Here is a 72,089-nt window from a genome sequence, read left to right as displayed (position 1 = left end):
ACAGACAAATATACAATAAGCATGTTTTCCTAGCGTATTACAATTACAGCTATCAATGAACCGATATATGACATAAGCAGGAACACTGACTAGGACTGGAGCAATACAGGGAACAGGACGCAATCCACACACGGTAACAAGAGCTAAGCACGGGTGATCACGATACGCGCAACCCACCAAAACGTGCTGGAAGCTGACTGACTGAACACAGGATATAAACAGTTCGTGTACGTATATATCTGCAACACTGATGTATTAACGTAACACGAATACAAGGAAAATAACAAACGTGCTAGTATGCATATATATCGGCGATTAACCAATATATGATGCAAGACCAGCAAAGTAACATTAGAACTAGAAACACGATCTGGGGCCAAAGCAGCAGCAAGCCAGGGCTTATGCTGAAGCTATGATAGCCCAAGGAGCCCTGCAGGAAGCAGATCTTTATACTGAGGTCATCCAATGGGAACAGACATGCAGATTCCCACACAGGTGAATGGTAATTATTCAATTCTGAGCTGGCCAGCACTGCAGAGCCACTGCAGATGGAATCAGCAACTAGTTTGGCCTGGTGCACACCAAAAACCGCTAGCAGATCCGCAAAATGCTAGCAGATTTTGAAACGCTTTTTCTTCTTTTTCTGTAGCGTTTCAGCTAGCATTTTGCGGTTTTGTGAAACGTTTTTGGTGTAGTAGACTTCATGTATTGTTACAGTAAAGCTGTTACTGAACAGCTACTGTAACAAAAACCGCCTGGCAAACCGCTCTGAAGTGCTGTTTTTCCTATACTTAACATTGAGGCAGAAACGCATCCGCAATCCAAAATCTGCAGCAGCCCGGGAATATGCGTTTCTGCAAAATGCCTCCCGCTCTGGTGTGCACCAGCCCATTGAAATACATTACCCTAGCGGATCCGCACCCGCAAGCGGATCGCAAACCGCAGTAGAACCGCTCTGGTGTGCACTAGGCCTTTGAGTGCAAACCAAATTATGCAAGGAAATGCATGTAATGACATCAAAAACTGCTTGTCTTCAGTAAAACTGCAGCCAGCAGTACATGCTGCAGACATGATCATAACACTATTACTGTACATTATAATTCCTAGTAACTTTCCTTTAAAAACTAAGTACAGCAGCTACCAACGAACGGTCCGAATTATGATCCGTGCTAGCCAATTTACATTTATAGTATATTTTAAAGGACCACTATCACGAAACATTTAATTTTCAAGCACCCCCACAGGAGTTAAATCGTTCATACAAAAGCTTCACTATGTAATTGTTTTAAGGTTTTAGCATGTTCCTTTAAAGATGATCCACATGTCACTGTCTCCTGTATCCGTCAGTCCCTGCATCTATGCTGACGAACTTTTGTAACTATAAATCCACAATAGGGGAGCCCTTGTCAGGTAAAATAAATAACAGATGGTTTGCCCTACTCTCCATAACTGACAAACTCATGCCATGCAAATTCACGCGCTGTATTCTACGTTACTCCAGTGCCGCTGCATACAAAGAACCCCCCTCAAAATCAGAGCCACCCTCCTCCAATCCGCCTCTCACCTTGAGCGGTTCCTGCTCCTCTGCCCACAGCAGCAGCCAGGTGTCCGTGAGGGAAATCTTTGAGCGGAAGAAGCCAATGTCTGCCAGTCACCCCCTTGCCCGGCGTCTGACAGCTGGCTTGGCGGAACTGTTAGCTCGCCAGCTGTTACCATACCAGCTGTTGGACTCTGAGGCCTTCCGTAAATTTGTGGCCTTTGAGACACCGCAGTGGAAGATACCAGGCCGCAATTATTTCTCAAAAAAGGCAATACCTAAACTGTACCATGAAGTTGAGTGGCAAGTGGTGTAATCTCTGGCACAATGCGTTGGGTCAAGGGTCCAACTGACCACGGATGCCTGGTCTGCCAAGCACGGTCAAGGCAGGTACATTACTTACACAGCCCATTGGGTCAAACTGGTGACCGATGGCAAGCAGGGAGTACGTGGCTGTGCAGCGGAACTTGTGACACCTACATGGCTTGCAGGCAAGCCTTCTGCCACCTCCTCTCCTCTGCTACATCCTCTTCGCTGTTGTCCTCCTCCTCCTCCTTGGCTGAGTGGCAGTTCAACTCTACTGATGCTGCGATCTCCTCTCCGGCTACACAGCTCCAGCTCCCCAGGGCCCATGCTGCATGCCAGGTACGACGGTGTCACGCCATCTTAGACATGTCTTCCCTCAAAGCGGAGAGTCACACTGGACCAGCTCTCCTGGCTGCTCTTAACAAACAGGTGGATTAGTCGCTGCCCCACACCAACTGGACATTGGCAACGTGGTGTGTGACAACGGCAGCAATCTAATTTCAGCTTTGAATTCAGAAAAGTTGATACATGTTCCCTGCATGGCACATGCGCTGAATCTCATCATTCAGATATTTGTGTCTAAGTACCCAGGCTTACAGGACGTCCTGAAGCAGGCCAGGAAGTTGTGTAGGCATTTCAGGTGGTCTTATACAGCCATAACACGCTTTTCCGACATTCAGCGGAGAAACAACTTGCCGGTGAGACGCTTGATTTGCGATGGCCCGACTCGCTGGAATTTCGACCCTGGTTATGTTCGACCACCTGCTACAACAGGAGAAAGCCATCACCCAGTATCTCTACAACTACAGTAGAAGGACACAGTCTCACCTTAGCCCTTCCGGATCCACCCTCCACCAACGCCTCGACCGGCAGGTAGCCGACTACCTGTCCTTAAGTGTGGATGTAGACACTGTGAGCAGCGATGAACCCTTGGACTACCGGGTGCACAGGCTTGACCTGTGTCCAGAGCTGTCCCAATTTGCCATCCAACTTCTGTCTTGCCCTGCCTCAAGCGTCCTGTCAGAAAGGACCTTCAGCGCAGCTGGAGGCATTGTCACTGAGAAGAGAAGTCGCCTAAGTCACAAAAGTGTTCAGTACCTCACCTTTATCAAAATGAATGAGGCATGGATCCCGGAGGGCTACTGCCCGCCCGAAGACTAAGTCAGTCCCCGCACACAGCATCTCTGCCTGCATGCCGTGTGACTGACTGGCTGCCTGCCCCAAGACTAAGTCCTCCCCACACAGCATCTCTGCCTGCAGGCTGCTTGACTGCCTTCTCCATCACCACCACCAACAGGGTCCAGGACACCAGGCGGATTCCTGCATTGGCAGCTATAATAATTTTTCTGGTGCGTGTACATGCCTGCCTAATTTGTCTGGCTGCACTGCAGCTGCAACAACAAAACGACACCCAAGATAATAAGGTCGTTGCTTCATTGTGGACAGACCAAATTCGATCAGCTGGACAGTCACTGTTGTTCTGTCACTCAGCTACTTTAGCCCGACCATATGGGCTGGAAAGCCGCCATCACCTGCACTCTCGTCATGGTGCGCACCAGTCCAGCACGGCGGTCACTACACAAACAGCTGTTTGCAGTCATTGCATACCTTTCACTGCATCTGTGACTGCACATTGCATTATGACTGGCAGTCAGTGCATACCTTTCACTTGAATGAATGGATGACAGACTTGCTCTCCATAACAGATTGTCGTTAAAGGATTTAAAGTTGACTCGTCTCATATACAGCAGGGCCTTGAAATTCCTCCTGTATTGTTATTTTTTGTCACTACCTCAGGACTTGCATGCCATGCCTGCTGCCTTCCTTGGATATATGGTGGTAGCCGATTCTCAGGCTCCAACTCCGGACCTGGATCGAACCCTGATTCCCCGGCCATTACCCGTGGTCACCATGGTACTGAGAAAATAACACCGAAGGTTTCACACAGTTGATGAATGGCAGACTTGCCCTCCATAACAGATTTTCGTTACAGGTACTGAACAGCCAGCAGAAAAAGTAATTAAAAAAATTAGATGTAAGCTTTAACTATGGTAGAGAAAGAAACATCGAAAGTTGATAAGGCAGTCAGACATTACCTGACATCACTGAGTGAGGAAGAGCAATCTCGCCATGGTGCGCAGTAGTCCAGCACGGCCGTCACTACACAAACAGCTGTGTGCGGTGCGTTACACAGTGAGTTTGGTCTGTCAGTGTGAAGCAGTACACTAATTACACTCCCTGATTGATGTATACACATGCAAGATGTTTTAAAGCACTTTAGGCCTCCAATTTAGCATCCAATGTGATTTCTGCTCTTAAAACGCTGCTTTGCGTCAAATCCAGATTTTTCCCCGGGACTTTTGGCGTGTATCCCACTCCGCCATGCAAAAACTCAGATGTTAGACCCCTTGAAACATCTTTTCCATCACTTTTGTAGCCAGCATAAATGTTTCTAGTTTTCAAAGTTCGCCTCCCCATTGAAGTCTATTGTGCTTCGCGAAAGTTTGTATGTTTGCGAACGTTTGCGGAGGTTCGCCGAAAATCGGAGGTTCAGGCCATCTCTAGTTCCCACGTGAGTATGATTTGGGGAGCCACACAGCACCTTGGTAAGTTTAAATTTACAGTGTGTCTATATGAATATACTGTGCAGGGACCTGGAAGATGTACAGAAAATAGGCTAATAAAATGAAATTGACCAGTTAAGAAGTAACCCGCTATGTATGCTATATACACTGTAGGATTTAACCAGCTAGTTGTACAACACTTATTAAACTGACCATATTCCATTAGGAGCAACCCACAGCTATTTGAAACGTATGTTAACATAATGAAACCTAACTAAAACATAATGCTCAATCACAAGAAAATGTATGCGTGCTCTACACCAAGCTTAACCCTTTCAAGTCTAGCTGTGCAAATCTGGCTAAAATGGCTTACCATGCGACATGCTCACGCAGAAATGCATCTGCTTTCGCATGCCAAACTTTGCAGGGTCAAAAACCAATACCGCGAAGCGGTTGCCCTGCGGGAATTAGTTCATGCTATACAGCACTATCCAGGAGCGCCTCAGGGAGGCTTCCCATTGCCCACATACAACCGGGGGGGGGGGGGGGGGGCTGCGGGGCCCCAGGCTCTCTCACTGCCTAGGGACCACAGCAACACCCCGGAGGTGGAGGCTGGGTAGCTATACAGCACTATCCAGGAGCGCCTCGGGGAGGCTTCCCATTGCCCCCATACAACCGGGGGGTCTGCGGGGCCCCAGGCTCTGCATCTGTGACTGCACATTGCATTATGACTGGCAGTTATAATGCAATGTTAATATTAAACTGACCATATTCCATTAGGAGCAACCCACAGCTATTTGAAACGTATGTTAACATAATGAAACCTAACTAAAACATAAGTCTGTTAACCAGGGAGGTGGGAGGTGGGAGGAGGGAGGTGGGAGGAAGGAGGTGGGAGGAGGGAGGTGGGAAGAGGAGGGGACCCACAAGAGGCTAATTAAAATCTCCCTAGCAGAGTGTGTAGCAGCTGTCCCATAACTAATTAGTGTAGGCAGACAACTGAGTCAAATGGTATAAGGACCTTGCTTGGAGGAGGGAGGAGGGAGGGAGGGAGGGCGGGTCCTGCAGCAGTGATGTGTATTTCACTCAGTCAGGTGTGCCTCCAGGTATTAGAGCTCTTGAAACATGTTTTCTATCATTTTTCCAGCCGGTAGAATTTTTTAAAATTTTCAAAGTTCGCCTCCCCATTAAAGCCTATTGCGGTTCGCGTACTTTTTCGCGAACCGAACCTTTCGCGGAGGTTCACGAACCTAAAATCTGAGGTTCGCGACATCTCTATTGAAAAGCAGTTTGAGAGCTTCCACAACCAAGGCTCAGCATTCTTGTCTTGCCGCTGGAGCCAGCCAACCGACTTCATACAGAGCTTTGCCTTCTCATTTCTTTCCATTATACTTTCAGCATTCTACAGGGCCACTTTTCTCTCATTATTCCTTCCTTAATAAAAAAAAAACCAAATCAAAACAACAACAACCTATTGGACGATTAAAGACTTCTTAAATCCAACATCATCATCATCATCATATCAAAAACACAAATTCTTCAAAGTGTAAATTCACCCTCTCAAAAATGTTCTATGAATATGCTGCACAGTGTAATTAGCATAAGGTAATTAAAAGTGACCTTTGCATTTCAATTTGCAGTCAGCTATGAGTTTTCAAAACTGACAGTAATGACAGGTTGCTCTTCCAGGAGTTACCCCCAAACTAAATCAAGTGCTTGAAAGAAGGTGCGATCACTTCCAGTTAGATAGTGTGGGGTAGCTGAGCATTTCCACTTATATAGGCAAAGCAAGCAATTTGAAATATTGCATGGCACCAATACTAAAAAATTATAGTGCTGCAGAGACCTTTATCAAAAGGTGACTTTTCCCTTTGAAGGTGACCTGGTAACAGTAATATGGTGGCTGCCATATTCATTTCCATTTAAACAACTGCATAATATCTGGCTTAATGCAAGTGAAACCATGATGCAAACTTTCTTTCAAACTGGTAATCTAGTCCTCACTAATTTCTGAAACCAAAACTGTAGCATTGAAAGTCGATTAATGTTAGATTGCTCCATGTAGAGGTAAGGCTCTGGATCTCATAGAGCCTTCCGGTCCTCTCTCTTTGTTCTTGTTCAAAACCTGTCCCCATCTGAGACTCCTTGGCATCATTAGCGTCCCCTGAGGGCCCTTTTCCACTAGCAATTGCAATCACAACTCACAAACACCAGTGATTTAAATTTTTCATTAATTTTGTTATGCGTTTGTGATTTTTCATTTGCATTGCATTGTCCCTCTTAAAATCACTCCATAAAGTGATTGCGATATGCAAATCGAATCACTGTAGTGGAAAATACTTCTTTCTATGATAAATTAGCAACCCTAGCAATTTAAAAATCAGTAGCGATTTGCGATTTAGCTGTGCAGTGGAAAAAGACGAGCACATGCGTACAGCACTTGTGTGAGCACGAACCCGCACGTCTTCGGAAGTACTCGAGGACGTGAGTAATTCCAAAGACTGCCCAACCACGGCCAAATACGTCTTCGAACAAGCTGGTTGAAGAACTGTATCAGAGGTGAAAGTGGTGATGAGTACACGCACTCTACACTTCCCTATAGAATTTAGAGGAAAATCTAAAGTTTGTATGTAGTTTTATGTCAATATCTAAATCAGTGGCATCGAGCTGGAAATAAATATCAAACTGCAATCTACAATCCCATGAAACATCACAAACATTGGTAGCACAATATATTTAGCCACTTCCGACCTTATGAAACTATGCACTAACATCTGCTAGAACAAGTGCCAATTACTGTTAGGGCTTTGAAATGTGCAGTTATGTAAAGGCTTCTCTCTTTTTTTTTTTTTTGCAATTCCAGAGTAAACATCTTTTCTCCAACCTCAAGGGGTTGTCTTCAGGTCTATCACTGAGGCCACTTTCAGATAAAAGGCTGAACTGCACCAGCGTTTGGCAGTTCAGCCTCCTGGATGCCACACACAAGCACATTCGGGTTGAATTTATATGTAGCAGTTTTAAAGAGAGTCTGAAGCGAGAATAGATCTCGCTTCAGACCTCATAGCTAGCAGGGGCATGTGTGCCCCTGCTAAAACGCCGCTATAGCGCGGCTTAACGGGGGTCCCTGTCCCCCCAAACCCCCTCCGTGCAGCGGGGGAGCGCTTCCTGGTTGGGGCAGGGCTAACCGCCGCAGCCCTGCCCCATGCGCGTCTGTCAGACGCGTATCTCCGCCTCTCCCCCGCCCCTCTCAGTCTTCCTTCACTGAGAGGGGCGGGGGAGAGGCGGCGATGCGCGTCTGATAGACGCGCTGGGAGGCAGGGCTGCAGCCGTTAGCCCTGCCTCCAGGAAGAGTTTTCCCTACGACCATTTTACGACCAACTTTTGCGGGGGGTGGGTTGGGGGTGAAGGGACCCCCGTTAAGCCGCGGGATAGCGGCATTTTAGCAGGGGCACACGTGCCCCTGCTATATATAAGACCTGAAGCGAGATTTAGTCTCGCTTCAGTGTCTCTTTAACACCACGTTAAGCGCTGACACGCAGTGGTGTTACCTGGCGGCTGAGAACCACGCTCAGGTAAGACTATGGAGCGCCACCTGGCAAGGATTTTATCCATAGTATATACCTCAAACCCAGCCCCAGATTGTGACAAGTTAGATAATGACTAGACATGGTACTTTAAGCTCAGATATATATTGTATATTAGATAGGCTTTTTGATCTATTTTGGTCCCCTATACTTTCCTATTAGTTTTGGGTCACCCTGAGCTGCTTGGGTATTCTGCTATAAGAAATAGAGGAGCCAGGCAGCCAGCATGAAACACAATCCATTGAATAAATGCTAAAAATGCACACTGGGACATTCAGCTGCTTCCTCTGATCATACAACTTTACTAGCTGGATAGCATATTGGTACGGCTGTTGCCATAAATGAAGAATTTAAGCATTTGATTAGAGTTCTAATCCCAGCTCAAATCAGTAAAACAGTAAGGAGTCTTTAGGCAAGGACCCATCCCTAATGATCCTGGTAGCCCATGGAGAACACCCTAACTAGCTGCAGCCCTGAAGCCATTAAAGAAAGGGCAATAGTTCTAACTTGTCATTACTAAGCATAATCTGCTCATGGCATAGATAGGGTAACCAATTTCTTACAAGTTTAACAATTAAAATTACCACAAGCATAGAGCAGCAGCCATTGGTCTATGAGGTTTTCCACAACAAGAATAGCTTCTGGGAATCTGGGGATTAGCTGCTTCTGTTTTCTTTGCACTCATCTTCACAATTAAAACTCTGTAAAAGTTGTAGACTGTACACAGAACACCTCTGTTTCATATGAACAGAAGAAACGCTAATATGCAGAACCCTAGTCAGCCAACCTCAGCACAAATAGTGAAAGAAACAAACAACACAACACACACAAAGTCATAACTATGAGGTATAAAGCTGGCAAATATCAACGGGATAAATCAAAGCATGACACAAGGTGGAGTTACATAAACTATGGAGGATTCTGGAAACCCCAACAACACCCCACACCTAGATCAGGGAGGATGAAGTAGCGCTTGAAGACCTCTGTCCTTCCCTTGCAGGCAGGACAACTCAATGAGACTCCCAACTACGCCCGTAATCTCAGCCCAGCTCACTTTGCCCCCACCTCGCTCTTTAGCTCTCTCACATCTTCCCCTTTATGTCTGCTCCATACACACTTCAAAGATCTGGAGAAGATTGAGGCAGGCACTCAGGGTTTTGACTCGGAGATGAAGTACAGCAAATATTTGCAAATAGAACGTATGCCCTCAGCAGAAGCTACGTGCTCAAGACTGTAAATGAGTAGTATCATGGAACATCGGCAAGGAGAGAAGGTAGTCTGGCACTGTAGCTTTTAATGTTCATCAGCAAACATTCATAGGTGAAGACAATGATGTGGCATCAAATAACAAATTTGTACACTGTGTCACAAATACTCATCGTGCTGCTGCTGCTGAGGTGAGGGAGGGACGTCCGTGGGCGCCAGTGGGTGCACGGCCTTACGCCGTTTCGCTATGGAATAAGCCTTGCTTCTACCGAGGCCTCGGTAGAAGCAAGGCTTATTCCATAGCGAAACGGCGTAAGGCCGTGCACCCACTGGCGCCCACGGACGTCCCTCCCTCACCTCAGCAGCAGCAGCACGATGAGTATTTGTGACACAGTGTACAAATTTGTTATTTGATGCCACATCATTGTCTTCACCTATGAATGTTTGCTGATGAACATTAAAAGCTACAGTGCCAGACTACCTTCTCTCCTTGCCGATGTTCCATACACACTTCCACTTCTCCACGTCTTTCAGGCCTTGTTCACATTGCGTTCCGCTCGCGTGTCCGTCCGTGTTTTTTTTTTTTTCGAGGTGTCTTTTTTCTGATTCCCGGTGTAATGCCGATTTATGCTTCCTATCAAGACATGCTGAAATCCGATCTGGGCATGTGCACCAGCACTTGAGCTCAGTTTGCCTGATATCCTTCCGCCGGCTTGTCGATACTAACTACTACTAAGCTTCCCATAGAAGCAGGTTAGGAGAGGTTGTAGGTTAGTGTTAGGAGTAGAAAAGGGAGGTTAGCGTTAGGAGAACAGATGGGAGGGTTAGTGTTAGGATAGGAGAGGGGGTAGAGTTAGGGTTACGAGGGGAGAAGGGTGAGTAAGTTAGGCAGACCGGTAGCACATACCGATAAAATTGCATATTTAGACACCTTGACTAATCGATTGACGCTACCAGATTAGTCCAGGTAGTACATTTCGACAAAGTAGGACAACTCGGTACTACACCGGCACTTGGGTGGGCGATTCGTTTTTCTGCTTAGCATTTTTCTAAGCGTTTTTTCCAAGCGGTTTTGTAATTCACTCCTTCACTCCCTGATGCAAGTCAGGAAGTGAACTCTTTGGAAAAACTCTTTGGAGGGCTGGGCTATGCACTGTGATGGATCAGAGCTAGCAGCCCCAACTGCAAGCCGCAGCCCAGACTGTTGTTTATTTACTTCGCATAGGACAGTGATGGCTAACCTTGGCACTCCAGCTGTGAACTACAAAACCCATCATGCCTCTGCCTTCCTGAGTTTTGCTCAGAGCTGTCAGAGTATTGCAATGCCTCATGAGACCTGCAGTTCCAGCACAGCTGGAGTGCCAAGGAAGCAGGGCCGGCCCGCCCATGAGGCGGGGTGAGGCGGGTTCCTCAGGCGGCAGGAAGTGGAGGGGCGGCACCAGGCATTAAGAGAAAGTGCCTGCGCGTGGTTTTTGCCGCCTTTCCGGAGAGACTGGACTGGTCACTCACTGGAGTGTGCTACCTACCGGCTACCGCCGCCGCCCGCCTGGCCGCCTCAAGTGCTGCAGTGAAGTCTCCGGGGGCGGGGTGCCTGGGGCCCGGGGGGGGGGGGGGGAGGGCGCCTTCACGATCTTTGCCTCAGGCAGCAGAAAGTCCAGGACCGGCCCTGCAAGGAAGGTTCCATCACTGGCATAGGATGACAGTAGTGTTGTCCGGATCATGAACGATTCGGATCTTTGATCCGAATCTATTTTGTGAGTCGAATCATCCGAATCATCAAAATGAGTGATTCGGATCACAAAAGGGGCGGGGCCAGGAGCGACACGCCCCCTCTCAGCAGGCAGCGGGGTCCTGGAAGCAGAGCAGAGATGGATCGCTCTGTTGGAGGGGACTCAGGGGAGCCAGCCTTGCAGGGACAGGTAGAGGGGACATCGGTGCCACTGCCAGATATGTGTAGAGCACACATACTGGCTGCAATGTGCTGCTCATTATAGGCTGTCTGTTACGTAGTTGTGCACAGTAAACAAATGGTAAAATTTTGGCTCAGCTCAGCACAGCTCAGTAACTTTGCAGGCACTGTGATTCATGCTTTGCAATATGATCCTCCTGCACTCGCTCAAAACAGCTGCACTTATCTTCTGGGAATGCTTTCTTTCACTGTGCGACGTTTCTATTCAGGTATACAGATTAACATATAGGTGAAATATATGTAAAGCATATGATTGCAGCATGTGGGTATTGTGTGCAAACACACATTTATGCTCTCTGCTTCCCTCCTCCCTTCTCTGTCCACTCCCTGCCCTCTGTCCATCTTCTCTGTGTGTCCACCCCCTCCTCTTCTCCTGTACTGCTAGTCATTTCACCCCCCAATGCTTCCATTGTAAAATGATCCGAGATTCAGATCAAAGATCCGGATCTTTTCAATGATCCGATTCGAATCATCCGGATCATTGAAAAGATCCGAACTTTCCATCAGAGCGACACAGTTTGGTCTTTCCTTGTCACGTGAGACAGAGTAACCAAACAGCTCGGGTGACCCAAACCACATGACAATTTGTCCGCTGCCATTTTGACTTTGGGCATGTTGCATACACTATATTATGAGATACTAGAGATGGGAAGTTCAGATCTTTTCAATGATCCGGATGATTCGAATCGGATCATTGAAGAGATCCGGATCTTTGATTCGAATCTCGGATCATTTTACTACCGGAAGCATTCGGGGTGAAATGAACAGCAGGACAGGTCTGTGGACAGGAGAAGGGGAGGGAGTGGACACACAGAGAAGGGGAGAAGATGGACAGAGGGCAGGGAGTGGACAGAGAAGGGAGGAGGGACGAGCAGAGAGCAGAAATGTTTGCACGTAATACCCACATGCTGAAGTCATATGCTTTACATATATTTCACCTATATGTTCATCTGTGTACTTTGAAAGAAAAGGTCGCACAGTGAAAGAAAGCATTCCCAGAAGAAAAGTGCAGCGGTTTAGTGCCGAGTGCAGGAGGATTATATTGCCTTTCAATCACATTGTCTGCAAAGTTACTGAGCTATGCTGAGCCAAAAGCTTCCCATGTGTTCACTGTGCAGCACTAGGAACAGCCAGCCTATAATGGGCAGAATGTTATAGCCAGTATGTGTGCTCTACACATATCTTGCAGTGGCACCCATGTCCCCTCTCTCTCATCTACCTGTCTCCCTGCAAGGCTGGCTCCTCTCCAACTCAGCAATCCATCCCTGCTCTGCTTCCCGAACCCCGCTGCCCGCTGAGAGGGGGCGTGTCGCTCCTGGCCCCCGCCCCTTTTGCGATCCGAATCACTCATTTTGATGATTCGGATGATCGACTCATAAAATAGATTCGGATCAAAGATCCGAATCGTTCATGATCCGGACAACACTATGAGATACTAGAGATGGGAAGTTCGGATCTTTTCAATGATCCGGATGATTCGAATCGGATCATTGAAGAGATCCGGATCTTTGATCCGAATCTCGGATCATTTTACTACCGGAAGCATTCGGGGGTGAAATGAACAGCAGGACAGGTCTGTGGACAGGAGAAGGGGAGGGGGGTGGACACACAGAGAAGGGGAGAAGATGGACAGAGGGCAGGGAGTGGACAGAGAAGGGAGGAGGGACGAGCAGAGAGCAGAAATGTTTGCACGTAATACCCACATGCTGCAATCATATGCTTTACATATATTTCACCTATATGTTCATCTGTACACTTTGAAAGAAAAGGTCGCACAGTGAAAGAAAGCATTCCCAGAAGATAAGTGCAGCTGTTTAGTGCCGAGTGCAGGAGGATCATATAATTGCCCAGCAATCACAGTGCCTGCAAAGTTACTGAGCTGTGCTGAGCCAAAAGTTTCCAATGTGTTCACTGTGCACAACTACGGAACAGACAGCCTATAATGAGCAGCACATTGCAGCCAGTATGTGTGCTCTACACATATCTGGCAGTGGCACCCATGTCCCCTCTCTCTTATCTACCTGTCTCCCTGCAAGGCTGCCTCCCATCCAACAGAGCGATCCCTGCTAGTGTTGTCCGGATCATGAACGATTCGGATCTTTGATCCAAATCTATTTTATGAGTCGATCATCCGAATCATCAAAATGAGTGATTCGGATCGCAAAAGGGGCGGGGCCAGGAGCGACACGCCCCCCTCTCAGCGGGCAGCGGGGTCCTGGAAGCAGAGCAGGGATGGATTGCTGAGTTGGAGAGGAGCCAGCCTTGCAGGGAGACAGGTAGATGAGAGAGAGGGGACATGGGTGCCACTGCCAGATATGTGTAGAGCACACATACTGGCTATAACGTGCTGCCCATTATAGGCTGGCTGTTCCGTAGTGCTGCACAGTGAACACATGGGAAGCTTTTGGCTCAGCATAGCTAAGTAACTTTGCAGACAGTGTGATTGAAAGGCAATATAATCCTCCTGCACTCGGCACTAAACAGCTGCACTTAGCTTCTGGGAATGCTTTCTTTCACTGTGCGACCTTTTCTTTCAAAGTGTACAGATGAACATATAGGTGAAATATATGTAAAGCATATGACTTCAGCATGTGGGTATTACGTGCAAATATTTCTGCTCTCTGCTCGTCCCTCCTCCCATCTCTGTCCACTCCCTGCCCTCTGTCCATCTTCTCCCCTTCTCTGTGTGTCCACTCCCTCGCCTTCTCCTGTCCACAGACCTGTCCTGCTGTTCATTTCACCCCGAATGCTTCCAGTAGTAAAATGATCCGAGATTCGAATCAAAGATCCGGATCTCTTCAATGATCCGATTCGAATCATCCGGATCATTGAAAAGATCCGAACTTCCCATCTCTAATCCCTGCTTCCAGGACCCCGCTGCCCGCTGAGAGGGGGCGTGTCGCTCCTGGCCCCGCCCCTTTTGCGATCCGAATCGTTCATTTTGATGATTCGGATGATCGACTCATAAAATAGATTCGGATCAAAGATCCGAATCGTTCATGATCCGGACAACACTATGAGATACGACTTTTGAGTTCGCGTTCGCTAGAGGATCTACACTCACTTTGTTCCCCTAGCTCTATAGACTGGAATGCCAATATATACATTTCCAAAGTGAGCTTTACTGTAGAAAGAATGTTCATTTTCAGTACGTTCACAAGCAGACTTCAAGGCCTGTGTCAGCAAAACATTGTTAATAAAGTTGTTACAGAGAAAAAACAACAGCGTCAGCTTTTCCTTAGCTGCCGCCCATATAAATAGGTTGTGATGATAGCATCTGCCGTTAACCAATAGCGGTGCAGGGAAGTTAGATTTTGACTTGAGTGTATCGTTGGTGGACAACGATCGGCCGCAGCAGGGCTGTAGGGTGACTGACTGTCCGGGGGACGGCTGCGGGAGAGGGCAGGTCAGTTACACAAACCTTCCCTACCCATGCGCGGAGGGCGCTTACCTCTGTACACCCTGCCTTACCATGTACCAGCTACTCCTACTGACATGACTTCCCAGGCCATTTATTTATTTCTTATGAAAATCCATGTATCTCCTTCTGATGTTCAAATGTGTATAAGCCGTGTGATCTAATATCTTGTGCTTTACAGGGGAGAAGGCTTATTGTAGTACAATCTCGTTGTAGTAAACTCAGTCCTCATGTCCCAGCAAATGTGCCTGTATAAATATACAATGGGCTCTATTCACAATCACACATGCGGTAAGAGATTTTATTTTTTTTTAACCGCTATATTACCGCCAGTGATAATTTCCGCATTTTTTTTTTCCACGTTCACTAAAAATGTATTGCATGTTTCCCGCATGCGGGTACAATGCGTACATTTTTGGGGGAAACATGCGTAATTACATAGTAAACATGCGGAAACCACGCATAAAAAAACTTGTCCCAAAAAAAAATAAAAAAAAATTAAAGTCCAGCAAACACAGCACTCAAGGCTCCAGACTCCATTTAAGTCAATGTGAAGGCGAAATATATCACGAAGTACTAGTAGGTGATAAAAAATCGTTAGTTAAGTCAGAAATAAGGCACCCCTTTTTTTTGTGTGAACTTTGATTTGTTTTTTTCCCCCCGAAATTACTGACTTTTGCGGACTTTTACCGCATTTTTTACACATGCGGGTAAACAATGCGTACAATTTTCTTTTTTTTATGCACTACAATAATCAAATATTGCGTACAATTTTACGCATGCAGTAAATCGTGCGTAAAAAAATTTGTGAATGTCAAGATGGTCTTTTTTTCAGTCGGGAATTTACCACAAGTGCATTTCTGCATGTTGAAAATGATTGTGAATAGAGCCCAATGTATGACCAATTCTGATATAGTTAACTGTTATAGTAAACTCTATTTTCTTGGTCCCTTGAAGTCTACTGTAAAGGGATTCTACAGTAGCAGAAAGCTTATTATTTTTCAAGTTGGCCAATAAATGGTGTCATCCTTATTCAAGACTTCTCCAGGGCAGTCGTGCTGTATAAATTTTTTTTTCTTGCTGCATATTATGGCTTCAATTCAGTAAGACCTCTTTGGTAAAAAGGATTTTTGAGTACTGTATTCCCGAAGATTTTTGGACATACGGTAATAGTTTAATAATTTACTGAAAGACTGCATGACAACTGAAGAAGACTTTTACCTCATATGGTATTTAATTTGGTATTTTAAGGAATCATTCATAGTTCATTTGGTATTTGATTATTGTAGAGCATTAAAACAATTATGAAATGGTAGCATTTTTTTCTACCCTTTTTCTGAAAAGAAAAATGTAAAGGCTTGTGCACTTGGTCTGATGTCACCTGTCTGGGATCCGGACCCAATCCCTCGGGCAATATCGATGGGCCGAAGCAGTACAGGCACTATACAGCTGATTACTCATTCTGCTGCTATGCGGAGAGGCAGAGGAATGACTGAGTGGGACTCATGTCACATGAACAAAGTAATTGGCCATCACTTGGTTGAGTTGATCCATCAGGTGGATCACTAACTGAGCGGCAGTCGCTCGTTGGGAGCTGCTGTACAGATGCCGGACCATTGGCTGAGGTTAGCCCGAAAGCTTTGTGAAATTACAATCTTGGCACTCTTTGAAGGACCACTGTAGCAAAAATCTTAACATTTAAAATATATGTAAACACATAAATAAGAGTAAAATGCGCCATAAATTACTTTTCTCTTATGTTGCTGTCACTTATAGTAAGTAGTAGAAATCTGACAGAACCGACAAGTTTTGGACTAGCCCATCTCCTCATGGGGGTTCTCAGGGTTTACTTTATTTTCAAAAGCCCTTAGTGAATGGCAGTTGCTCTGTCCAATCTATCTATGCATAGCACAGTAATCTTGAACTAATAACGTTTCAAAAAAGTGTATTATAATTTTTTTCAAAAGACATAAAGTATTTGCGATAATTCAGGTTGGGGTGAGTTCCGAAATGTCTCTCAGTGCATCACTGCTGAATATATGCAAATTAACCATTATCATCCTTAGAAGCTAAACACACCTTCAGATCCACTGCAATGCAATGATTGGCACCGTACTAATTACAAGCCATCACACATCATTGCATTCCAGCAGATCTTGGAGGTGTTCAGCTTCTAAGAGCGACAATGGTTAATTTGCATATATTTAGCAGTGATGCACTGGGAGACATCTCGAAGCTCACTCCAACCTGAATTATTGCAAATTCTTTCTGTTTTAAGAAAGCAAACTTTTGTTTTCCATGCGTTTTTAGTAAGGGGGCTTTTTGGACCATTGTAGCCCTTTACACATTCCTAGGAGTTCTGGTTCACCATGAGCTTGCTGGTTAGTCTGTACCTAATACACTTTTCACAGACGCAACTAGAAACCTGTAAAGATTATCCCAATCTATTGCACTCGCCCATAAACCTCAATCTATCAAGCATGCATGCTCTGGCAAGAAACAGTTTATATTCAGCGTTGGTTCCTTTAAATAACTTTAAGAATATGGTGCACCCTTATAGAATAGTCCACCTTGCCTCTATTTATTAAAAAAGCGCTTATTCCAAAATAATGTCCATTAGCCAGTTTACATGAAGCTTTCTGGGGAAAAAGTGTGATAGTCAATAAAAACAAAACTTGCCACCACCTAAAGAGTCGGTGGATAAATTCTATTAACACCGCTTCCTTGTCCATGCAGTTATTTGCTCACTGGTGATATCTCTTACCGACCTCAGATGGTCAATGGAGCGAAGGCAAGCACATGGGCGTCCTCACTTACTTCAACAAAGGCCTCCAGCTCCCCCTTGGAATGTAGCAAAAATCTATGAACCCTTTGCACTCTCGCATGCAAATGTTCAAACAAATGCATTCACAGATTCACTCATCCAGGCACCACTGTTATTCCTACAGCTAAGTTAAAAGCCGGGGTCTTAGTTCACAGAAGAATGCATTCTTATGCTTAGTCACCTATACTGTGCAGAAGTGCCCAGGTAAACATAGGTGTCCTAACTCTGGCCCTGTAACATGCATAGTGCAGACAGCAAAAACATTCATTGCATCAAACCTATCTAGGGATTAGGAGCACACATCCTGACGTCCTCTCCTGGGACAGATAGCGCATCTTACCAATCGCACAAGGGAGCTAACGTAATGTATCCATGCGCACCATGCACATACACCAGCATAAGCTGTCAGGAACCGGCACGCCTGCGTATACGGTTCCCGACTGCGGGTTTGACCAGATCGAGAGGGGAAGCAGCCTTAGTCGAGTTACCACAAGGCTGTGACCCCTCAAACACTTCTCACTGCCACCACTAGCTGTTGCTAGACATGTCCACTCTGCTGTCGAGTGCTCAGCAGGCAATCCGCATTTTCGTATTCGGGTCAGCTTTGCGCTTTAGGCTGAATACGGGAAACACACACACACACTCATTCACTCACTCACTCACTCACTCACTCGTTTCGAACGATACTGTTAGCCACTCCGAGACTTTCCACTCTGCTGTCGAGTGCGGAAGTGCCCCATACACACAATGCAATTACAATCTTATACGGTAGTGTTGCTCAATCATACAATCAGGCATGGACTTATACACAGTTACACTTCAGTCTCTTCTAGGCTATGAGTGTTAGCTTAGTACAGCAGAAGTCAAATGTATTAAATAACGATTTAATATTCCAGGAAAAAGTGGAACAATGCAGAAAATAATATATACAAAAGATTTTAAAAACAAAGTAAAGAGTTACAAAATAAAAGTTCACAAGGATACACAGCAAGACAAGTTATCATAAAAATAAAATGGGATAAACTTTAATTGAACTTTTACCAGTGCAAATGTCCAACCGTGGAGAGACACAAATTTTCAGATTTCCTCGGGGTCATCTCTAGCGATGAGCTACTCTTGGGAGAAGATGATCTGTGACTGTCCTAGCTGCTGTTTTATAGCAAAATGTGTGCCCCGGGGCCACCCCAATGTCCCAAGTCCAGGAATAATCCAATTTCCTGTTTAATGTGTGCAACTTCAAAGCGTTCCTGTGTTAGTGTTTGATCTTTTCAGAGATTTCAGAACACTTCCATAAACCCAATTTCCACAGGTAAAACTATAGTCTACTCCATACATCAAAAGGTTGTGGGGTGAAGCTTCCTGGCTGTCATATGTAAATTCCTGGCCCTGTGCTGGTGTGAGCTGCATCAAAGCACACTGCAGCCAGTCCAGGTGACAATTGTTCCCAAGCACAATACTCATCTGAGACAGTATTTCCCAGAAGATCAAAAGGTAAGGACATGACTGGCTATGGGCATAATTGGCCATCTCCTAATTAGAGGCTAGCTAGACGGTCCCTACCTGAATGTCTAGGTTCATTTGCCTATTCAACGTAATAGACCTATTCAAATGCAGAAAATGGTAGAGTTAATTTACATGTATATACAGGAACTTTATGAAGCCAGCTGCCAGCCTGGCTTACCTACACCTCTGGCAGATAGAAAAATGAAAACATACTCCTGTATTATCCCAACATCATAACTAGCTGCCATATTCCTGACATAAGCTGCGTGCATGCTGACAAAAAAACACATACAGGGGAAGGAGGGAGTGCACTGAATTAAAACCCTAGCCACAGGGGTCAGTAACAAGAAAAAAAAACACATATATCCAGGCACATCGCCTCTAGTTAGGACATTAAATAAGTTATTAAGGAAAGGGGGGGGGGGGGGGGGCTTGGAATTTAGGCTTGGTCACTGTTACTGTGTTTGCTGCAGCTTCCCCGCTGGCTCCTACAGTGGCTTATGAGGCTCAAAATTTGCTGATGCGTTTCACTCGTTTACACGTTTTTTTTTGCAAGACATGGACATTTCCTTTGGCTAAGAGCGCCCTCTAGCGGGTTTAAATAGGCTTAGTTCATACATATTCATGTCTTTGCACTCAATGACACCATCTTGTGGAACTTTTTGATAGCGGGTTTAACTAGTCTCAATGTCTTTGAACTCATTTGCACCATCTTGTGGATCTTTTTAATATTGATCTTTACCATTATTTTCTCACAATAGATTGGCTTACTTTAACCTCACCCTATAAAGATTTTTTTTTTCTTTTTCCAAGAACACGGGGCCACATCTTCCCCCTATACATATTACACATAATTTTCTCTCCAATGTTGCACAATGACTACGCTACTTTAGCATCTTTTTAGATTCTAATAATTTAGACATTTCATTGAAAAGCCTATATGCTCAATAAAAGCCAATCCTACTCATTAAAATATATGGACAAAATGTTACACCAAGAGGGGACCCGGGAGACACCCCAAGGCTGCCCTCCCCGAGACCCAACCAATGGTCTACTTTTCACAAAACAAAAAAAGGAGACACACAAAAGAGAGATAATACAGGGAAGAGAAGAGGATCCAGCATCATTTCTCTCTACAGGAATACCCCCAAATTGAAATCTGCATAATACCATATGGTGCCATTGTATTTATAGATACACATACACTCCTTCTGGAGTAAGGTTTTATCAAAATCAGCCTTTCTTGGACTAATTTTTAAATTGTAGATACCCCTAAATTTGAGGGCCTTTGTGTTTCCCCCCTGACATTCATTGAAATATACTGCCACTGCACTTTCCACTTTTTTTGTTCTTAACCACTTGAGGACCACAGTCTTTCTACCCCTTAAAGCAGTAGGATCAGCCATACTATGCCAGGGAAAAAAAACACATATATAAGTAGATAAGTACTTGATCTACTTACATAACACATGTATTATACTGTCCACGTTTTGATTTCAGTGAATGTTATATAGTAAATGACAAGAATTCTGTTAGTGGTGGGGGTCATGTCTTTTGCCCACAGTTAAGGCTAACTCGTGATGTCATTTATGCCCTTTACTTTTTTTCTTGGCTCCTCCAATCGCTGAGTTGCCTCAGCCTTGCTTGTAAACACAAGTGAGTAGGGGATTAGGTTTCAGATAAGCAGCTGGCAGGGAAATAAAGGAAAGAGGAGGAATACATTATAGATAAAAAGAACCCCCCAGCATGCAATTCTTTGGCACGGACTACTAAAGGGCCAGTGCTCCTTAATAAGTATGTGATAACTCCAAATCATAACAGCAGAAAAAGTTTTGAAAGTTTTGAATGCAGGATTAGCATTTTTATCACTTAATACACTCAGACCAGTTGCTGTTGAAATTTGAGTTTTATGGTGACGATACCGCTTTAAGGACCAGGCACTTTTTTTCCATTCAGACCACTGCAGCTTTCACGGTTTATTGCTCGGTCATACAACCTACCACCCAAATGAATTTTACCTCCTTTTCTTGTCACTAATACAGCTTTCTTTTGGTGCTATTTGATTGCTGCTGCGAGTTTTACTTTTTATTATGTTCATCAAAAAAGACCAGAATTTTGTCAAATGATTTTTTTTTTTTAACTTTCTGTGCTGACATTTTTCTAATAAAGTAAATTTTCTGTATACATTTTTGTCCTAATTTATTGTGCTACATGTCTTTGATAAAAAAAAAACTATTCAGTTTATATTTATTAGTTTAGGTAAAAGTTATAGCATTTACAAACTATGGTGCAAAAAGTGAATTTTCCCATTTTGAAGCATCTATGACTTTTCTGACCACCTGTCATGTTTCATGAGGTGCTAAAATTCCAGGATAGTATAAATACCCCCCAAATGTCCCCATTTTGGAAAGAAGACATCCCAAAGTATTCACTGAGAGGCATGGTGAGTTCATAGAAGATTTTATTTTTTTGTCGCAAGTTAGCGGAAAATTACACTTTGTGACAAAAAAAACAAAGTTTCCATATCTGCTAACATGTGACAAAAAAAAAAAAATGAAATCTGCCACGGACTCACCATGCCCCTCTCTGAATACCTTGAAGTGTCTACTTTCCAAAATGGGGTCATTTGTGGGGTATGTTTACTGTCCTGGCATTTTGGGGGGTGCTAAATTGTAAGCACCCCTGTAAAGCCTAAAGTTGCTCATTGGACTTTGGGCCCCTTAGCGCAGTTAGGCTGCAAAAAAATGCCACACGTGGTATTGCCGTACTCAGGAGAAGTAGTATAATGTGTTTTGAGGTGTATTTTTATACATACCCATGCAGGGTGGGAGAAATATCTCTGTAAATTAGATTTTTTTTTTATTTTTTTTTTACACACAATTGTCCATTTACAGAGAGATTTCTCCCACCCAGCATGGGTATGTGTACAAATACACCCCAAAACACATTATACTACTTCTCCTGAGTACGGCGATACCACATGTGTGGCACTTTTTTTTGCACCCTAACTGAGCTAAGGGGCCCAAAGTCCAATGAGTACCTTTAGGATTTCAAGGGTCATTTTGAGACATTTGTTTTCAAGACTACTCCTCACAGTTTAGGGCCCCTAAAATCCCAGGGCAGTATAGGAACCCCACAAATGACCCCAATTTAGAAAGAAGACACCCCAAGGTATTCTGTTAGGAGTATGGTGAGTTCATAGATTTTATTTTTTGTCACAAGTTAGCGGAAAATGACACTTTGTGAAAAAAAACTATAAAAATCAATTTCCGCTAACTTGTGACAAAAAATAAAATCTTCTATGAACTCACCGTACTCCTAACAGAATACCTTGGGGTGTCTTCTTTCTAAAATGGGGTCATTTGTGGGGTTCCTATACTGCCCTGGGATTTCAGGGGCCCTAAACCGTGAGGAGTAGTCTTGAAAACAAATGTCTCAAAATGACCCTTGAAATCCTAAAGGTACTCATTGGACTTTGGGCCCCTTAGCGCAGTTAGGGTGCAAAAAAGTGCCACACATGTGGTATTGCCGCACTCGGGAGAAGTAGTTTAATGTGTTTTGGGGTGTATTTTTACACATACCCATGCTGGGTGGGAGAAATATCTCTGTAAATAGACAATTGTGTGTAAAAAAAAAAAAATAAACAATTGTCATTTACAGAGATATTTCTCCCACCCAGCATGGGTATATGGAAAAATACACCACAAAACACATACTACTTCTCCTGAGTACGGCGGTACCACATGTGTGGCAATTTTTTGCACCCTAACTGCACTAAGGGGCCCAAAGTCCAATGAGCACCTTTAGGCTTTACAAGGGTGCTTACAATTTCTCCCCCCCACTTGCCAGGACAGTTAACAAACCCCACAAATGACCCCATTTTGGAAAGATTACACGCTAAGGTGTTCCATGAGGGCCATAGTGAGTTCATAGAAAATTTTATTTTTTGTCACAAGTTAGCGGAAAATGACATTTTGTGTGTGTGTGTGGGGGGGGGGGGGGGGGTGGAGAATTTCTGCTAACTTGTGACAAAAAATACAATATTCTATGAACTCACCATGCACCTCACGGAATACTTTGGGGTGTCCTCTTTCCTAAATGGCATCATTCGTGGGGTCTGTCCTGGCATTTTAGGGTCTCTGCAATCATTACATGTATGGCCAGTATTAGGAGTTTCTGCTATACCTCTTATATTGGGCATATGGGTAATGCACTCTGGGCTGAAAGGAAAAATGAACGTCAATCAATCAATGTGGATGAAAAAAATATCTGCCCAAAAAATGTGAAAAAAAAGAGGGGAAGGCGTCTGCCAGGACATAGGAGCTGCCACCCAAAAACGTCCAACCCACTCGGCTCGTATGCCATGGCAAACCCGATTTTATCCATTCACACCGATCGATGTGGATGAACAAATCATTGCCAGAGTTCTTTTTTGATACAAAGTGCTTGCCAATGCATATGAACCCCAACACCGCTCCTTGGCCCATATGCCTCGGCAAACGTATCTTTTTGACTGCGGAGGAGAAATCTCGTCCTGCAGCGCTGCATGCACCGACTCGTGTGTAATCTGACAGACACGCAATGTTCTGTCAGGATGCACTATCAGTGCTGCAGCTGGTTAGTCATTCGCTTGGTCCACCTGGAAGGTTAATGGATGGAAAAAGAGGAAAAAAAAATACAAAACAAAAAACAAGCAAGCAGCGAAGCAATTACTTCATTACCTTAATAAACTTTGAACTTTTTTAATCAAAACCTTAACATTGTGAACCAAACATTAACTTTTTTTTGCTTACCTGTGTTTTTTTTTTTTTTTAACTTGCCTCCCGAGGACAAACCTCTCCTCCCCCATGGGACAATGTGTGAAGTGCAAATCGCACAGAGTTGTGGCGAAGTACATTACGCATTTTGTCCCAAGTGAAAGGAGAGGTTTCTGGCAGCCCTGTGTATTACGTTCTCTCGAAACCAGATGTTTGGTTTCACACTGCATATTGACATATCCGGTGGGTCGAGCCCGCCGCACCGTATCGTCCAAAACAGACCTTCAGGGAATACCACAAGAATAGCATTCGGCCTAGTAATACTGCGTCGCCATAGACTAACATGACTTCCGGGCTGATCGAAATTGCCGCAGAAGCCACGCAGTAACGTAGGCATGCACTAGCGTTAAGTCAAGCACTTCCGGTGTAGGGGGGGACCGCAAAGTGTGACTTTCACTAGGCAATTTGCCCTAACGCATCGCAGCAGTGTGAAATAGCACTGAGAGACCCTTGTGTGCCTACCGCTGTGTCTGGAGTTCCCTACTCTCTAATAGTGTACCTGCTCGCGGTACCTCTCAAAACACTCCACTAGGCATAGGCCAGGCTGGTCAGGACAGGTGGGACAATAAACAGTGGTGTCACGCCTTATTCCAGCCCTGCTGCAGACACGACAACGGTTTCTTCTGATTCGGTGACCTGGGGTACTCTGAATTGGATAGGCGTAATGCCTTCCATGCAGCCGGCTAGTTGCATCTTGGGGTTGGGCCACGGCACCTCCTGGATACAGGAGTTCCATAGTGATCTTTCTCTAAAATTGTAGAAACGATCCAATTCTCCCAGCCTTACTGTAGAGAACAAAGCTGTTGTAAATTGAATGAGGTAAATAGACACTTTTTTATACCAGCGTCTTGTTTTTCGGGTGACTAAATAGGGCACTAACCTCTGGTCATTGAAGTCCACCCCTCCCATGTTAGTATTATAGTCGTGGATGACAAGGGGTTTTTCAATTACCTCAGTTCGCCGTTGAATTTCAACTGTCATGTCTGCGTGAATGGTGGACAGAAAGTAAACGTCCCTCTTGTCCTTCCATTTCACCGCGAGTAGGTCGTCGGCACACAAGGCGGCCCTCTGCCCCCTGTTCAAGTCTGGTGGTAATGAGCCGTTGGGGGAAGCCCCGGCGACTAGGCTGCACGGTGCCACAGCATCGGATTTGTTCTATTTTTAAGTGCTGAAAGAGGGCCACACTTGTGTAATAATTGTCCACATAAAGATGGTACCCCTTCTGGAACAAGGGTGACACCAAGTCCCACACAACCTTTCCACTGCTCCCCAGGTAGTCAGTGCATCCGACCGGCTCCAATTTTGAGTCTTTTCCCTCATAGACCCTAAAATAAGATGTATAGCCTGTGGCCCTTTCACAGAGCTTATACAGTTCACCCCATACCGGGCGCGCTTGCTTGGGATGTACTGTTTGATGCGAAGGCGCCCGGTAAAACGTATGAGAGACTCAAATACGCAGATGTCCTGTTCAGGTTTATAAGCATCTGCAAATCTGGATGACAGGTGGTCTATGAGGTGCCGAATTTTGTGGAGCCGGTCAAAAGCAGGGTGGTCACTTCGATGACAGGTTTCGTTGATATTGACGTGCAGGAAGCGCAGGATGTTCTCAAATCGTGTCCTGGACATGGCAGCAGAGTACAGGGGAACATGACATGCTGGGTCTGTAGACCAATAAGACCACAAGACATTCTGCTTTAATAGTCCCGTGTGAAGGAGAAGGCCCAAAAAAATGTTAACTTCGGAAACTTGGACTGGTTTCCACCGAAAAGGCTGGGCAAGGAACTTTTCCGGATTGGCGGTTATGTATTGTGTGGCCTTACGGTTGGTCCCTGCCACGATTAAGTCTAAGAGATCCTGGGTGAAGAACAGATAGAAAAAGTCTAGGGCCGATCCTAGATTCTGTCTCCACCTGGACTCCAGACTGGGCGGTGAAAGGGGGGGAAGTACGGGTGCAGCGAAATCAGGGGATTGCCAATTGGGATTTGCCAGCACCTCTGGTAAACTAGGGGTAGTATGGGCCCGTCTTCTTGGTGGCTGTGACTGGGATCTTACTGCACGTGTCACCGAACCAGTTTCAACTTCCAAGCTGGTCAGTGAGCCACTGCTCAATTCAGGTTTAAACTCTGACCCGAAAGATTCGTCGAATGAGGCGTCCCAATCGTCCTCATCCGACTGGGCCATGTACCTGAAAACCTCATCATCGGAATAACCCTTTCTTGCCATGGTGGACTGCTAAATTTAGGGGGTATTCCTCTGAGACTACCCAGAAAAAAAGAGCACCTACCTAGCAAAAGGAGTATTTGAGAGGTAGAAAGCTGTGGTCACTGAGATTTGATTAAAATAAAAACTGATGTTTACAGTGCCACAGCTATTGTACAGCGTTTTTTGCAGTGATCAGAAAAAAATAAATTTCTGTCACTGCGGTGGGGCAGGCTGAATGCAAGTGCAGGCGAACGATCAGGCCTGATCGGGCAAACACTGCGTTTTTTTGTGGATCCTAGTGACCCTAATTTTGATCTGACTGCGATCAGTAACGATCATTTACAGATACTATATAGTACCAATGTTGATTAGCGACAGTGATGACGCTAATTAGTGACTGTGGTGCAGTGGGCTGAGCACTAACTGACACTTGCAAAGGGGCCTAGCTAACTGGCCTAACTGCTAACACTAGTGATACTAAAAAGTGACAGTTTTCACTGATCACTGTTTTTAGATCACTAGGATAGTGACGGGGGTGGTGGTGAGTGGGGAATCAGAGGCAATCAGAAACAATCAAAGGCAATCACAGGGCAATCAAACCAATCACGGGACAATCAAAGCCGATCACAGGGCAATCACGGGACAATCAAAGCCAATCACGGGACAATCAAATACAATTACAGCAGCACAATCAAATACGATGTCAGCACAATCAAATACAATTACAGCACAATCAAATACAATGCACTGGGAAGGTGATTGGGGCGGGGGGGGGGGGGGGGAATTGAGGGCGATCTGAGGGTGAGGGAGGTTGATTAGGTGCCCGCACAGGGCAGACTGGGTCCTGATTTGATGGGTGGCAGACACAGGGTGTGACGATGGGAGATCAGTGAGGGATTACAGGGGAGAATAGATGTAAACAATGCACTGGGGAGGTTATCAGGAGTAGGGGGTCTGAGGGCAATCTGAGGTTCTGGGTGGGTAATCAGGTGCCCCCAAGGGACAGTTTAGGGTGTGCTCTGATGGGTGGTGGTGACAAGGGGTGATAGATGGGTGATAGACAGGTGATCAGTGGGTAAGGCAGCTGTATTCAAATGTATACAGTATACAGGGGGCTGGTCTGGGGGGATCTGAGGGTAGGGGGGTGATCAGGGGATCCTAGGGGGCAGTTAGGGACCTAATCTAGGGGATAGTGTCGCTAGATAGTGGCAGGGGGTGATTGATAGGTTTATAGTGGGGTGCTTGGGTGTAAACACTCGTGTGCTGGGGTGGTCAGGGGGGGTTCTGAGGGCTGGGGTGGGCGATCAGGGGGGTCTGGGTGGGCTAAAGTGTGGTTTTTTTTTTTTGTTTTGTTTTTTTACTTGCGAGTGGGCTGCCGTCCTCTCTGATGGTCGCACGACGAGTGACCATCAGCGGAGGAGGCAGCCAGTATAATACACTTTGTTACAATAACAAAGTGTATTATACGCATGTCATTGGCCGATCGCGCCTGTTTGAAACCCGCCGGCGCTGCTAATTGGCCGGCGGGTTACGGCACAGAGTGGGCGGGACCAGTTGCCGGCGGTTGATCGCGTCATTGCTGACGCAATCTCCACCTAACCACGCCTGCCGCTGCCACTGCCGATGGGCGTATTGCGGTCATTCAGGCCCAGTACTTGCCGCCGCCCATCGGCTGTGGGCGGTCGGCAAGTGGTTAATGTTATTCAAATGCTCTCCTATTCGTGTGCCTAGATCTCTTCCCGATATATAGCTTACCATAGGGGCACACAATTTAATATATCACCTTTGTAGTGGTGCATGTTATATATTCTCTAATTTTATATTCCTTCGTTCCAGAACTATCCAAAAAGGAATCCCCTTCAGCCACATATCTACAATGTGAACAGTTTAAACACTTGTACATGCCTCTTCGTGGGTTTGAAAGCACTGAACTTTTTTCTAGAGACACTATGGAGAAACAGAGGAACATAATCTGTTTGTACAGGATTTAAAATTGGTGCTGACAAGAAATTATTTTGAATTTAATGGTGAATACTATCAGCAGTTGAGGGGCGTGGCCATGGGGGCGGCATGCTCTCCGGCTTACGCATGCCTGCACCTGGGTATGTGGGAGTTGGAGGATGTGTATGGCATACGGGAGTTTGGGTAGGGTGTTGCCCTGTGGCTGCGCTTTGATGATGTATTAATGATTTGGAAAGGTAATAGGGAAAGCTTGAGTAGATTTGTGAGTAGGTTGAATGACAATCAAATAAATATTTTCGGACCCTGGAACTATGATGAAAACCAAATAACTTTTTGGGTTTTGAAGTTGTTTAAAGAGCAACTATTAGCCTGGAATGCCTGGGAAAAAAAACACATATGCAGGTAGATAATTACATGCTCTACTTACACAGCAGATGTGTTGTACTGTCCACGTCTTGATTTCAAAAATGTAAAACATTGTAAATGAGGAGAATGCTGATTGTGGCAGGGGCCATCTTGGTCCCACAGGCTGAAACGTTCCCCCTCCAAATCCCTTCTCCTCCCGTCTCCTTCCCGTACAATTACTGAGCATAGCGGGGAGGAATAAAGGTGGTGCACACAGACTCGCCTACTAATGGTTCCAAGCGCTGGAGTTCCCATCTATAATCTCTGCACTACCACCAGGGGTAGTGCAGAGAGTATAGATGGGAACTCCAGCGCCTGGAACCATTGGTAGGTGTGTCTCTGTGCACTACCTTTATTCCTCCCCGCTGTGCTCAGTAATAGTGCGGGGAGGAGGCAGATGCGGCTGGAGTTGAGGGGGCAGGCATGGCACACTAAAGGAGGGGGGCCGAGGACAGGTGCTGGCCCCCTTCCCTGCATTGTAGCAGCTGGCTGCCTGCGACCACTGAAGGAGACAAGGCGGCCAATCCACAGACAAGGAGAGGTGTGGGCGAGGAGAATGGGAGGGATAGAGTTAGTATGCACTGCAACTTCTCTTCTGAGGCCGTGCGTACGCTGTAAGAGCCTGGGGGCATAGGGGAAAGATAAATTACTGACAAAAAAGTGAGATTGATTTTAAGCTTTTCTATTGCCTGGATAGCATCAATTTTCCATATTTAACAGCTTCTAGTAGAGAACTTTTATTGATTTTATGCCTAACCATTACTCAAAATAATCAGCTAATGTCAAGCACTTATAGAAAACAAAGTACAGGAAATATGCTGCTGCATGCTCATAGCCACCATATGGGATGCCAAATCAAAGCTGTACCTATTGGGGAATTTTTAAGAACAAGGCGAAATTGTGCTACTGTAGAATTATACAAAGAGACTAAGAACTTAAGAAAAAGATTGAAGGAAAGGGGTTATTCCTCTAGATTAATTAGTAAAGCATACATAAGGGATGCAGACCAAGGAGGATGCCAATTCTCCAGATAAGGCACACAAAAGCTTGCTTAGCCTTTTTTAATGTTTATCTGGACAAAGAAGACTTCTGGTTTTCTGTGTTATGGTCAGATAAAACAGAAATTGAATTGTTTGATCACAATGTTTCCATTTGGCGTAAAAAAGAAGCCTTCAACCCAAAGAACACCATTCCCACTGTCAAACATGCTGGTAGGAACCTAATGCTTTGGGGTTGTGGTGTGTGTGTTTTTTGTTTTTTCAGCCAATGGACCAGGGAACCTAATCACAGTAAACGGCACCATGAAAAAAAGGGCCCGTTTCCACTAGTGCGGTGCGGAATCGCCGCATATCACCGTTGACAAAATCGCATGCGTTTTTGCCGCGATTTCACATAGGCAGGGTATATGCGATTTTAACTGCCTGTGTCAATTTACATTACTTTCAATGCGAAATCGCGGGAAAAAACGCATGCCAAAAAACGCATGCGATTTCCCTATTAAATACATTACCTGTGAATCGCCTGCATTCCACACGCAGGCGAATTCTGCAGGGTCTACCGTGCAGAAAAATCCTGCACATAAAAACGCAAATGAAAACTGACAAGTGGAAACCGTCCCATCCACTTGTATTGCCTATGCGAATCCGCATGCGTTGTCTGCATGCGAATTCGCGCTAGTGGAGAAACGTTGCCACCAATGGACATTTCAGCATGACTATGACCCAAAACACACAGTAAAAGTGGTGAAGAAATGGTTAGCAGACATTAACATTTTGGAGTGGCACAGCTAGAGTCCTGACTTAAATCCAAATGAGAATCTGTGGAGGGAGCTAAAGATCAGGGTGATGGCAAGAAGACCCTCCAACATGAAAGATTTGGAGCTCCTTGCTAAAAATGAATGGGCAAAAATACCCGTGGAGAAATGCAAAAAGCTGGTCTGCCATTATAGGAAGCGTTTGATTGCTGTAATAGCTAATAAAGGCTTTTCTATTGATTATCGAGAAGGGTATGAATAACTTTTGGACTGGACACTTTTTGCCCATATGTAAATAAAAGCTGAGAAATGAATGTTGTTTTCCACAATAATTCCTCTTGTACATCGTCTCATTATGTTTTGGGAGACACCTATGTCATTTCCCGTCAAAAACGTACTTGCTGGTTGAATAAAAGTAATTTTAGGTCAAAATTTGCCAGGGGTATGAATAATTATGGGCAGCACTGTATAAGTGAAATAGAACAATGACCAGACAATGATCATTATACAGTCTTTATTCAACTTCAAGCTTCAGGCAGGAAATAACGTGACAGGGTAGGATTCCCCAACAGATTTATTTAAGTATTTACAGTAAATAGCGCTGGCATATTACGCAGCGCTGTACAGAGTATATTGTCTTGTAACTAACTGTCCCTCAGAGGAGCTCTAGTCCCTACCATAGTTTTGTCTATGTATTGTGTACTGTATGTACTGTAGTCTAGGGCCAATTTAAGGGTAATCCAGTTAACTTATCTGCATTTTTGAGATGTGGGAGGAAACCCAGACTAGTTTGGAGTCTTGGGGTTACTTGGAGGGAGCTGAATTGTGATATGGGGTACTTGGGTTCAAGAAAAAAAGTAGAGCAACACTAATTAGTGTACTCTCCACCTTCCCCCAGATCCAGCCTATCAAGCATATGGGATGGCTCACTGACCTTACACTTCTGTAGCATTGATGGAGAGATTGCTCTGTGCTGCTGGGGTCATTGGATAAAGTACAACAGATTCTCATAGTAGCCCTTCATGCTGCCCCATACCATTTATTATGAATCGGTTTGATACATATTTTTCTTTCTATATTCGTTGCTTACTGCAATTTCTAGCTAAACTATTCGCCAGCAGGTGGCAATATAAACCCCCTTTTTTCAAATTAATCGGCTTCCCTGCAGCCAAAGAATAACATTTTTTTTTTTTTTTATCCGGTCCCAAAACAGAGCCACGGATACGTTTTTATAGCAAATGTGAACCGGCCCTTAAACAGTTCTGTAGGAAGAGCCTGGGCTGATAGGTTGCCATGGGCAACCACTTGCTGAGGCATGACCTAACCGCTGATCACAGCTATTATCGTGGACACCTATGGCAGTGCCAAAATTTTCCTGGCTCCTACTATATGTAGCTGCCTCTTGGATTTAGCAGTGAAGACGTGTTAAGTGAGCTATAAGTGTGAATCTCTGCCCACCGCAGACCTGGCGCCAATGTTTAATGGAAAGGGGATGGGGTGCAACCACATAGTTGTAATAAGGGGGACACAGAATCTACACTAATTAAAGGGGTTGTGTGGATAGCAAAAAAAACAAAAACAGACACTTACCTGGGGCTTCTATCGGCCTCCTGTAGCTGTCATGTCCTGCGCCGTCCTATGATCCTCCGTTCCCCGCCGCCAGCACCGATCAATTATTCGTTTAACAAGAGGAATAGTGCACGCTCCCGCTTGCGTCTTCGGGAGCTTACTACACAGGCGCAGTACGAGGTTTTCTCGTATTGTGCCCGTGCAGTAAGCTCCCGGCGATGGGAGCGAGCACCCGCACGGCCGCGCAGCCGCAGTCTCGCTAAAGGACTATTCAGACAGAGACCGGCGGCAGGGAATAGATGATCAGAGGACGGCGCGGGACATGACAGCTTCAGAGGGCCGATAAAAGCCCCAGGTAAGTGTCTTTTTGTTTCTTTTTAGTATTTAAATAACTCCTGGCTCAGGGGCTATAGTATATTATCGAAATAGGCGTTGTTCAGTTGGAATCCACATGATTGATGAATTTTTCATACGGGGACCTCACGATTGGTGTATTTAGCATCTGGGGTTTTCATGATTACAGAATTTATTTGGGGCCTCATGATTGCTGAATTACATCTGAAGCCTTATGATTGCTGTATTTGTCATTGGGGACCTTGTGATTGCTGCATTAATCTGAGTGCCTCATAATTGCAGCATTTGTATTATTATAGCAGGTGAGGAAAAAAAAAATAAGGATGCATAGTATGAGTGGACTAAATTCTGAAAGCACACCCGAACTAAAAATAATATTCAGAGCTGGTCATACCTGTGGGTTCTTCAGTGCCCCCATTACCTCAGTTGCCTTTAAACTTTGCTGACCTCCCCTCCATATTTATGCTTTACCCCTGTTCAAAGCTCCGAGTCCCGTTGGAACAAGGGTGCATGCTCTGTCCTCTATTCATTCCCCCTTCAATCACACTCCCAAACAGCTGTGCACAGCAGCCGAGGCTGGGAGAATTCTGGGTACCCAGGGTTCAGATACATTTGTAAATACAAATGTACAAAGCGCTCCTGGCTGAGGCTCCAGCACACAACTATGGGGGGAGCATGCACGAAGAGGAGGAAAACATGAAGATTGAGGGGAGGCCAGCTGACCTGAGGGAACACGGAAGTTATGGGGGCACTGAAGAACCACCCGGTACAGCCAGCTCTGATATTGATTTTTAGTTCACATGTGTTTTAAAACAGGAAATGTAAAAGTGGTATTATTCTTATTTATAACCGCAATAGTGGTACAACAAAGCCAGTGTTCTCCCCAGGCTCTTGTAGCCGGTTGCTCCACCCGGCTAGTTTTGGTGAGCACCCAGCTATCATTGGTTCACCTTCTCCTATGCTGTAAGCTGTGCACAGAAGCACTGGCCCTGCATTTTCTCATCTCGCCCCACCCGGCTACTTTTTCATGCCACCCAGGTTGTCTTTATTAGTGCTGGTAAGTTATATATTTGGATTTTTATGTGTTCACCTGACACACTTGAGCAATAGCACATTCTCCCATGTATATGATTTTAGACAACACACTCACATAAAATAAAAAGCTAAAACAGAGATCATAAGCTACCTCCTTAGCTTCCCAAAATCTGGTGGTGTACGGTGGTCCTTTAAACTATGCTGTTAGAAATAGCAGTACCTTTCCTGCAGGGTCTTTATGGCCAGTGACGTCCCTTCGGGCCCATTCACACTTAAAAGTGGCAGTTTCGCTTGGGTCATTTTAGCGCGGTAAAATCACTGTACACTCGCATAAGCACTGTAATGCAGTCACTCCAGAATCGCGAGAAAATGCTGCAGGCAACACGTTTTGCGATTGCCATTAATCGGGAAACGCCCGTGATCGGCAGCAATCGCGGCAGTGAGATCACTGCCATATGGTTACAATTGTGGTAACTCTTTAAAAAGCGCTAGCGCTTTGGCAGCTATCGGGAATCACCCACTAATCGGAGTAGTGTGAATCCAGTAGGGGCTCCAAATTGTTCAGCTAGACTATTTAGGAAAATGGCTGAATTACTTAATACAACTTCCCTGCAGACTCCTTATCAAACACTGCGTACATTTTCAATGTAAGCCATTTTTTCTGAGTCCCCAAGAAGACTGGTCAGGGATGAATGGGACCACCAACTGCTTCTGGGGCGCTACAGGTATTGCTTTGTTCTGGCAGATTGTTGTATTTTAGATATCTGTAAATGAATGTGTAGAATGAGATTTGTTTGTGAATATCTTTCTACATCTTCAGCTTTTTTTCTGATTTCAGAGAAGAAAATGGCTCTTGATGAAAGTCACCAGCGATTTCTTCAAGTGATAATGTCCCATGGGATACTGGAATATTCTGCTGCAAAAACTTTGCATAAGCACTGCTGTGAAGTGCACAAAGGTTAGTGCATGATTGGTAATGAGATATTTTTGTAGTTTTGTTTTGTGTACCTTGATAGCCGAAAACATTTAGGGGCCTGAACAAAACTCATTCCTTGTCTTTTGATGCATGATGTTTTTTTTTGTGTTCATTATATTCAGCCAACTATGTAGACAAGTTGGATGACTTTGTTGGTGTCATCAACAAACATCTGCAGCCAGTCTTCATGCAGATTAGGAAAGGCACAGATGAAAATAATGAGAAAACCTACTACGCTCTGGTAGGTATAGTTTTCACTTTTTAAACATTTCCACAAAAATCCCCTTTTCCCTCGAGCCTCTGTTGTTGTCGTTGTTGTACAGGTGTGCATTGAGTCTTTCTGAACATATTTTATTTTTCCGTTTTCCAAGTAACATTTGTACTTAACCTCCTTAGCGGTATGCCCGACACTGTGTCGGGCATACCGCTCTGTGTCCCCAGGAGTCCCCCGTGCAGAAAAAAAAATGGATCCAATGAATTCCTGTGCAATAAGATTTCTTAATGTAAAGAAATTGCAATCTGGCCTAGAGTTTCTTGTTACTGCCTAGCTGTACTACACCCACACCTCCAACAAGCATCACTGATATTTTTGGAAAATTTTGAAATGTTTACAGGCGTATAATAAATTTGATGGAAGCATTGTACCCTTTGCATACTTGATGCAGGAAGTACTTACTTTAAAGTGTACCAGAGCTGAATCTATTAAAGTGTTATACATACCTGGGGCTTCCTCCATCCCCATCCGCTCTCATCGCTCCCACGCTGCTGTCCTCTGCTGTCTGCAGATTTGGGAACCGGAACCCTTCACTTATGTCAGTCGGAGCCAACGCAGGAGAAGTGCGCCCTCTGCATATCTCTCCAGCGGTGGCTGGAGAGATGCACAAACCACACACTTCACTTACATCAGACTGGCTCTGGCTGACGGAAATGACAGGACACGATACCAAAGCTTCGGGCAGCAGAGGACGGCGGCGTGGGAGCGATTCGTGGGGATGGAGGACTCCCCAGGTACGTATAACGCTTTTTAATAGATTCAGCTTTGAGTCCCTCTCACCATTTGAGAACCGGCCACCTAACCCCCCCCCCCCCCCCCCCCTTTAAGCACCAGGCAATTTTTGCATGTGGGGGTCATGTTTTGGGGGGTCAGGCAGCCGGATCCCCAGTTCTGTATGCTGGGCTGTGTCCCCCCACCCCCACCCCCACCCCCCGTATGCAGCAGCATTTACTCACCTACCAGGCTCCAGCGATGAGCCGCAGTGGACCCCTCTGCTCCGGCCGGCATCTCTGCTCCTACTGCCGCTCAGTTCCGGGTCGTAGCTTGATGACATCATCACGCCAGGACCCATCGCTAACGTCAGAGGGAGCAGAGATGCTGTCAAGAGCGGTGGGGAGCGCCGATCGTTGCAGGAATGGCAGGGAGGTGAGTGGATTCTCTTCTTTCCCCCTTACCGCCGCAGCTATTACTTGTGATCACTACGATCCGCCGGCAATCGTAGTGATCAGCAGCCATACGCTACGGCTGCTGATCACTGAGGGGAGATGTCAGCTGTCATATGACAGCTTAATCTCCCCTCTCGGATGCGCACGAATGCGGCGGAGCGGTAATGGTGGGCGGCATAGATCCTACACCGCATCAGGCTAGAACAGCCACAAGTGCGGCGTAGGATCTCCATATAGGTGGTCTGGAAAAGGTTAAACACTAATTTATATGTAATTCACTTTTTCAAAAATAGTCTTTTTATACACTACTTTCTTGATCATTAGGTTAACCTTGCAGAAAATGATGTTGCAAAAATGTCTTTGGATTATGCAGAGAATGAGCTGGAATTGTTCAGAAAAACAGTAAGATCTTCTTTTGTACTATTTTCCCTTATTGCACCCTTTTATTTTCAAGGATGATAAAGTGCCAGATTATAGCTCTGGAAGTACTCCACCCAATGCACGATGAGGGTAGATAAAAATGGGTATAATGTCCAGAATTAAAGTCAAGGGGAATCGAAAAAAAAAAAGACAGATACTTGCCTAAGGAGAGGGAAGGCTCTAGGTCCTATAGAGCCTTCCTGGCTCCCGAAGACTTACGAAGTCCCCTCTCGCGCATGCACAGTGCGGAGCACCGGGAGGACTCTGCTCCGGAAGACCTCCAAAGTCCCTGGCGGGGGAATTAAAACCAGGGAGCTGCTGCTGCAACAATGCTCACGGATTCTGGTTAGGTTTTGTTTTTTTCTAATACTTCTGACATTTTTTTGGTATCTAGGAGCAGCACTTCCTACTCTAGCTTTTAAACAGCAGCTTCCAAGAACCCAGAGCAGCCTGATAACCAGTCTGTCTCATCTTTGTAACTCATGCCTGGTTTTCTGTTCAGGCATCGGTGATGATACCCTGACACTGGATACATGCCCCGGTCTAAAAAGCTCCCTAGCCGCTTTCCCGCGTCCTCAGTGTACGGCTCCAAGTGTGTTACCTGACCTGCATCGGGTCACATGACCAGCTGGAACTGTGCACCGATGCCAAAAAGCCACTAGGAGCTACAGAACATCACTGGAGGATTGCTGAGTATATTAACGTTGCTGCCCCCCCCCCCCCCCCCCCCCCCAAAAAAAAAACACAAAAAAGTCCCTGTTATCCCCTCAGGCATGCTGGTTAGTTGAGATTTCCATCTGGTTGCCAGAGTTGTCTATAACGGAGACTTTGCTGTTTTAATCTACAAAGAATTAAGGCTAGCTCTACCTTAAAGTGGACCCAAATTAAAAATACAAGATTTCAGAAATAAAATCTATTTTCTAAATTCTATTGATAAATAGCAGCCTTTTTTCAGCTGCATGATGACAAATCTAAAAAATGTTACATTTATTGGAGGAACCCTTCCCTTCCTTTCAAATTGCCGGGATTTTTCCGGCAAACTGGTGGAGTAGATGGTGTCCGGCAATGAAGGAATTGCTAATGGCTGCCCCCAGTATAACCCTAGCTATAAAAAGAGAAGGGTGAAAAGCATGCACTGAAATGCTCATAGGTTTGAAGGAGTGTTTATTTATCTTTGTATGTGTCAGAGTGGTGCAACTAAATATTTTTAATTAAAAAAGTTTGGTTTGGGTCCGCTTTAAGTGCACTAGGAAATGTGTTCAAATGCATTTGTCAGTGTGTTGTTGTGCATTTCCACACGTTTCTATGCACTTGTTTTTTCTGCATTGTCAAACCACTGTGACGTGATGTAGAGGTAGGTCTGCACGATATATTGTTTTAAATCGATATTGTGATATCACCAGACAGTGGTGATTTTTTTTTTTTCCATGCGTACAATTTATGCATGCAGGTTTTTTTAAGCGTTCCATGCGTAGAATTTTGTGTTGGCCGCGCGGCACGCTTCCTCTTTCCGGCTGGAAGGAGTCAGAGCAGTAGTAATTAGTGTAATGCGGCCAGCACGTTGCTTGTGGGGGAGAAGGATCTGCACATCACACTCCTGTTCTACATTCTGCACCCTGTCTCCCGTGGTCACATTGTGTACTGTACATTTGCTCACTACCCAGGATCCGTTCTCTCCACTGTCCTGTCGAGCAAACATGGATCACCACCACTGCCCAGTAAGTGGCTACTGCCCAGGATCCGCTGTTACTCAGCTTTGCATTTACTAATAGCTGCTATTTGTTTTGATTAACAATGTAGTAAACTTTATAAACGTGACAGAAAATGTATCAATTTGATAGTATGTCATTTTCTGTCAATGCATGTTTGTAAATGTTACTGTACATTGTGAATTTAATGCTTGATTTGAATAAAATCGTGAAAAAAATCGAAATCACAATTTTTGACAAAAAATTGCAATTCAATTTTTCCTAAAATCGTGCAGGCCTACATAGAGGGGATGAAAACCAGCTGATTCATGAGGCTTATCTGCATGATCCATACGCTGAAACGCATGTAGCTTGCATTACTATTCGCTGCAGTGCATTTTAAGCACTCCCAACTTGTTGAAATGCTCAGCAACGCACTGCTGTACTGTGATTGTTAAAATGAGTCTACGGACTTAACTGAAGTCATGTTCAGTAAAATTGACAGTTTTGTAACAACTCCTTTCATTCTTTTTGTGCTGTATAACCTGTACAGACTCTTGAAGTTTCCATAGTCTCTGTTATGAGGTGGCTTAAAGAGAAACTCTGACCAAGAATTGAACTTTATCCCAATCAGTAGCTGATACCCCCTTTTACATGAGAAATCCATTCCTTTTCACAAACAGACCATCAGGGGGTGCTGTATGGCTGATATTGTGGTGAAACCCCTCCCAGAAGCTCTGAGTACCGTGGTACTTCTGGCAGTTTCCTGTCTGTGAACCTTGTTGCATTGTGGGAAATAGCGGTTTACAGCCGTTTCCAGCTGCCAAAAAAAAAGCATGCAGCAGCTACATCACCTGCCAACAGTAAAAATGGCACCATGTGATAAATGTCAGAATGTGAATCAGGGATTTAAAAGATTTTACAACGGGCAAACACTGACTAAATCATTTATACATAATTATTGTAAAAATGAAGCACTTTTTTTATTACATTATTTTCACTGGAGTTCCTTTTTAAGGCCTCTTTCACACCAAGACGTTGCATTTTAGGGGACGTTAAGGTCGCATAACGTACCCCTAACGCAACGCTTGGTGGTGTTGGAGGTGGACGCCAGAGTGAGCCGCGTTGTGCGACTGTTGGTGTTCCTTTTTTGTCTGATGCTCTGCGGGGACCACGTGATCGGAACACTCCGCATCACGTGGTCCCGCCAGCCAATCAGCGGCCGCTCCAGGAAGTAAACACTGCAGTAGTGATGGGAAGTCCGGCTCTTTTCAATGAATCGATTCATTGAAAAGAGCCGGACTTCATATCTCTACTGTTCAGAATCGATTCAGAGGCAGAGCAGCAGGACTCAACCTAGTAATGGGAAGTACGGCTCTTTTCAATGAATCGATTCTGAACAGTAGTGATAGAAAGTCTGACTCTTTTCAATGAATCGATTCAATGAATTGAGCCGAACTTTCCATCACTACTGCAGTGCAGTGAATATTAATTAGCCATGTGGCTAACAATATCGGACTCTCCCCTCCTCCTCTCCTGCTCAAAAAAACCCCACACAATACTGAGCATGTGCAAACAGTCTGCTGCACTTTCAAATAACGTGCAGTGTTACAATGTAACGCAACATGGGCACTGTGAACAGCCCATTGATTTTTTATTTTTTTTTTCATTACTGTGAGCTGGGCTGCTTTACAGGCTGCTCTAACGTGCGCCTGTAAAGTCCCAATGTGAAAGCAGCCTTAGGGATATTTCACAAACTTCTCAATTTACTTCAGAAACAGTCTGTATGCATGTTGGATTATTATGGCTCTGTACAAATTAACAAGCTGACACATCATTGCATTCCAGTGGTTCTGGAGGTGTGTTTAGCTTCTAAGGGTAATAATGGTTAATTTGCATATATTCAGCAGTGATGCACTGGGCGACATCTCAAGCTCAATCCAACCTGAATTATCGCAAATTCTTTCTTTTAAGAAAGCAAACTCTTGTTTTTCCTTAGCATTTTAGTAAGGGGGCTTTTAGGACCATTGTAGCCCCTCACACTCCAATGAGTTCTGGTTCACCATGAGCTTGCTAGTTAGTCTGTACTTCAACAGGTGTGTAGAAGTTAATATTTCTAGAGCTAGTCAGTGAGCTGCAAATAACAGCTTGCATGCAAATTGTATGGAAGTGGGCCAATCAGATTGACATACATCAGGCTTGCACACAAGCAGAAATTATTTGCATCTCCTTGACCATCTTTATTTTTTTACCAGGTTGTTTTTTCTTTTGTAATTGTAGTGCATTACCGTGTCAACTTTGCTACACAGGTGGAGCTTTTACTTCTAACACTTTTTCTTTTATGTCATGTTTTGAGCAGATGGACCTCATTGTAGACTCTGATAATGGATTTGCATCCTCAACAAACATTTTAAACCTAACTGACCAACTTCAAACAAAGAAAATAAAGAAAAAGGAAGTTGAGCAACTACTGCAGAGATTTGTGCAAGACAAGTGGCTGATTGAGGTACATTCCCTGTAACACAGGCTTCTTCCACGTGTTCTGTGGCTACAGAACAGTCAGTAGCATTATACGTAATTCACAGCTAAAATCTTTGTCTTTTATTAAGTTAGCCGTTTCCTTGTATCTGGGCTTATCTTCATATATACTGTCCAGAGGCAGGAACTACATTACCTTATTTTGATTGGTTTAATCACTTCAGGTTCTGTTTTTTTTTTTTACCTTCAACCACTTTGGTACCAGCGGTCTCTGGCCCCTTAAGGACCAGAGACTGCTGGTACGTAAAAATCGAGTCCAAACTACATCATGCCGCACGAATTTGCTGCTGATCGTGCCACTCTCGCGTTGCTGAAGCTCCTCTGCTCCTGCTCTGATAGCAGAACTATGTGACCCAAACAGAAGCCTATTTCATTGACTCCTGACCCTGTGATAAATGTGAGTCAATTAGACTGGCTCGCAGCGATCATGGAGTGCTGACCGGCTCACAGAGCTCTGCTGTCATATCGACGGCAAGATGTGTGGGCTGCAGTGGCGGGAGAGTGGCACGACCAGCGGTATCGCACGGCGGGAAGTTGAAATCTACACCCTGGCAGGAATAAGTTGCCATAAACAGGGCATAGATTTCAACTAGCATGGTCCGAAAGCAGTTAAGGTCCCTGACAATTTAGGCATTTCAGCTGTGTCGCTATTATTGATGCAGCAATAACTTCTATAATACAGTACTTATGCCATAGAATAATTTTTTAATTTCATAGTAATTCTACATAGGGCTGTGAGGTTGGTACAAAATTATCTGACTCCGACTGGTCAGTTTATGAAACCTCTGACTCCAAGTACCCAAAATTGCTCCGACTCTTCGACTCCAACTCCTTAGTCTAATACTTACCAGGTCTGTGGAGTTGGTACAAAAATCATCCGACTTTGACTCCTTAGTTTATGAAACCTCCGACTCCAGGTACCAAAATATTAATTTTTAATTTTTCATGTTTCCTAATTTTCAGATGACAAGGACTACGGTTATAAAACCCCTCAAAACACATTCTTTGGCTTGTCCTTGTTAAAATGATACCATACATGCCATAGTTCGATACTAGTATCTCCAGCCTTGTGCGTCTGTAGCAATTGGATGCGATCGATAGTGCGCACAGTTTGGCGACCCCAGTGTTTGTACAGATGCATCACTAGGCAACAGCACAGATGCATCTATACCGTGTTGGGTCTCAGAGCTGTTGCCCTAGTGATCGCTATGGGCAGCAGCCATTACAGGTGTAATAACAGATATTAAAGAGACTCTGAAGTATCAAAGTCTTTTTATTTAACAAATATGTTTAATACTTTAGCCCTAATTAAACCACCGCATCCCCATCGCTGTACGCTATCTAAATAACCCCTACCTCCCGGGGGGGGGGGGGGGGGGGCAATCCGGACAGCGCTTCTGTGTGAGGCAGGGCTATGAGCCGCAGCCCTGCCTCACACGTGTCTGTCAGCCCAAATCGCCGCCTCTCCCCCGCCTCTCTGTCTTCCTTCACTGAGGGGGGCGGGAGAGAGGCGGAGACCCGCCGCTGACAGACACGTGTGAGGCAGGGCTGCAGCTCGCAGCCCTAGCTCACACGGAAGACTAGAGGGCAGCAAGATTCACGACCAAGAAAAGTCATGGATTTTGCCAGGGGGGGGGAGGGAGGGCAAGTTAGGGGGGATTTAGATAGTTTATAGCAGCGGGAATGCGGCGGTTTAGTTAGGGCTAAAGTATTAAACATATTTGTTAAATAAAAAGCCGTTTTTTTTTTTTTTGAGACTTCAGTGTCTCTTTAACCATTTAAGGACCAGCAGTCTCTGGGCACTTAAAGACCAGAGACCGCTGGTCCAATCCCGACAGAATCCCGACGAATCGCAGCACATACCCGTCGCAACCGCCATCATCGCCGCTCGCCGGGACCCCGAGGACATAGACTCTGCCTGTCTCTATGACGGCAGAGTCATGTGAGCCGGTCAGGAGCCGCTTTCATTGGCTCCTGACCCTGTCTTTCAATGTAAGCCAATGGGAACAGCTTACATTGAAAGACAGGGCCAGGAGCCAATGAAATCGGCTCCTGACCGGCTCACATGGCTCTGCCGTCATAGAGACAGGCAGAGCCTGTGAGATGCGGCAAGAATCGTCGGGTTTGAGCGGCGCGATCGGCGGGTAGCGGCGGATGCATGCTGCGGACAGTGATTGAAATCTACGCCCTACCAGCCAAAAGCCCACCAAAACAGGGCATAGATTTCAATCACTGCGGTCCTTAAATGGTTAAGGCCAAGTATAGGTAACATAAGGGGTTAATTGGCTTGGTAGGGGTTAAAACTTCAATATAGATTTTTTTATTTATTTTTTTTTGTTAATGCGACCCTGTTAATTTCATAAACTTTTTTTATTTATATATTTTTTTTACTTTTTTTTTGGGCAACTTTATTGAATGCTTTACTTGTACAAGTGCACATGCAACGGGGGCATGCGGAAACAGCTATTAGTGCAGGACATGAAGTCTCACGTCTGGAACCTACAGAAGCACTAAACGTGAGACTTGCATCCAGAAACCATATGTGGTTAAAATACCTCTACAAGCCATGTATTCTAATCAACCAATTTTTTTCCCCTCATTATAGAAAGATGGAGAATACAGTCTTCATGCACGCTGTGTAATGGAAATGGAACATTACATTAAGAATACTTACCAAGATATAGTGAAAACTTGCAATATATGCCACAACATTGCAATACAGGTAAGTATTCTTTTTGCTTCCTTTTCTTTCCTTTTACAGTATTCATTTTTTTGTTTGTTTATGGCGTATGCCCTGTCAAGCATGTAGAAGGCAATTGCAAATATTCTTATGGTGTAGTAAACTGAAATCTGATTACTTGGTATGGGCAAATGCTTTCTGTGCATCAATGATTTTTAGATTGAACATATAGATTACTGTTGAAGTATTCCGCTTTTGTGTTCATTCCCTAGTAGTACAGTTTTTCATTACAATAAGCTCTGTTGCTGTATTCCAGTAATTGAAATGGCCTCTGTTCTATAGCTAATACCACATCCTATATATTAAAACACCTGTCCCTGAGTGCCTGCGTCCGTTGTGCCTGGGCACGTGGGCGGACTTCTGATAGAGGTGGAGGACATGCGCGCGGTCCCATCCGTGCGCGCACTGGGAACGTATAAGAATGTAACAAATGATGGTTTATTATCTCCTGATACCACAGAAAATCACAGACCTAACAGTATCCTTTATTAACCACTTCCCGACCGCCGTATATACAATTGGCGGCCGGGAAGTGGACCCCGCAAGGACCGCCGTATAGACAAATGACGGCGGTCCTTTTACGGGCATGGGCGGCGCGATCGCGTCATTCGTGCCGCGATCGGCCGCCGGCACCTGGCTCCGCCCCCCCCTCGCGCTGTAACCCGCCGGCCGTTCTGAAGCGCCGGCGGGTTACTAGCACCCGGATCGCCGCATACAAAGTGTATAATACACTTTGTAATGTATACAAAGTGTATTATACAGGCTGCCTCCTGCCCTGGTGGTCCCAGTGTCCGAGGGACCACCAGGGCAGGCTGCAGCCACCCTAGTCTGCACCCAAGCACACTGATTTTCCCCCTGCCCCCTGATCGCCCACAGCACCCCCAGACCCCTCTTTGCACCCAATCACCCCCCCTAATCACCCATCAATGACTCCCTGTCACTATCTGTCAACGCTATTTTTTTTTATGCCCTAAACTGCCCCCTGCTCCCTCCTAATCACCCCCCCACCCCTCGCCAGTGCAATATTTACATCTGTTCTTCCCTGTAATAACCCACTGATCACCTGTCAATCACCCCCTGTCACTGCCACCCATCAATCACCCCCTGTCACTGCCACCCATCAATCAGCCCCTAACCTGCCCCTTGCGGGCAATCTAATCACCCACCCACACCAATAGATCGCCCGCAGATCCGACGTCAGATCACCCCCCAAGTGCATTGTTTACATCTGTTCTCTACCCTAAACACCCACTAATTACCCATCAATCACCCCCTGTCACTGCTACCTATCAGATTAGACCCCTATCTGCCCCTAGGGCACTCAATCACCCGCCCACACCCTCAGAACGCCCCCGGTTGTTTGCGCGACCTAGTGGTCAGTGCCGTGCGCAGCAGGCTATGAGGGGGGGAGGGGGGGGGCTGGGGTGCGGCTGCATAGCTAGCATAGTTGCCCCAGTGTAGGGAGTTTAGTTGCCTCAGTATAGCCAGTATAGTGCTCCAGTATAGTTAGTATAGTGCCCCAGTATAGCTAGTATAGTGCCCCAGTATAGCTAGTATAGTGCCCCAGTATAGCTAGTATAGTGCCCCAGTATAGCCAGAATAGTGCCCCAGTATAGACAGTATAGTGCCACAGTATAGTGCCCAGGATAGCTAGTATAGTGCCCTGGTATAGCCATTATGGGTAGGTGGTGCCCCCCGCTGTTATTACCTTAACAGCTGCCGCTCTCCCTTCTCCGGCTGCTCTGTTATCCGGCAGGAAGCATGGCAGCGGCTTCCTGTAGCGGCGATATGTATCGCCGTTACTATGGTAACCGAGCCCTGCTTCCTGCGCATCACACACAGAGCAGCCGGGAGATACGCTGCTTGAATAAATACATGCGCTGGAGAGGGGAGAGCGGCCGCTGCTAAGGTAATAACAGCGGCGGCCGCGGGGATGGGCGGGAGGGGGAGAAGAGGACGGCACACCAGGCAACGTCTCGCGGCACACTAGTGTGCCGCGGAACACTGGTTGAAAAACGCTGATCTAAAAGGCCACCCTGCTTATGACCGGTTCCACAAAATTCGCCCCCTCATAGACCACCTGTCATCAAAATTTGCAGATGCTTATACCCCTGAACAGTCATTTTGAGACATTTTGGTTTCCAGACTACTCAGGGTTTTGGGCCCGTAAAATGCCAGGGCGGTATAGGAACCCCACAAGTGACCCCATTTTAGAAAAGACACCCCAAGGTATTCTGTTAGGTGTATGACGAGTTCATAGAAGATTTTATTTTTTTGTCAAAAGTTAGCAGAAATTGATTTTTGGTTTTTTTTTTCAGTGTCATTTTTCACTAACTTGTGACAAAAAATAAAATCTTCTATGAACTCGCCATACACCTAACGGGGAATACCTTGGGGTGTCTTCTTTCTAGAATGGGGTCATTTGTGGGGTTCCTATACTGCCCTGGCATTTTAGGGGCCCTAAACCGTGAGGAGTAGTCTAGAAAACAAATGCCTCAAAATAACCTGTGAATAGGACGTTGGGCCCCTTAGCGCACCTAGGCTGCAAAAAAGTGTCACACATGTGGTACCGCTGTACTCAGGAGAAGTAGTATAATGTGTTTTGGGGTGTATTTTTACACATACCCATGCTGGGTGGGAGAAATCTCTCTGTAAATGGACAATTGTGTGTAAAAAAAAAAAAATCAAACAATTGTCATTTACAGAGATATTTCTCCCACCCAGCATGGGTATGTGTAAAAATACACCCCAAAACACATTATACTACTTCTCCTGAGTACGGCAATACCACATGTGTGGCACTTTTTTGCAGCCTAACTGCGCTAAGGGGCCCAAAGTCCAATGAGCACCTTTAGGCTTTACAGGGGTGCTTACAATTTAGCACCCCCCAAAATGTCAGGACAGTGAACACACCCCACAAATGACCCCATTTTGGAAAGTAGACACTCCAAGGTATTCAGAGAGGGGCATGGTGAGTCTGTGGCAGATTTCATTTTTTTTTGTCGCAAGTTAGAAGAAATGGAAACTTTTTTTTTTTTTTTTTTTGGTCACAAAGTGTCATTTTCCGCTTACTTGTGACAAAAAATATCTTCTATGAACTCACTATGCCTCTCAGTGAATACTTTGGGATGTCTTTTTTCCAAAATGGAGTCATTTGGGGGGTATTTATACTATCCTGGAATTCTAGCCCCTCATGAAACATGTCAGGTGCTCGGAAAAGTCAGAGATGCTGGAAAATGGGAAAATTCACTTTTTGCACCATAGTTTGTAAACGCTATAACTTTTACCCAAACCAATAAATATAGGCTGAATGGGTTTTTTTTTTTTTTATCAAAAACATGTTTGTCCACATTTTTCGTGCTGCATGTATACAGAAATTTTACTTTATTTGAAAAATGTCAGCACTGAAAGTTAAAAAAAAAACTTTTTTTTTGACAAAATTCCTGTCTTTTTTGATGAATATAATAAAAAGTAAACATCGTAGCAGCAATCAAATAGCACCAAAAGAAAGCTTTATTAGTCCTCAAGTGGTCCTCAAGTGGTTAAATAGTGTATCTATAACATGCTTGAGGAGTATGTGTAAATGACTAATATATACTGTATATTCACACATACACACTTAGCTCAGACTTAGCTCAGATATTTATTTTTTACATCATAAGATGCACCTGACCATAAGGCCCAGTGCACACCGAGCGGTTTTTGGAGCGATCCGCCGGCCGCATCCGCCTATAAAAACGCTTGGCTAATGTATTGCAATGGGATGGTGCACACCAGCGGTTTGAGGTTTTTGCCAAACCGCAAACGCGCCTCCTGCTGCGCGTTTGCGGTTTTCGGAAGCGTTTTGCCCTCAATGTAAAGTATAGGAAAAACGCAAACCGCTCTGAAAAACGCTACTTCAGAGCGGTTTGCCAGGCATTTTTGTTACAGAAGCTGTTCAGTAACAGCTTTTACAGTAACAATATATGAAATCTGCTACACAAAAACTCACCCAAAACCGCTAGGTATGTTTAGAAAACCTCTCTAAACATACCTGGAATTGCTCTTAAATCAGCTCCCAAAACCGCTAGCGTATTGCGGATCTGCTAGCGGTTTTGGTGTGCACTGGGCCCATGACGTACCTAGGTTTAAAGGACAAAAAACAAGGAAATATATATATATATATATATATATATATATATATATATATATATATATATATATATATATATATATATATATATATATATATATATATATATATATATATATATATATATATTCAACCTGATGCATCCATGGTGCAGGGGTGTCTTGTGGAGCTTCTCCCTCCAAGTTCCTGAGGTTAGTGATTAGGCAGGGACTGTAATTTACATCTTCAAACAAAAGTTTTAATCCCTGTGTCTGGCCGACATCAGGTGGCCATACATCAGGCGACTTGGCAGCCAATCGACCATCCAATTTGATTATTCTAATCGAATTGGATGAAAATTGGTGCTGCCAAGTGCATGCTCGTTCGACAAAGCAACCAATTTTTGGGCGGAAATCAGTCGCATGGTCGATCACGGATGCCGCAAGATGTCGGGCCGAAGTTGGTTGGTAGGGTGTGGGGCGGTACGGTGGGCAATTTTGGAACGAGCAACAAGGTTATGAAACCCCCGCTGCTGCCGCAATGTATAAATGTGCCCCCCTGTGTGTGCATTTATACGTTACCTGTCCTGTTGCCTCTACACGATGTCCCGTAACTTCCGGGCGGCTCTCCGTACACTGGCACATATTGTCTGACGTTAGACGCTATGCGCCAGTAGCGTGTACGGAGAGCCGTCTGGAGGTTACGGACACTGTGCGGAGGCTGCTACAGGACAGGTAATGTATAAATGCACACACAGGGGGGGAACATTAATACATTGGGGGCAGCGTCTAATACGATTCCCTGAAGATTTCATGCTGAAATCGGACGGAAATCGGCCTGTAGTGTATGGGCAGCATCAACAAAGACAAATTTATCTCTAATCCTATTCGATTAGAGATAAATTTGTCTGTCGAATCTGCCCATAATCGTTAGGTCTATGGGCAGCTTAAGCCAGGAGATGAGAAAATACATTAACTACAGCTGCAAGGATAATTGTATTAACTGATACTATTTTGGAATTTCTTGTGTTAATGGAGTCTATGGCATATGCCAATGGTAATGTCAGATGTTTTGTGACCACATGTTTGGGACACCCATTGCTATTATGGAAAATACAAACAAGTCTGTGCCTATAATTCTAACTAGGGCCAAATGTCACTACAGAATATTGTAAAGTAGTAGTAGCAAAGATGCACTCTCTCCAATAGTGTAAATAGATGTTTCAAGGCCGCTCGGTCACCACCTGAGTAAGTCACATGGAAAGTACCAGGCCAGCACCATCAGAGCTCTTTTATGGATGAATTTATTAGATTGTCGTAATAAACAGTAACGTTTCCGAGCAGGCTCCTGCTCCTTTAAGCTATGGCAGTTATAGCTTGACAAGGCAGGAGTCTGCTTCGAAACGTTGCTGTTTATTATGACAGTCTAATAAATTCATCCATAAAAGAGCTGATGGTGCCAGCCTGATCCTTTCCTACAGAATATTGTAACAAAACGTGTATTAAACGTAATACAATACGGCAATGTCTCCAGCTTTGCTTCTACCCCTCCCTCTGATGCACATACTGAAGATAGGTGCAGTAAGCATTGCCACTCACCCTCCATAACAGGACAATGGCTGCTGGTGTATGGAGAGCAGAGCCGCTGCTCCCAGGATGGAGGGTGAGTGGCAGTGCTTCCTGCACCCATCTTCAGTATGTGCATCGGAGGAAGGGGAGCGGAGCAAAGCCAGGGTCATTGCTGCAAAATGGAACAGACCTTGGGGACACAATGCTGGGATGGGGGTGAGTGGCAATGCTTCCTGCACCCACCTTCAGCATGTGCACTGGAGGGAGCAGAGACATAACTGACAAGCAGGACAGGGACCACAGGGATGCAGTTACCAGTATTTAAGGGTTGGAGACAGAAGGGAGCAAAATAGAGGCGTGGACATTGCCGTATTGTATTCGGGCCAACTCCAAGTAAGCGGTGGTCAGCACAGGAACTTGGTATGTGGTGGCACATTCACACCAGAAGATGCACATACCTTTCCCCTTTTGTGTGTGTGTGTGTGTGTGTGTGGGGGGGGATTGGGGTCTTTGATGTGTAGCTTGTTCCCGTATTTTTCACATCCTAATATTGTGGCACCTGGACAAAAAAGAACTGGAAATGCTATAATGCTGGTATAACAAACTAATGAGAGAGGATATATGAAATGTATGAAGGGACTACAGTTAGGAAGTTCATCTACAGCCAGGCTAACTGTGAAAAGGTATTGGTAGATTGACTACACATTATGCCACAGACCTCAGAAGACCAAGAAGAAGAACTGGATGTTATTAGTCAGAATCAGAATCCTTTTATTTCGCCAAGCATGAGGGGTCATGCCCGGAATTGTTTTTGGCACAATACAATAGCTCAGAAAGAATACATAGAGAGAGACACACAACAGACATCAGATTAACATTACATTGTAATACACATCACATTCCCAGTGTGTCACTGAGATGTCTAATAGTTAGTCTTGTGGGCTGGTTGTTCAGCGTTAGCGCCACCAGCCTCGCCGTTCGTTAGAGCTTGCTTGATGGCAGAATGTGGAGGGAGTTTAGGAGGCTGACTGTCGAGGGGAAGAACGAGTTCCTGTGTCTCGTGGTCTTAGTGGAGATGGCTTGTAGTCTCCGGCCCAGGGGCAGGATGCTGAAGTAGCGGTGGCCTGGGTGTGAGGAATCATTTGCAATCCTCAATGCCCTGGATTTAAGTCTTTTGTTGTATAGTAGGGCAAGTGAGGGGAGGGGGCACCCAATGATCCTCTCAGCTGACCGGATGACTCTCTGTAGTTTGTCCCTATCATTGACAGTGGTGCCAGCATACCACACCAAGATGGAAGAGCAGAGGATCGACTCAATGGTGGCGGAGTAAAAGCTGGTTAGAATTTCTTGAGTCATGCCGAACTTTCTCAGCTGGCGGAGGAAGAAGAGTCTTTGTTGGGCCTTCTGTTGAGTGGCAGTGATGTTCGGCTTCCAGCTTAGGTCACAGGAGATGGTAGTACCTAGAAACCGGGTGCAGGATACTCTGGTTACCTCGCTGCCACCAATGTAGATTGGAGGAGGGGAGGGAGCAGACCTCCTGAAGTCAATGATTAACTCAACGTTTTTTTCGGTGTTTAGCACCAGCCTGTTCTCCTTGCTCCAGTTGCAAATTCTCTCCACCTGCTGACAGTACTCTCGGACATTATCCTTGGTGACAAGGCCAACGATGGTGGTGTCATCAGCGAACTTGATGACCTTGACAGAGTCTGCCTCAGACCTACAATTGTTTGTGTAGAGGGAGAACAGCAATGGTGACTGTACGCAGCCTTGAGGAGCTCCTGTGTTTGTGGCCGCTGCTTGAGAGTGGATATCGCCCAGTCTGACGACTTGGGACCTGTTGGTAAGAAAGTCTGTGATCCAAACTTGTAGACTGGGGTGGACCTCCAGTGCAGCTAGGTCCTGTTGGAGAATGCGTGGGCAGATGGTATTAAAGGCCAAGCTGAAGTCCAGGAGTAGTATTCTAGCGTATGTGTCCGGCCTGTCAAGGTGGTCGTTGATGAGCTCTAGGCAGATATTGATTGCATCATCAGTGGACCTGTTTGCTCTATATGCAAACTGGAGGGGGTCAAGGAGGGGCGAAGTGGAGAGCTTGAGGTAGGCCAGGACCGCACGCTCCATGGTTTTCATGATGACGGACGTCAGGGCCACGGGCCTAAAGTTGTTTAGTTCGGTGACTCCTTGTTTCTTAGGCACAGGTATGATGGTAGACCTCTTGAAGCACGCAGGGACCTTGCCTTCCCCCAGGGACTTGGTGAAGATAGCAGAGAGAATTGGAGCAAGTTGCCTACCGCAGTTTTTCAGGCATGCTGGAGATACTCCGTCCGGGCCCGGGGGCTTTCCTGGCATTTAGGGTTGATAGGAGGCGCAGGACCTCGGCCTCACTCACCACCGTGGGAGAGGGCAGACTTAGGGTGTTGTCAGCAGGGCATGGAGGAGGGGTAGCCGATACCTGAGTCTCCTCCGGTTCTTCCTGGTTCTCGAACCTGCAGTAGAATCTGCTGAGTTCTTCTGCTAGTATCGGGCTGGGTGTTGCATGCTGTGGTTGTGGCTTATAGTTTGTGGCGGCCTTCAGCCCCTTCCATACAGCACGTGAGTCATTTGAGCGCAGGTTGAGTTTGATTTTCTCGGCATACTCTTTTTTTGGCCGCTCCCGCTTAAGATAGTTTCTTGCCTTCCTATAGTCCTCCTGGTTGCCGAACTTGTGTGCAGCCTCCTTTCGCCTCCGTAGTTTCCGTAGCTTGTTGGTGAACCACGGCTTGTTGTTCGGGTACACCTTGAAGGATTTCGTTGGTACACACGAATTCTCGCAGAAACTGATGTATGAGGCGACGTTATCTGCCCATTCATCCAGGTCTGACGCTTCCAGGGACCTTTAATCAGTGCATTCAAAGCAGGCTTGCAGTTTCAGTATGGCCTCGTTTGACCACACCTTGGCAGATTTACTGATCGGTTTAGCTGATTCTAGGCGCCTCCTGTAGGTAGGGATAAGGTGGATAAGACAGTGATCCGAGGAACCCAGGGCTGTCCATGGAGCCGCTATGTACGCATCCTTCAGTGCTGTGTAGCAGTGGTCCAGGGTGTTCGGTCCTCTGGTGGGGCACGTTACATGCTGGTGATAGCGTGGCATCTCCTGACGCAGGTTGGCCATGTTGAAATTGCCCGTTATGATGAACAGTGAGTCCGGAAGGGACGTCTCCCACTGCGAGATGGTCTCGCTTAGGACCAGTAGGGCAGATTTGATGTCGGCATCAGGGGGGATGTATACTCCAGCAAGGGCATAAGAGGAAAACTCCCGTGGTGAGTATGGCGGTCTACAGTTGATAAGTAGTGGTTCCAGGTCCGAAGAGCACTTCCTGTCGAGTATCGTCGGGGTGGGGCACCATGAGGAGCTGATGTAGAAGCAGATGCCACCACCTCTTTTTTTCCCCCGAGAGGATCGGGTCTCGATCTGCTCGGATGATGCTGAAGCCCGGGAGAAGGAGGGCGTTATCGGGGATGTCCTCATGTAGCCATGTTTCCGTGAAGCAGAGGGCCGGAGTGTAACTGCCAAGGTCTCTCTTGTCGCAGAGGAGGCATAGTTCGTCCGTTTTGTTATGGAGGGATTGTACATTCGCCAGGAGGACTGAGGGGATGGCTGAGCGAGTGATGAGGAAGCTGCTCTGAACCTGATACAGATTGCCTACACATTACACCTCAGACCCAAGAAGCTTCAGAAGAACTGTATGTGCAGCGAACACCCAAAGCTGGAACTTCACTGCCTACCTTGCCATTATAGAGTACAGCAATTGATATGAGGTATAAAATCATGGGTAAACTAGCTTTGGCTAACATTGAGAGCGATTACCAAGGATTAGTGGAGAAGTACCATCAGGTGGCATGCTGGAAGATGCTGTAAAGCTTCATACACATGTAACGAGGCTTGCCACCTAGCAGTGAGCTAAGCATGACTTATTTTACTCCATGAAGGAGATATTATAAAGTGTTTTTGTTTTTTATTTTCATATTTTTATATTTCAATTTTTTTTTTTTCTTAATTACATTTTTAATTATAGACAACTGCACGTTTTGTGTTTATGGTGGGAACTAAAATGTTGCCAGTATGATTTGATTGTAATACGTGTATTTATTGATTTCCTTGTATTTCAGTTTATAATGCAATTTTAACTTAGCTCTTGAACACCTATACATCAGATACTATGAACGCTTGTGGGAGAGGTGTTGATAAAGTTTCGAATTGATGCAGCATTATGGAAATCTAGTATGCACATTTATGGAACGTGAATGGACCAATCGAATCTTGCCAAGGTGAAATTCCATTGGTCCTTTTTACAAGCTGCATAAATATGCGTGCACAGTTTAGGTAATCCTGCATCAACTCAGTTTAATTTGCATCTTGTTTGACCATCCCTAGTGTTTAGCTGCTGACAATTTTGTTTTATCTAGATCCATCCACTTCGGAGTGCCTTTTTATTGTAAGTCTTATCATTTTTTTTTCTGTGTTTAGGGACAGATTTGTGAGAACTGTGGTATCAAGATACACTTGACTTGTGTGGCCAAATATTTTAAAGGCAAGCCAGAGCCACAGTGTCCACAGTGTACAGAGCAGTGGAGGCATGAAATACCAAGTAAGTTTCTCTGCAGCTATTTTGTGTTCAAGCAGACGTTTACTCCCTTTAGATGACAAGTTGGTATGGCACATATTAACCTTGCTAATTCACATAATTGTTTGAAAAAAAAATCTTTTTGCTAAGAATAAAGAAAGCATTGTGAGTGATTCACTATAGACTGCAGACAGAGCCTAGTCTATAATTTACATTCAATTAGTTCAGTCTGACAGGTTTGCTGAATTGTAGAGGTTTGGTTTTTTTTTGACTGTTTAAGTTTAATACTTGTATTGTTTATTGGTGTTCTAATAGGGAAAATATTACATTTAGAGATTTCAGTTGCACCATTTTGTCTGTCAGGTATACTGTACTAGGTTGTTGAAGAGGAGCCTGAGACGATAAAATAATTAAAAGATAACAGTGCATACCCAACTCTTCAATAATTCACTTACGTAATTGTACTTGCAACAAAAGCATCTGCTCTGTTCATATCGATCTAGATTAGTGATCTGCAAACTTGGATCTCCATCTGTTAACCACTTGAGGACCTAGGGCTTTTTACCCCTTAAAGCGAACCTTAAGTCACCTAAAAATAATGAGATGAACTCACCTGGGGCTTCCCTCAGCCCCCAGCAGACGATCGGTGCCCTCGCAGCTCCGCTCCGATGTCCCAGGACCCGCCGGCGACGACTTCCGGTTTCGCCGTCACCGGCCGACAGGCATGGGAACGCGAGTGATTGTTCGCGTTCCCAGCCTGTATATCGCCCCCTATGCTGCTATTGCGGCCTCCAGGCTTCAGGAAAGCTGCAGCTTTCACGGTTTATTGCTCGCTCATACAACCTACCACCTAAATGAATTTTGGCTCCTTTTCTTGTCACTAATAAAGCTTTCTTTTGGTGCTATTTGATTGCTCCTGCGATTTTTACTTTTTATTATATTCATCAAAAAAGACATGAATTTTGGCAAAAAAAATGATTTTTTTAACTTTCTGTGCTGACATTTTTCAAATAAAGTAAAATTTCTGTATACATGCAGCGCAAAAAATGTGGACAAACATGTTTTTGATTAAAAAAAACCCATTCAGTGTATATTTATTGGTTTGGGTAAAAGTTATAGCGTTTACAAACTATGGTGCAAAAAGTGAATTTTCTCATTTTCAAGCATCTATGACTTTTCTGACCCCCTGTCATGTTTCATGAGGGGCTAGAATTCCAGGATAGTATAAATACCCCCCAAATGACCCCATTTTGGAAAGAAGACATCCCAAAGTATTCACTGAGAGGCATAGTGAGTTCATAGAAATTATTTTTTGTCACAAGTAAGCGGAAAATGACACTTTATGAGAAAAAAAAAAAAAAAAAAGTTTCCATTTCTTCTAACTTGCGACAAAAAAAAATGAAATCTGCCACGGACTCACCATGCCCCTCTCTGAATACCTTGAAGGGTCTACTTTCCAAAATGGGGTCATTTGTGGGGTGTGTTTACTGTCCTGACATTTTGGGGGGTGCTAAATTGTAAGCACCCCTGTAAAGCCTAAAGGTGCTCATTGGACTTTGGACCCCTTAGCGCAGTTAGGCTGCAAAAAAGTGCCACACATGTGGTATTGCCGTACTCAGGAGAAGTAGTATAATGTGTTTTGGGGTGTATTTTTACACATACCCATGCTGGGTGGGAGAAATACTCTGTAAATGACAATGTGTTAATTTTTTTTTACACACAATTGTCCATTTACAGAGATCTTTCTCCCACTCAGCATGGGTATGTGTAAAAATACACCCCAAAACACATACTACTTCTCCTGAGTATGGCGATACCACATGTGTGGCACTTTTTTGCACCCTAACTGCGCTAAAGGGCCTAAAGTCCAATGAGTACCTTTAGGATTTCACAGGTCATTTTGAGTAATTTCGTTTCAAGACTACTCCTCACGGTTTAGGGCCCCTAAAATGCCAGGGCAGTATAGGAACCCCACAAATGACTCCATTTTAGAAAGAAGACACCCTAAGGTATTCCGTTAGGAGTATGGTGAGTTCATAGAAGATTTTATTTTTTGTCAAAAGTTAGCGGAAAATGACACTTTGTGAAAAAACACAATTAAAATCAATTTCCGCTAACTTGTGACAAAAAATAAAATCTTCTATGAACTCGCCATACTCCTAACGGAATACCTTGGGGTGTCTTCTTTCTAAAATAGGGTCATTTGTGGGGTTCCTATAGTGCCCTGGCATTTTAGGGGCCCTAAACCGTGAGGAGTAGTCTTGAAACGAAATTTCTCAAAATGACCTGTGAAATCCTAAAGGTACTCATTGGACTTTGGGCCCTTTAGCGCAGTTAGGGTGCAAAAAAGTGCCACACATGTGGTATCGCCATACTCTGGAGAAGTAGTACAACGTGTTTTGGGGTGTATTTTTACACATACCCATGCTGGGTGGGAGAAATACCTCTGTAAATGACAATCTTTTGATTTTTTTACACACAATTGTCCATTTACAGCGGTATTTCTCCCACCCAGCATGGGTATGTGTAAAAATACACCCCAAAACGCATTGTACTACTTCTCCCGAGTACGGTGATACCACATGTGTGGCACTTTTTTGCACCCTAACTGCGCTAAGGGGCCCAAAGTCCAATGAGTACCTTTAGGATTTCACAGGTCATTTTTGTTTCAAGACTACTCCTCACGGTTTAGGGCCCCTAAAATGCCAGGGCAGTATAGGAACCCCACTAATGACCCCATTTTAGAAAGAAGACACCCCAAGGTATTCCGTTAGGAGTATGGTGAGTTCATAGAAGTTTTTTTATTTTTTTGTCACAAGTTAGCGGAAATTGATATTAATTGGTTTTTTTCACAAAGTGTCATTTTCCTCTAACTTGGGACAAAAAATAAAATCTTCTATGAACTCACCATACTCCTAACGGAATACGTTTAGGTGTCTTCTTTCTAGAATAGGGTCATTTGTGGGGTTCCTATACTGCCCTGGCATTTTAGGGGCCCTAAACCGTGAGGAGTAGTCTTGAAACCAAATGTTGCAAAATGACCTGTGAAATCCTAAAGGTACTCATTGGACTTTGGGCCCCTTAGCGTACTTAGGGTGTAAAAAAGTGCCACACATGTGGTACCGCCGTACTCAGGAGAAGTAGTACAATGTGTTTTGGGGTGTATTTTTACACATACCCATGCTAAGTGGGAGAAATATCTCTGTAAATGACAATTGTTTGATGTTTTTTACACACAATTGTCCATTTACATAGAAATTTCTCCCACCCAGCATGGGTATGTGTAAAAATACACCCCAAAACACATTATACTACTTTTCCTGAGTACGGCGGTACCACATGTGTGACACTTTTTTGCAGCCTAGGTGCGCTAAGGGGCCCAACGTCCTATTCACAGGTCATTTTGAGGCATTTGTTTTCTAGACTACTCCTCGCGGTTTAGGTCCCCTAAAATGCCAGGGCAGTATAGGAACCCCACAAGTGACCCCATTTTAGAAAGAAGACACCCCAAGGTATTCCGTTAGGTGTATGGCGAGTTCATAGAAGATTTTATTTTTTGTCACACGTTAGTGAAAAATGACACTTTGTGAAAAAAAAACAATAAAAATCAAGTTCCGCTAACTTTTGACAAAAATAAAATCTTCTATGAACTCGTCATACACCTAACAGAATACCTTGGGGTGTCTTTTTTTCTAAAATGGGGTCACTTGTGGGGTTCCTATACCGCCCTGGCATTTTACGGGCCTAAAACCGTGAGTAGTCTGGAAACCAAATGTCTCAAAATGACTGTTCAGGGGTATAAGCATCTGCAAATTTTGATGACAGGTGGTCTATGAGGGGGCGAATTTTGTGGAACCGGTCATAAGCAGGGTGGCCTTTTAGATGACAGGTTGTATTGGGCCTGATCTGATGGATAGGAGTGCTAGGGGGTGACAGGAGGTGATTGATGGGTGTCTCAGGGGGTGGTTAGAGGGGAAAATAGATGCAATCAATGCACTGGGGAGGTGATCGGAAGGGGGTCTGAGGCGGATCTGAGGGTTTGGCCGAGTGATCAGTAGCCCACACGGGGCAAATTAGGGCCTGATCTGATGGGTAGGTGTGTTAGGGGGTGACAGGAGGTGATTGATGGGTGTCTCAAGGTGTGATTAGAGGGGGGAATAGATGCAAGCAATGCACTGGCGAGGTGATCAGGGCTGGGGTCTGAGAGCATTCTGAGGGTGTGGGCGGGTGATTGAGTGCCCTAGGGGCAGATAGGGGGTATAATCTGATAGGTAGCAGTGACAGGGGGTGATTGATGGGTAATTAGTGGGTGTTTAGGGTAGAGAACAGATGTAAACACTGCACTTGGGAGGTGATCGGACGTCGGATCTGCGGGCGATCTATTGGTGTGGGTGGGTGATCAGATTGCCCGCAAGGGGCAGGTTAGGGGCTGATTGATGGGTGGCAGTGACAGCGGGTGATTGATGGGTGGCAGTGACAGCGGGTGATTGATGGGTGGCAGTGACAGGGGGTGATTGATGGGTGATTGATAGGTGATTGACAGGTAATCAGTGGGTTATTACAGGGGAGAACAGATGTAAATATTGCACTGGCGAATTGATAAGGGGGGGGGTCTGAGGGCAATCTGAGCGTGTAGGCGGGTGATTGGGTGCCCGCAAGGGGCAGATTAGGGTCTGATCTGATGGGTAACAGTGACAGGTGGTGATAGGGGGTGATTGATGGGTAATTAGTGGGTGTTTAGAGGAGAGAATAGATGTAAACGCTGCGCTTGGGTGGTGATCTGATGTCGGATTTGCGGGCAAACTATTGGTGTGGGTGATCAGATTGCCCGCAAGGGGCAGGTTAGGGGCTGATTGATGAGTGGCAGTGACAGGGGGGTGATTGATGGGTAGCAGTGCCAGGGGGTGATTGATGGGTGGCAGTGCCAGGGGGTGATTGATGGGTGATTGACAGGTGATCGACAGGTGATCAGTGGGTTATTACAGGGAAGAACAGATGTAACTAATGCACTGGCGAATTGATAAGGGGGGGGGGGTCTGAGGGCAATCTGAGCGTGTAGGTGGGTGATTGGGTGCCCGCAAGGGGCAGATTAGGGTCTGATGTGATGGGTAACAGTGACAGGTGGTGATAGGGGGTGATTGATGGGTAATTAGTGGGTAATTAGTGGGTGTTTAGAGGAGACAATCGATGTAAACACTGCGCTTGGGTGGTGATCTGATGTCGGATCTACGGGCGATCTATTGATGTGGGTGGGTGATCAGATTGCCCGCAAGGGGCAGGTTAGGGGCTGATTGATGGGTGGCAGTGACAGGGGGTGATTGATGGGTGGCAGTGACAGGGGGTGATTGACAGGTGATAAGTGGGTTATTACAGGGAAGGACAGATGTAAATAATGCCCTGGCGAATTGATAAGGGGGGGTCTGAGGGCAATCTGAGCGTGTAGGCGGGTGATTGGGTGCCCGCAAGGGGCAGATTAGGGTCTGATCTGATGGGTAACAGTGATAGGGGGTGATTGATGGGTAATTAGTGGGTGTTTAGAGGAGAGAATAGATGTAAACGCTGCGCTTGGGTGGTGATCTGATGTCGGATCTGCGGGCGATCTATTGGTGTGGGTGGGTTATCAGATTGCCCGCAAGGGGCAGGTTAGGGGCTGATTGATGGGTGGCAGTGACAGGGGGTGATTGATGGGTGATTGACAGGTGATCAGGGGGGATAGATGCATACAGTACATGGGGTGGGGGGGTCTGGGGAGAATCTGAGGGGTGGGGGGTGATCAGGAGGGGGCAGGGGAGGGATAAAAAAAAATAGCGTTTTTAGATAGTGACAGGGAGTGATTGATGGGTGATTGGGTGCAAACAGGGGTCTGGGGGGTGGGCAGGGGGGGGGTCTGAGGGGTGCTGTGGGCGATCTGGGGCAGGGGGGGAGAAATCAGTGTGCTTGGGTGCAGACTAGGGTGGCTGCAGCCTGCCCTGGTGGTCCCTCGGACACTGGGACCACCAGGGCAGGAGGCAGCCTGTATAATACACTTTGTAAACATTATAAAGTGTATTATACACTTTGTATGCGGCGATCGTTGGGTTAACATCCCGCCGGCGCTTCCGTATGGCCGGCGGGATGTTGCGGCGGGTGAGCGGCGCCAGGCGGAGGATCGCGTCACTGATGACGCGATTCTCCGCCCATGCCCCTACAAGGACCGCCGCCAATTGTCAATACGGCGGTCCTTGCGGGGTCCACTTCCCGGCCGCCAATTGTATATACGGCGGTCGGGAAGTGGTTAAGGAACTACAAGTCCCACAATGCATTGCAGGAGTCTGACAGCCACAGTCATGATTCATAATGGCAAATGCATTTGCCGGCCTTGTAGTTCCTTAAAAGCTGGAGAGCCAAGTTTGCAGACCCCTGATCTAGGTGGATAGTTCAACTGGGAAGAAGACAGCCAAATGGGGGGGAAAAAAAGGATTGTGTACTACAATCAATTTCAGTACAAGAGGATTGGGTGTCAGTGCTGGGTAGTGGGAAAGTGACTGCGATCCCCCGCCTTCCGTTTGCCTAGTCCTAACCAATTCCCTTGATGAAAACCCCATCCTGAGGCCTAACCTGAACTCCCTCCCCAACATTAACCCTTTCCTGGTGCCTTATCCTTACCTAGTACCTTCGACAGCCAAAACCTATCCCCCCATTTCTCTATTAATTTTTTTTTTTTAACTTTTAAATCTCCCTATCAAGTCTAACCATAGCTATTGCCTTCAGTTTTTACTTCAGCACGAGCCCCAATCTTCCCTCATTTTTTGCAGGCCCAGTACTGGCCAAAAACACTTATGTAGTAGAGCACCAATGCCTAATCCTCTCAATGTCAAGTCAAGACAGACCCTGGAGGTGAGAAGTGGGTAGATGCACAGCTACACAAAGGGCTACTTGCTGTACTTGAGGACCAGGAGGGGTTAATGGCAGCATTTCAGGACCAGGAGGGGTAAACCGGCTGCACTGCATAAAGTATTGCAGTCTTTAACCCCTCCTGGTTCCTCATGTGCAGACAATAACCTCTCCTTGTCCCCAATTACAACCAGTAACTCCTCTTAGCCCCTTGAATATTCCTCTCCAAACCTCCTATGCTTTAAATGTTGTCTCTCGTCTTCAGGCTTGCAGCAGCGGAGCACACTGTATTCTCACCCTCTCTTCCTGCAACCAAAGCGCAGGAAGTTAGCAGTCCTGCTGATCTCTTTGGCTGCAATAGTGGCTGAATTACACACCTGAAACAAGCATGCAGCTAATCCAGTCTGACTTCAGTCAGAGCACCTGATCTGCATGCTTGTTCAGGGGCTGTGACTGAAAGAGACACAGGATCAGCAGGAGAGTCAGGGAACTGGTATTTTAAAAATAAAAATCCATATCCTTCTCAGTTTAGGTTCCCTTTAACTAATATTAGTTAACTGTTCAGATGACAAGCTTGCAAACAAAGCACAAATTATAACACAGGAGGAGACAAACCTGACCAGTCAAGCTTACAATCTAGGAGGCGAAGCTTATTTTTGTTGGGTGATATTATTTGTGATGACTATTATACTGTAACATCTAATTATTTTTAGGGATTAATTTTGGATTTATGATTGGCAGGATTATCACAGACTGATTCCCAGATGTCACCTGCCTCCCAGATGTCTAGTGCAAGAGAAAACCGAAAGGTCGCCCCTCCTAGATCAAGACGATAATCATTTTTCAAAAAAGTATTATTGTGTATGTTTTTTCATTTGCACTTTTGTTCAATATTTTCTTGCAGAACACTTACTGTAGTATTAAAATGTTTGTAATGCTTCAGGTACATTTTTCAGAACCTTTCTAATGCTCTTCACAGAAAACTTATGCACTTTTTACTTACTGTAACTATCAGGCAGAAAATAAAACATGTTTTTATCTGGTAAACAAGTAATAAGGATGCTATCCAGGCAATCCAAGAGTTTAAAAAAAAACAAAACACTTTTACTTTTCTTCCCCCATTTCCCTGGCTCTTATTTGGTACATCTGCTGCACAAAGAAAATTGCAGGGCATGCTGAGTTTTCTTTTTCTTCTTTACTTTCCTCTCAGACATAACTAATAGAGCTGGATTGGCTGAAGCCTCTTTCCCTCCTGGCTTCCCCTCCCTTTGTTTTCCCCTCTGTTCCTCTCTGGCCAATATTTTTCATGCTGATACAATGCACTTTCTCCTGGGTGGGAGTGTCGGAAAACTGGGAGGAGGGCAGGCAATGATACACAGACAGAGTAAGGGAGGAAATGTCAGGATTGGCTTCAAGATAGACAGTCAAAATGGAAAATCGTAAGAACGCTTTTTTTTTTCTTTTCTATAGAAAAATCACTAAAATCAAAATGTAGATAGTGCAATACATAAGTTATGTAAGTAGAGCAAGTATTTACTTATATGTGTTTTTTTCCCAGATAGTATGGCTGACTGCTTCTCTTTAATTACTTTTTGCAAGGTGAGCAAATGCCCGCAGTTGTGTGGAATCAAAAGATTCAGGGAGGGAACTAGTGATCCTGGACTGAAAATTCCTGACAAACATTGATTTTTTTTTTTTTTTTTTTAAAGCGCCAACATAATATGCCCCCAATAACAACTGGTTGGCATCTGGCATTCTCTTGATCCAAATGTAAGGTCTTTAGGGATGGGCGTTGCAAAGGCAGGCCCTCTTGGTCCACCATAGAACATAGGTTCTCGCCTGTAAAAAGATCTTGAACAGTTGTTCCATTGTTTCAGACGTTACAATTGTAGGGGTCCTATGTGCCAGTTGCTCAATTTCACGATGGAAATGGTAGCTGTCAGAATTCCAGTGATGTGGAGGCAAGTTTTGGCTGTTACCAAAGGTGGACTGGAAATAATCTTATTTGGTTGCTCTGACTTTTCTTAGGTGGAAAAGTATGTATATACAATTAACTTTTTCCCTTAGTTTACACCTAGGTGATATTTTCACAACTTGTTAATAAAATACTTTTTAAACCATCAAAGATGGATAAACAGTTGGAGATTTTAAACTAGGATCTGGGGGGGGGTGTAAAGTCTCAATATGTAGACAAGATAAGGTAAAAAGACAGTTGGAGCCTAACATTATGGGGGGTGGGGACAGTGTAAAGAGTAAGGAGGTTGGTAAAACTTCAAGTAACCTATTTCATGTAACCAAAGTTGGAAAATGTGGAGGTAAAAATATAAAGTGCATGGTAACCAATGCTAGGAGCCTTGCAAATAAAATAGACGAACTAGAGTTCAGTCTGATTGACAAAGGCTATGACATTGTGGGAATAACCAAGACATGGATGGATGAAAGCCATGACTGGATAGCGAATTTAGAGGGATACAATGGCCTCAATTCACTAAGCTTTATCAAATGTTTGATAATTTACCTCTTGGGTAAAATCTAATTTTCAATTCACTAAGGTGTTATAGATTTATTGAATGTTTTATCGATAAAACATTCAATAAATCTATAACACCTTACTGAATTGAAAATTAGATTTTACCCAAGAGGTAAATTTTCAAACGGTTGATAAAGTGTTTGATAAAGCTTAGTGAATTGAGGCTAATGTGTTTAGAAAGGATAGAACAGGGAAGAAGTTTGTCTCTTTGTTAAGAATTCATTTACAGCTGTCCTGAACAATGAGATGGATGAAGATGTGGAGTCCGTTTGGGTAAATATTCATAGTGGAAATAAAGGTTGCCAATTGCTTATTGGGGTGTGCTACAGGCCACCACATATTCATGAAGCTGCAGAACTGCAATTACTACAGCAGATTGAAAAAGCTGCAAGTAAAAATGAGGTCATAGTTATGGGTGACTTCAACTTTCCGGACATTGACTGGAATATTGAGGCTACCCATTCTGGTAAAAGCAGATTTCTGGCATCACTACACTCAAATGGTAACGGAATCAACTAGGGGGAATGCATTACTGGATTTAATCATTTCTAATAAACCAGATAAAGACCTCGATTCATAAAAAAACAGTGTGATAAAATCTTGTCGGGAAAATACCGCACTCAGTATTTTCCCGGTCTGTGTGCTAATTCATAAAGATTTCCCCTGCTGGCGTTGAAGGTTGGTAAATTACCGCAGCTCATTGAGCGGTAGAGTAGAGCAATGATGACTCAGACAGATGACTCGCACAGACTTTCCCTGCCTGCTCAAATGACTCGCACAGACTTTCCCTGCCTGCTCAAATGACTCACACAGACTTTCCCTGCCTGCTCAAATGACTCACACAGACGGCTCTCTGCACAGATAATACAAACAGACTTCGGCTCTCTGCATTCATCAAAGATCAAGGTGTCGGTAACTTGTTAACGCCTCACCAGAGATATCGGTAACTATCGTCAGGCTTACCGCTTGTTGCAGGCTTTATGAATTGACATTTGCTGATAATTTACTGATGTGTTGGAGAGAACTACAGCCAAGTCGATAATTTATCTCCCTGGTCGGTAATGTCAGCTTTTCATGCGGTAACAGCCTTTATGAATTGACACTTTGCTAAGTGCTTGGGAAAGTCTGCTGTTTTCAGCATTACCGCATGAGGTAATGCTTTATGAATTGAGGCCAATGTATCAAATGTGCAGGTTCAAGAACATTTGGGAAATAGTGATCACAACATAACGTTTGATCTGGTGACTGATAGGCTGCGGGACCATTAAAACTATGAATTTTAGAAAAGCAAACTTCAATCAACTCAGGCAGGCACTAAGTTTGGTGAACTGGGATAATGTACTACAAGGGGAGGACACTAAAGGGAAATGGCAAGCTTTTAAGCTTATTCTCAATCAATATTGTAGTATGTATATCCCATATGGTAACAAAATGTCTAGGAATTTAAAAAAAAAAAGGCCTATGGATGAATAGAAAGGTTAGAGATAAAATGAAGGGGGAAAAGAATGCTTATAGGATCCTAAAACAGGAGGGAACCGAGGCTGCATTAAGCAATTATAAGGAGTGCAATAAAGGTTGTAAAAAAGAAATTAGGCCTAGCAAAGATTGAAGCTGAAAATCAAATCGATAGGGATATCAAATCTAACCCAAAGAAGTTTACAAGTACGTCAAAAAAAAAGTTGACTGTATTGGACTCCTAAAGGATGAAGGGGGACTTAATGGTGGATGACTAAGGTAAGACAGTTATTAAATGCTTTCTTTGCTTCTGTCTTCACAAGGGAAACATCACTGTTGCAAATTACAGATGCAGAAGAGTCTCAATCTTCCAACTGTAATATTAAAAGCAATCGGGTCGGCTTTTGACTACAGAGGGCCCCAAGAGGTACTGGGGCAGGGGTCTAGGCACACCTTTTGGTTCATTGGTGCTCCTACCGCTTGCAACTTTGAACTGTAATATTAAATACATAAAGGGACACTTAAGCCAGAAAAAAAAAGTTTTACTTACCTGGGGCTTCTACCAGCCCCCTGCAGCAGTCCTGTGCCCTCGCAGCCACTCACTAATCCTCTGGTCCCCTGCTGCCAGCTAGTTTCGTTTTTGCTGACAGGACTGGCCACGCGTAGCTTTCTCCGCATTCCTGACTAATTAGCGCTGTTGCGGGCCACAACGCGTACAAAGATACGCGTTGCCGCATTACCTATGCATAGATGTATTCATTTATGCATATTGTATCATCCAATAAGTTAGGAACCCAATCAGGGTATTAGGTAGGCAGAACAATTAGAATCTGTAATTTCAAAGAGTATATCTGTCCCAAGTTTTTTCAGATCCAGACATCATTATTCTGTCTCCTGTGCAGTAAATAAACTTCTACTATACTTCCAAGAGACTGATCTGTGATATTTCACAACAATGGGGGGGACACAGCAAACGCGGAAGAAGGTGCTCTGGTAAGATGAGACCAAAATGCAAAACGCTCATTCTCAACACGGCAAAGACCGTGGAACTGATCGTGGACTTCCGGAAACTCCCCCCTGCCCCCCTCCCTATGTTTATTGACGGGTCTGAGGTCTCCAGAGTTCAAAGTGTACGGTTCCTCGGCACAACCTTAACAAGCGACCTCAAATGGGAGCAGAACACTACTAAAACTCAGAAGAAAGCACAGCAAAGGCTATTCTTCCTGCGCCAATTGAAGAAATTCGGCATGTCACGGGAACTGCTTACCAGCTTTTACACCTCGACCATCGAATCCATCCTCTGCGGCTCCATCATCGTCTGGTATGCCGGTGCAACTGCTAAGGATAAATACAAACTCCACAGAGTGATAAACGCAGCAGAAAAGATCATAGGCGCCCACCTGCCCTCGCTAGATCTCCTCTACTCCATGAGAATGAAGACAAGGGCCTCCAAGATCCTACTCGACCCCTCCCACCCGGGCAGACGCTACTTTGAGATCCTTCCACTGGGTCGCCGGTTCAGATCCATCCCCACCAAAACCACTAGACACATGAACACCTTCTTCCAAAAGCAGTCCACCTGTTGAACTCACTAAACTCAAGACCCCCACACACACACACACACCACCACCACCACTGGGACACTCTAGCCACCAGGGCAACCCTCCCCCACAGCTGTAAATTCTGACCTTCCCAAGACTCTAACTGTGTTGCTCTATATATCTGCGTGTATGTTTTGCTTTGCCTTGCTTATGTTTGCCGGGTGTTATATTTCTGCCTGGTGTAATATGCTATATATGTTCCTGAACTGCCATTGCCATGTGAACCACAAGCAATTCCGGGCTCACCAACCGGTGGGCTTGGCGACAATAAAGATGATTCTGATGGTAAACTAACACTGCACATCACTCTGAACACACCATCCCCACTGTCAGATATGGTGGAGGCAGTATCATGCTCTGGGGGTGCTTCTCTTCAGCAGAGACAGGGAAGCTGGTCAGAGTTGATGGGAAGAAGGATATACAAATGAAGGATAGCCAAATACAGGGCAATCTTGGAAGAAAACCTCTTGGAGTCTGCAAAAGACTGAGACTGGGGCGGAGGTTCACCTTCCAGCAGGACAACAACCCTAAACGTAAAGCCAGGTCAACAGTGGAATGGTTTAAAACAAAACATATCCATGTGTTAGAATGGCCCAAAGTCCAGATCTAAATCCAATCGAGAATCTGTAGCAAGATCTGAAAACTGCTGTTCACAAACGCTGTCCATCTAATCTGACTGAGCTGGAGCTGTTTTGCAAAGAAGAATGGGCATGGATTTCAGGCTCTAGATGTGCAAAGCTGCTAGAGACATACCCTAAAAGACTGACAGCTGTAATAGAAGCAAAAGGTGGTTTCTACAAAGTATTGACTCAGGGGGCTGAGTAATTATGCACAGCCCACTTTGCAGTTATTTTAAAAAAATGTTTTGAATCATGTATGATTTTTGTTCCACTTCTCATGTGTACACCACTTTGTATTGGTCTTTCACGTGGAATTCCAATTAAATTGATTCATGTTTGTGGCAGCAATATGACAAAATGTGGAAAACTTCAAGGGGGCCGAATACTTTTGCAAGCCGCTATATGTCCTTTGTGTACCTTACGTCTCCCTTGTGTACATCTCTGTTCCCGTGCAATGTGGTTTTCAGACAATAAGCCCAGGCTAGGTTGTCTTCAATCACTTTAATACACTGTGTAGTGAGGATCAGTGTTACTCACCCCCTCTGTCCCAGGAGCCACAGCTCTACTCACTATACATCGGCTACAGTACAGAAGAACACCTGGCATTGTCAAACAAGCAGAGGCGCTGCTCCCGGGACAGAGGGGGTAAGTGACACTTCCTGCAGCACATTGTACATCGGGGGGGGGGGGGGGGGGGGGGGAAGCCAAGCATAGCCTGGGGAAATTGCTCGGCACAACTGCTGCACAAGCCAGGGCTCTACTTACATTCCAACTCTGTGCATCCTGTGCGACCACTACCACACAGCCGTGCACAGTACCACTGCAAAGCCCCACTCTACATCAGCTGATTGCCGCCACTGTCTCAAGGAGTGAGCCAGGACTATGCTGTAGGCATACTTTCATCTTTATTCTAGCCGAGGCTGGTGCAGTGGAGCCAAGAGGTGCCGCCATTGTGGAGGACCGAGCCTCTTCACTCCCTGACCCCTCTGGAAAGTAGTAGAAACAGAGGGGAACATGATTGGCCAGAAATCCACCACTCCGGGCGACCACTGAACCATCAGCAGGTACCCCTGTAAAAGTTAAAACTAAAAGGACACTTCCGATGTCACTATACCGCCAGTGAAATGGAGCAGGGGCATTAGTATTTAGGGTGGGAAGGAAGGAGAAGGGACCACTAGACTACCAGGGCTTTAGGGGAGGCAGGTCTGTGGCGGCACATGTGGACCATAAGGCATACCAACATTTCCCACCTCCTTATAGTAACAAAAAAAGTGCATCTTAAGGACCAAAAAACGTTTGTTTTTTGCATCTTGTCCCCTGCTCTATAATATATGCTGTATGTGTAAAAAAACAGAAAACGGGAGACCTAGGAATTATTCTTGAGAGTCCAAAAGTCATATCAGATCAGCCAATCATCTTCTGCCTACCAATGACATACCCGTTATGGATGCTCTTACTTATCGCTTGATTGCCATTTCATTGCATTGATATTATTAAAAAAGAAGAAGAAAGTGAAATAAGACAGAAGACTTTATGTCTCAAAGGGATTTTTTTTTTTAAATGTTGTAGGTAAATTTCAACATGTGAACAAATAGATTTCAAAATATAACATTTCTATGAAAGAAATCCTGAATTTGAAATACAAAATATGCAGTACACATTCTTCCATAATTAACACTGATGTTACAAAAGTACTGTAGTTCCACAGTTTCAAGTAAGAAAATATCATTTTGTTGTAAAGAAATGTACATAAAATAAAATACATTTTAGGCTGTATTGAAGTGAAGCTTTTTGGTATTAACTATTAAAAGCAAACCTGTCCTCAGTCATCCTTATGAGAAATGATCATGGTTTCTTGGTATATATTGCTTACCAGACTAGATGTGCAATATTACATTTCCTCATTATGAATGTCACAGTTTCTGAATTAAAGAGGAGGCACAAGCTTCAGTGACAAGCAAGAGCGAGATCCAGCTTGCTCTTTTCCTCCTTGCAAAGACAGGCTCATCAGACAGTGGCCATATGATTTCTCTCATTCAGATACAGATGAGTGTGTATAAATCTGTTGCAGGAAGATACAGTGTGACTATGGGGCTTGTGTGTGAGTTCAATAATAAGTGTGACACATACAGTACAACACCCCAGGAAGGTGTATTCACTGTTGCTAATGCCAGTGATACAATGAAGATTCCATAGTCTGACTACATACAGCCTTTCATTAGGGACTTACTTGCTGTTTAAAAACTCTCATGGCACTCCACACACAAGTGCCTATAGGACACCAAGAGACTGGGTGAGCAGCTTATATGTTCAGGGTGAATTAACAGCCACAGACTTTGCTGAAAGTCAACACTTGCATAAACCAAACTGCATTAGCATCTTATGCTGGGTACACACTATGAGATTTTATGATCGATTTACTGTCAGATCGATTATTTCCAACATTTCCGATTTTCTTTCCGATCAATTTCTGAGCATTTTCAGTTCGATTTCCGTTAACCTTAATAGGAAATCAATCGGAAATTGATCGGAAAGCAAATCGGACATGTTGAAAATAATCGATCTGACATTAAATCGACCATAAAATCTCATTGTGTACCCAGCATTAGGTTACACAGCACACACTGACACATGAATTACATCAATGGTAAGAACAACACACACACTACATGCACACATTATTAAATTACAGTATTCCCTTTTGTGTTCGGTTCACATAAAGCACTCAGTCATCCATTAAACTTAAAGCCAAATAAAGAAAGCAGCCCAGCGTACAGCAATTTCATAGCAGTAAAAGTGTCCTTTCTTTCAAAGTTGAACTACAGTCACGACATGAACTTTGAATGAATGTCCTGCACTACCTGTAGCAAAACAGCAAAAATAATGTTTCCTTTGGATCAAAAAAGAGCAGTCCGCACAGCAGCAAAAATAATGTTTCCTTTGGATCAAAAAAGAGCAGTCCGCACAGCCTCTTCCCCACCACTGTACAGGCATACTGCAGAAACAAGATGTGTCTATGTGCATTTTGGGGTGTGGAGATCAGCAGCCACATTAGCTCTGGATGGGGCTGCACTGGCCCACATCAGTGCCGAGCTGTTTTCTCCATTGCCTATGTGTACAGTCTCTAATGTCATTTTCCTTGGGTTGTGGTCATGATTAAGGATGCATATACACTTCCAATGTTGTCACTGTCCAATCTTACCACCTCCATGAAGTAAGGGGGCCTACAGATTTTTAATACCATGGCCAATATTGTGTAGGTAAGCTCTCATACTACATGGAAGTGGTAAAACTGGCCACTCAGCTGCCAAATCAAAATTGGATGTGTGTATCAGGGCTTTAGCCTACAAGAAGCTGCAGACAGTAGAAAGTTGGTGTAAAATATGGTGAATTTCTTTCCCAGCATGCTAGTGAGTCAGCAGCCTCATGTATGTATAGCTATGTGAGAAAAGCCCAGGTAAAATCAGGTTCTTTAGCATTTTTCAAAGCAAAAATTACTTTTGCAATGCTACTTTTTTTTTTTTTTTTTTTTTTAGGCAGATGTGGTGACTGTAGCTCTGCTTGAAAGCAAGTCTGAAATCATTTTAAAAATAAAAAACATACCTAAGGAGAGGGAAGGCTCTGGGCCCTATACAGCCTAACTGCACTCCTCACTGTGTCCACGTTCCCCCGCAGGCTCCTCCGTTTGAATCTCCCACCGCGGGAGACTTCGGCAGTCTTCAGAAGCACTCGGGCTTCCGAAGACAGGCGTCCCTGTACTGCGCACACATGAGTGCGCAAGAGAGGGTGCTCGTGTGTGCGCAGTATGGGGTGGCCCGTCTTCAGAAGCCTAAATGCTTCCGAACACTGCTGAACCCCACCCAACGCGGAAGAGAGCAGTTCACGACCGAATGGTCATGGAATGCCAACAGGGGAGCCTGTGGGGGAATGCAGAGAATAGTAAGGCTCTAAAGGACCCAGTGCCTTCCCTCTCCTTAGGTATCTGTTTTTTATTTTTAAAATCGCTTCACACTCTTTTAAGATGAACCAGTTTTGAACATAGTTTCTAGTCTAGAAGTGTCTGGAAAACGTGCGTATTGTTGCAGAGCAGTTCTGAATGACTTCTACTTGAATTCCTGAAATGGTGGCCCTTACTGTTGGCCAATCAGAGAAGACCCTTTCACATCCAGTGCAGCTATCTGTATGCATATACCTTCCTACACTGTGCTTCTGGGCAATTTGTGTCCATAGAAAAGGTTTCCAATTCACCATCTTCAAAACGATGTCAAGCTGAAAGGTAATACATTGCTGCAAGCTGAGCTGTATATATGACTTTAGTTCTGCATTAAATAATGATTGTAAGACGGCCCACTCTGTTTATGCAACTTTAAAATTGCTAAAGAAAGCATGCCATTGCATGCAGCAGAATGGATAAGGCTATAAAATAAGGTACTCTGTATAAATGTAGAGTTCCAAAGGCCACAACTAAAATTGAAAAGGGAAGTTGAAGTCGAGCTGTTGTCTTCAAGAGTTTACTGTAAAAGAAATTGAATTTGTTAATAACATGCATGTAAATAGAAACAATATTTTATAGATCTATTCTTTATAAATCCCTATTTCACTAACTTGACTTTTTAATGTTAGGGTCATTCAGACTGTTTTTATGGGAACACATGATAACCCTCTACCTGTTCCTGTGAATGTGGAGCCCTTGCTACGCATGTTATAATGTGCAGCACGATTTCAACATTTTTTTTCATACTCCGCACAGGTTGTAGTGAAAGTGTTTGTGGCATTAGCATAATGCGTCCATGAAATTATGCATACATACGTCCTCTGCAATGCACATCAAATAATAGGACTATGCTCAAATCATCAAATTAGATACAGCCGTTCAGGAGAAATTGCAAGGCGATGCAAATTGCCAATGTATACAGCTTGAAAATAGACCAATTAGATGCAGCAGCTGTTGCAATTAGCATTGCATCTTCCATCAACTTGGTCTACTAGTCTACTAGCAGCAGTAGGGATGGCAAGTGAGATGCCAACTCCTAATGGACAGCACTGCAGTTAGGTTCTGCTGTTTCACACGATGCCCAGTGTCTTTATAAAAGCAACGAGTACCTCTCATCATACCTCCCCCTGCCTGCAGGGAAAAAACATTTCTCACCGCTTTTTATTTTTATAGACTCTAGGGTAGTGTGGTAAGGGTTAAAGGCTTTATTACACACTGAGCAAGGAGGACAGAAAGCAGAGGTAAGACTTTTCTGAGATGTAGCTGCAGTGCTGGCCACTACAGGTGGTCAATGATATGTCAAGAAGCATTAGACAAACCTGAGTTAATTAGCTTGGAAAAGAAAAACAATAACTTAGGGATGGCCTAAGTAACATGTATAAAGGGAAACATAGAAATTGGCATATACACTTTTTATCCCCAGTTCCTACGTGTATTGGAAACTATGCATTTCAACATTTGTGCAGCCAACCAGCATGTGTTTTCATTGGAGGTAAATCTATCCCTTACCATATTTTTATTGGCCAACTCTAGCAGTTGCCAGTGTATGATGGTATACAGATGAGCAACACCTGACATTTCTGATTGTTCATTTGTAACCTATATAATCACTTCTCATTCGTTTTCATTTTGTTTTTTTTAACCACCGCCCCCAGCCGATGGGCGGCGGCAAAGACCGGGCCTAAACGACCGCAATAAGCCCATCGGCGGGGGCGGCTGCGGGCGTGGTTATGCGGCGATTGCGTCATTCGTGACGCGATCAGCCGCCGGCGACTGGCTCCGCCCCCCTCGCGCTGTAACCCGCCGGCCGTCCGGAAGCGCCGACGGGTTACTGGCACCCGGATCGCCGCTTCCCGTATGTATAATAGGCTTTGTAATGTATACAAAGCCTATTATACAGGCTGCCTCCTGCCCTGGTGGTCCCAG

The 72,089-nt window shown here is 44.8% G+C and overlaps 2 protein-coding genes across 6 annotated transcripts in view; one reads left to right on the top strand and one right to left on the bottom strand.

Annotated features, from left to right (window-relative positions):
• Positions 1-14,435: 14,435 nt before the first annotated feature.
• On the top strand, positions 14,436-60,905 carry NSMCE1 (NSE1 homolog, SMC5-SMC6 complex component). 3 transcript variants are annotated; one of them, XM_068246887.1, is made up of 8 exons: positions 14,438-14,572; positions 33,847-33,966; positions 34,107-34,225; positions 35,749-35,826; positions 39,892-40,038; positions 42,676-42,792; positions 52,994-53,114; positions 60,705-60,905. In XM_068246887.1, the coding sequence occupies exons 2-8, from the start codon at positions 33,855-33,857 to the stop codon at positions 60,797-60,799; spliced, it is 789 nt and encodes a 262-aa protein (XP_068102988.1). In that variant the 5' UTR covers positions 14,438-14,572; positions 33,847-33,854; the 3' UTR covers positions 60,800-60,905. The 3 variants fall into 3 exon arrangements, with proteins under 3 accessions (XP_068102989.1, XP_068102988.1, XP_068102991.1); XM_068246888.1 differs by lacking the exon at positions 52,994-53,114 and having other exon boundaries at positions 14,436-14,572; XM_068246890.1 differs by lacking the exon at positions 35,749-35,826.
• Positions 60,906-67,719: 6,814 nt separating this feature from the next.
• PGAP1 (post-GPI attachment to proteins inositol deacylase 1) overlaps positions 67,720-72,089 on the bottom strand; it is a 240,276-nt gene continuing 235,906 nt past the window's right edge. For all 3 annotated transcript variants that reach the window (XM_068244826.1, XM_068244828.1, XM_068244830.1), the window contains one exon: positions 67,720-70,683. In XM_068244826.1, coding sequence (XP_068100927.1) covers positions 70,545-70,683 — 139 coding nt within the window. In that variant the 3' untranslated portion in view covers positions 67,720-70,544. The remainder of the gene's footprint in view (positions 70,684-72,089) is intronic.

The sequence above is a fragment of the Hyperolius riggenbachi genome, chromosome 7 (assembly GCF_040937935.1).
Source record: "Hyperolius riggenbachi isolate aHypRig1 chromosome 7, aHypRig1.pri, whole genome shotgun sequence".
NCBI lineage: Eukaryota > Metazoa > Chordata > Amphibia > Anura > Hyperoliidae > Hyperolius > Hyperolius riggenbachi.
The sequence above is the reverse complement of the archived record's forward strand: the minus strand, read 5'-3'. Positions and strand labels throughout refer to the sequence as shown.

Coding starts and splice junctions, on each gene's coding strand:
- NSMCE1 (XM_068246887.1), top strand. CDS start 33,855: ATGGCTCTTGATGAAAGTCACCAGCGATTTCTTCAAGTGATAATGTCC. Junction 34,226..35,748: donor AGAAAACCTACTACGCTCTG/GTAGGTATAGTT, acceptor CTTGATCATTAG/GTTAACCTTGCAGAAAATGA. Junction 42,793..52,993: donor GCCACAACATTGCAATACAG/GTAAGTATTCTT, acceptor TTCTGTGTTTAG/GGACAGATTTGTGAGAACTG.